Below are 72,089 nucleotides of genomic sequence, written 5' to 3'. Positions count from 1 at the left end.
ACGTCTTTAGTATATGTATTTTTGTGTCCACAGAGACTTGTGTATCTGCCCACATATCTGACCCCCAGTGCAGGACAGCATGTCTCTGTTCCAAAACCTTCAAAAGCAGCATCAAATTGAACTTCATAAGTGACTGATTTGAAATGCTCTACATGGGCAGAAACTCCATTAACAGTCACTCTTGTCACTCTTTAGAGACCTGGCACTTATATCTATCACAAATGGATCTACTAAATGCCCAGATATTGTAAAATTTCCAAAATATTTTCAAGACAACTAGAAAATAACAGAATAAAATATCATATAAAACATATAAAATTATGTTTACTTTTTCATATACTGTATCAAAGAGAAAATGCAACAAATCAGGACAAATCTAGAACAGGATTCATTACTTTCACACTGAAATTCCTTGAGACACAACTGGATGTCATACACATATTGAGCTACATAACACATAAGATATACATTTTTATCAGGCACTTATTAACCTTTTCGCATGTACGATCAAACCGGTGTGATTACACTAGGCTGGGCTCAGACGAGTACGATCAAACCGGTGTGATCTGCAGTCATGCTGCTGTTTACCGACATAAGAGGTACTGAAGTGGTTGTCATAATGAACCAGCTGCTCAAATTGTCTTTTCATCATCACAATATCTTTATTTTACATGTTACAAACATTCAAACAATCACTAAATAAAAGTTTAAAGCTGTCACCTTCGGAGCTCACCGTTTTGATGCAGCGATGCGGACATATTTTCTGATGTCAAACAAAGAATATACAAACTAGTCTCACGCTGGGGTTCCGCCAGTACTGGAGAAACTCACGTGTGAAAGGTTGTCTACATAGATGCAGAACTTACATAATTTCAGTAGTACCTCCAAATGACAACAGACAAATAATACTGTTCATGTATTAAATTTGCTATAGTTTACTTCAATATTGTTTCTTCATCAAATAGCAATGTCAAATGTAAATCAATCACTGAAACAACAGTGCCACCTTGAGTAAGAAATAGACTGTATAATATGTATGTGTACACGCATATATAATACTGATAAATCATTGTCACGCAGAATATAGTATTTATTTGTATGAATATAGTATTCATTTCTCTTGTAAAAAAGAATTACATATCCTGTTTAAGTAAACTTATATAGATATAAAATAATCATAAATGTATAGTTTATGGAAGTGCAAAAAAAAAAAACAAAAAAAAAATGACAGTATTACATACCTCGGGTCTCTAATGACCCCATACACTTTTGGTACTTAAGCCAATAATTATTATTATTATTATTTATTATTATTATTATTACACTATTTATAAGAGGGAGATTGAGAAATACAAAAGAGGTGTGGGCACAACTCCAAAAAATGGATGAGGTACAGGGTTTGGAACGAGGTCCCGGGTCAGTAAAGACCCGAAGTATGCGTTTAAGGGTTAAAGGAGGGACGAGTCTAAATACATTTTTGTGGTAATCAACATTATGCCACACATGTGGTCGATTGAGCTTAACATGTATTGAACCCAGAATATTCCTTTAAAAAAAATGCATAGCACACAGTATTTGGTAAAATATGTATTTTCAGGAATCTTTAAAAATATTTGCATACTGCATCTCTCTCTCTTCTTTGCACCTTTGAATCATTTCTCAATACCTGTCGACCTACTGTACATGCTTGTTACATTGCTGTATCTTAACTATTTCTTTCTTCCATTCTTTTTTTCTTTCTCTCTCTCTCCCAGAAAAATTTAAGGCTAGAGATGGGAGCGATACAGATGGGAAGTATCGCTCCCTTCTCTAGCCGTAAATTGTTCTGTATTTTTTTTATTTTCCCCCTTCCTTTTTTTCTGCTGTGTCCTGACTCTGACCTTGTTGTCTGTGCTGTCCTAAATGTTCTCTTTAGCATCCATCTCTTGATTCCATCCCTTGACTCCTCCCTCCTTCAGCATCGTCCATCCTCACTTTTTCCCCGGTCAGCATCTCATTATGCTTACCCACCAGAATGTGGAATCACTCCACTTCATGCAAGCAAAAAACCACAAGTTGTTTTAACTGGAGCGTGCCCAAACATTGCCAGGCCTGACAGTGGCTTCAGCCTGCACTTCCCTTGACTCTGTTTTCTCCAAATTAGAGAGGAGAGTAAAAACAGCCCACGACTGCTCTGTAGGGATAGGCGATACCACTTATTTTCTTTTCGATCCGATACCAATAATTTCAAGTCCAGTATCGTCGATACCAATACCAAAACCGATATTTCTATTAAATTTTTTTTTTTTTTTTTGCGATTTCTTGGGATAAAATGGGTAATTTAAAATATAATTTTTAGTCATAATTCAAGTCATTATTATTTTTGATTTATTTTTTATTATCGTTATTATTTTTATTATTTTTACATTTGTGAGCCAAAACAGAAAACTATTAGACTTCTGTTTTGTTTACCCTTTCAAAAATTAACCATGGTTTCACTACAGTAACTATAGTTTAACCATGGTTTTTAGTTAAACCATAGTTACCACACAATTAACCATTGTAACTACTACAATATTACTGTAGTAAAACCATGGTTTCAGCCAAAAAAAACAAAAACAAAAAAAAAAAAAAAACATGGTTATTACAATATTACTTTAGTAAAACCATGGTTAAACATTTTATTTAATTATTTATTAACAACAATTACCCACAAACTCATTATAAGGATTGTCACCTTTAGATATATTATTTTAACGTGAATTTACTATACAAGCTGTTTCTCTGATTACCTCTACAAGGCACTGATCCCTTGTTTGAACGAGTCTTGTGACGGTGCAAGCGCATTCTGCTTGTGACTTTCAGCATGCATGTTAAGATGAGCGGAAGAAGAAATAGTTCCCATCCTGCACAAGTATTTGCTAATTTAGCCTAATACTTTTATTTCACTTTAAAGCTTATGATCATTGTATGGAAGCCGGTTTCCGCCACAGTTAAATAAAAAAAAAATGATTTTGTGAGTCAATATAATGAGATATTAAGACATTATTATGAGATAGTATCTCAAATTAATGAGAAACTTTCTCGTAATTATGACTTAGTATCTCATAATTATGACTTAGTTTCTCATAATAATGACTTAGTATCTTGTAATAATGACTTATTTTCTCATAATTATGACTTAGTATCTCGAAATAACGAGAAACTTTCTCATAATAATGACTTATTTTCTTATAATTATGACTTAGTATCTTGTTATAATGACTTAGTATCTCATAATAATGACTTTATTACTAAGTCATTATTATGAGAAAGTTTTTCGTTATTATGAGATACTAAGTCATTATTATGAGAAAATAAGTCATTATGAAAACTAATTCATTATTATTAGAAAATAAGTCATTATGAAAACTAATTCATTATTATTAGAAAATAAGTCATTATTACGAGATACTAAGTCATAATTATGAGAAAATAAGTCATTTTTATGAGATACTAAGTCATTATTATGCCAAATAAGTCATTATTAAGAGATAATAAGTCATTATTATGAGAAAGTTTCTCGTTATTATGAGAAAATAAGTCATTATTATTAGATACTAAGTTATTATTATGAGAAACTATGTCATTATTATAAGAAAATAAGTCATTATTACGAGATACTAAGTTATTATTATGAGAAACTATGTCATTATTATGAGAAAATAAGTCATTATTATGAGAAAGTTTCTCGTTATTATGAGAAAATAAGTCATTATTATGAGAAAATAAGTCATTATTATGAGATACTAAGTTATTATTATGAGAAACTATGTCATTATTATAAGAAAATAAGTCATTATTACGAGATACTAAGTTATTATTATGAGAAACTATGTCATTATTATGAGAAAGTTTCTCGTTATTATGAGATACTAAGTAATAATTATAATTATAATAATAATAATTAATAATTATAATAATAATACTAATTGTTCTTTACTCATTATACATTTGCACATATACAGTGAAATTCTTCTTTTTTCACATATCCCAGCTAGGCTGGGGTCAGAGTGCAGGGTCAGCCATGATACAGCACCCCTGGAGCAGATAGGGTCAAGGGCCTTGCTCAAGGGCCCAACAGTGGCATCTTGGTGGTGCTGGGGCTTGAACCCCTGACCTTCTGATCAGTAACCCAGAGCCTTAACCGCTGAGCTACCACTGCCCCCTAAGTCATTATTATGAGAAAGTTTCTCGTTATTATGAGATACTAAGATGGCTACGAAGAGCATCAACTGTAGTATGCTGTGGGTTTAAAGTTTTTTTTTAGCACTTTTGTCTTTTTTGTGTCCAATTTAGTAAGTCGTATACACAATACTGTATTACCATAGTCTATAGGCATGTTGCTACGATCCTGTTATGCGTGAATTACCGCGTAACGTGTTGTTTATAAACTGGTACAGCTAAAATTGGCTAGGTCGCTGCTGCTAACAACAACAATGGTCGCTGCTGCTACAAGAACAATGGTCAGTGTTGCTACAACAACACTGCCTAACGTTACAAACTGTAAAACCGTTTACACATAACACAGTTTGGCAAATTTATATTGCAAATATACATCTAATGATATATATCTCGAAATAACGAGAAACTTTCTCATAATCATGACTTAGTATCTCATAATCATGACTTAGTATCTCATAATAACGAGAAACTTTCTCATAATAATGACTTATTTTCTCATAATAATGACTTATTTTCTCATAATAATGACTTAGTATCTCGTAATAATGACTCAGTATCTCATAATAACGAGAACATTTCTCATAATGACTTAGTATCTCATAATAATGACTTAGTCATTACTAAGTCATAGTTACTAAGTCATTATTAAGTCTAAGTCATAAGAGATAAGTCTAAGAGATACTAAGTCATTATTATGAGAAAGTTTCTCATTATTACAAGATATTAAGTCATTATTACAAGAACGTTTCTCATTAATTAGAGATACTATCTCATAATAATGGCTTAATATCTCATTATATTGAATTACAAAATCGCATTTTTTATTTAACTGTGGCGGAAACCGGCTTCCATATTATTGTTCATGTTCATGGCAACAAATAATAATATCCTTAGTTTAAATTGTTTTTTTTAGAGTCTATATTTTTGTGTGAGGATCGATATTTTGATCCAACATCAGTATCAGAAGTATCGATACCATCCCTACTGCTCTGTCTTTTACCTCTCGACGTATAAACACAGGATGCTGGCACTGGTCCATGGTGTTTTGTGCTTCCTACTAGATTATTTAAGATGCTACAGACTAGCAATGAATGAAAAGCTCTGAGTTTTTGTGCACTACAAGTGCTGGTAGCACTGTTATACAGGTGTGCTGGTGTCCAAGGCTTTTTTACAAGCTAAAAGAGATTTACCCAAAAAGTAAAACTGAGTCATCACCTTCATGTTGTTGCAAACCCGTGTGATTTTCTTCTGTGGAGCACAAAAGGAGATGTTAGACAGTATGTGAGAATGTAAATGTGCCAGAGTTGAGCAGGCATTTTCAATTTATCTCTATGGGAGCTGAGTAACATGCTTGCACAGGGTATTGTGCTATTGACAGCGGAATGGAGTAAGCATTAAAAGTGGTTGAGAGCATCAAAAAAGTTGAGAAATGCTCAACTTTATGCAAATGAAGAGTGAAAAAATGCTGGGCAGTGACATCTGTTATAAGTGCTTGAAAATATGATGATAGTACTGGAGTTTCTGGTTGATTCAGTGCTTAAATCACATCGTTATGTTTAATTCAGACATCAAATGAAGATTGCAGGCATTCATTGTGACTATGCTGTGAAATTGTAATGTTTACCCAGCAACGTTTATATACAGTACTTTGGGTAGTTGGAAATAAAGTTTGCATTCAAACTCTTTCAAACTGTATATATGCATGTATGATGATTTTATTGAACAATCATAGACAGTTCAACTCTCCAATAGGTGCTTCTGTGGAGGGCCAACACTGTAATATCACCCTTCCTCTACCTGAGAGAACTGGCAGTGATGGCTGAATGCTTTTACTGGATGTGCACACTTGTGGGTCACAGGCAGGTTTGTGCTCCAGTCCGATCTGACCACACAAGCCTCTGCTCCCTCACAGGCCATAAAAACTGTGTCCAGACGCCTCGAGTATTGGCCAACAGATTAAACCAGTGGGGAGACGATTTTACCTAATCAGCCCTTCAGAGCAGCTTTTCGGCGATAAGTCACATCTGTTAGGCCTAAGGCATATGAAGACATGGCTTATAAAATGCCAATGGACCAAAGTATGTCTAAGGTCAGGTTAGAGTTGTGTGTGCTTGAAACATGCTGCCCTTGCATCACCAGAGCAGGTCAATGTGCCAATGTTACATTTCCCATTACGCTAACAAGAAATATTTTGATTATTCTTTTGATTAGTTCATTTTTTATTTGTCTGGTAACAGCACATGTCAAATATTTACTGCTAAGCTCTTTTTCAGCCAAGAAATGCACAACAACGAAAGAGATGAAAACAGAGTGAGGAATATTGGGAATATTAATTTCCCAAAGAATGTGGACATGATAAATCCCAGGCATCAATGGGCCATTATAATATTTTGCTGCCAAGACAGTCATCGTCATACAATGCATAGAAAATCACAGGCAGCAAATGAGACCTGAAATTTCTAATTGTGAAAAAACAAACTGCCAAAAAAAAAAAAAAAAATCAACTCCCATACATTACCATGCACCTGAACTGAATATATGTTTGTTTTTGTAACATTTCCAATTAGATGATTTGGAATAAAAATGTGGGTGCCAAAAAGTGAAAAGAAAGGAACCAATTACACTGCCCTCGACAACCAATTCATGTCTCTGTTTCGTAACAAGAAACATGACCAGACAAGCTGTTTCTAATGAGTACTATTTCTGCCCCTTTTACCCATAGCTCTCTCTCCTTCTCAGTTCTAGCAGGCAAGATTTACTGTTTGGTTTGGAGTTCAAAGCCATAGCAGTAAATATTTTTTTTACATTTACAAAAGACGACAGGATAATTGAACAGTACCCCTGTTATGGGCTGAGCTGTTGCAGTTTTTTTTACCTTCTCTTTTTTATTGCAGGGGAATAATAAGACAAGCACTGGAACACCCTCAAAGCCAAAACTTGACTGCTCGAGACCTGCTAAACTCACTAAATCAAAATAAATTTCTCTAAATGTTTAAAAAGGTAAAGCTCTAGAGGAGCTCTTGGACACTAGCCACACAGTTTAACCTTCGCTACCCAGGACCCCAGCAGGGTTAATGGAGTTGAAGAGGCTAGTAAGTTTGGATAAATGACCAACACCAGAGACAGACAAATTATGAGAGAGCAAAAACAAGAGAGAGAGGGCAAAGGAGGTCATACTTTCATCCCAGCTTAAAGAGTATTAGGCCAATCATTAACCAAGAATGCCAGCATCACAGTTAGTGAGTGTGGAGGGGTAAGAAAGTCTGCAACGCTACAAACTCCAATCAGTCTATCCTCAAATGACCCCAACAAAAGTTGAGATCTCCTCAGACATCTCAAAGGAAACAGATAAATACTAATACAATGATACAGGTAGGTAAGTAATTGGATGAGGCTGTATGTATCATTGTAAGATTTCCCTTTATAAATCCTTCATGGCCAAACTATCAGTAGACATCTATGTGTTAATTACCTGATATCCTTTATAGTATACACAGCGCATTAGTTCTTAGGCTGGTTTTACCTCACCTGTTTCCCCAGGTAAATATAGGCTGTCTGAAATCTGCTGCTTCTTTGCCCAGTCTGTTAATTACTCAAAGGTGAAGTGTGTATGTAACAGATTTGAGGAATGAGGAAGTGGGAGATAGCGAATCCAACTCAAAGGTACATTTATTTACACACAAACACGTTCGCTTTACTGCATAACGGTGAAGCTTCAGACATAAACTCAAATGTTGGCTGCACTGACACACACACACGTGCAGGCTCAGCTCTTTCACTCTCTCACTCTGAGGTCTGGCCCCTTTTATTTCCCCCATCTCTCACTGTGAACAAAGAAAGAGCAATTACCAGCAATTAATTTCAGGTGAAAACCCTTCCCGCTTACTCTCTACCCAGACAAATGCTCGACCACGCCCTTGCCTCCACATACCCCCACCGCCCAACTCAGGCCAGGGGAACTGTCCGGCCTGCACACTCCCCCCCCCCCCCACCTTCTGGAGAGGAAGTCCGAGACAGCCCCCTGCACCCCCGCCCTGTGGACCACCTCGAACTTAAACGGCTGGAGTGCCAGATACCAATGGGTGATCTGGGCATTGGCATCATTCATGGGGTGGAGCCATTGGAGCAGGGCATGGTCCGAACAGAGGGTGAATGCTCGTCCCAACAAATAGTAGCGGAGAGTGAGGACGGCCCACTTGATGGCCAAGCACTCCTTCTCTATGGTGCTGTATTTCGTTTCTCTCATAGAGAGCTTCTGACTAATGTACAGCACCGGGCACTCCTCCCCCTACACCACCTGGCACAGTACAGCACCCAGCCCCCGTCTGATGCGTCCATCTTCAAAACAAAAGGGAGAGAGAAGTCAAAGGCCCGCCACAAAGTGCAGCTTTTACCTGCCTGAATGCTTGTTGGCACAGCTCCATCCACTGGACCGGGTCTGGAGCTCCCTTTTTAGTGAGATCAGTCAGTGGGCTGGTGATGTCCAAATAATTAGGTACAAACCTTTGTCTCATCTCTTTTTTGGTCTTGGGTCTGGAGAGGTTGCAATCACTGCGACTTTATAAATTTGGGGCTGCACCTGACCATGACCCAAGATGAACCCCAGATACTGTACCTTCACCCGCCAAATTGTGCACTACTTTGGGTTTGCTGTGAGCCCCGCTTGTCGCAGCGATCTCAGAATGGCCCCCAGATGCTGCATGTGCCACTGCCAATCATTACTATAAATAATGATATCATCCAAATAGGCAGCGGCATACGCAGCGTGTGGTCTGAGGACCCTATCCACAAGACGCTGAAATGTAGCCGGGGCCCCAAACAAACTGAACGGTAGGGTCAGAAATTGGTGTATACCAAACGGTGTGGAGAAGGCCGTTTTTTTCATGGGACATCGGCATAAAGGGGATCAGTCAATATCCCTTTGTTAAATCCAATGTCGAATAAACATTTCCCAACTGACCTAGCAGTTCATCAGCACGAGGCATTGGATAAGCATCACATTTTGACACCACGTTAACTTTCCTATAATCCACACAGAACTGGACAGAGCCATCGATCTTAGGTACCAGAACCACCAGGCTGGCCCAATCACTGTGGGATTCTTCTATTACCCCCATATCGAGCATGGCCTTTAATTCTTCCCATACTACCTGTTTCTTGTGTTCGGGTAAGCGGTAGTGATGACTATGTACCACTACCCCTGGGGCTGTCTCGAGATTAGTGCGGCCAGGGAGAGGCGAGAGGTTTTGGTAGGTTGAGGTAGTAAATCTGATGTGCCCCACCCCATCCACATGCACTACCACATAATCAACTTCTCCAACTTGCCGTGTGACCTCAAAGGGCCCTTACCACTTTGAGAGTAATTTAGAGCTCGATGTGGGCAGCAATACAAGTACTTTATCTCCCTGTGCAAACTCCCATAGCCGAGCTCCCCTGCTATACAGCCAGGACTGACATTCTTGCGCCTGTAGCAAATTCTCCTATGACAGATGCCCCAATGTGTGGAGTTTTGCTCTCAGGTCAAGAACATACTGAATTTCATTTTTGCTCTGTGACGGTCCCTCCTCCCAATTTTCTTTCATGACGTCTAACACGCCACGAGGCTTACGTCCATATAACAATTCGAACTGGAAAAATCCCGTGGAGGCTTGTGGGACCTCTCGCATTGCAAATACCAGGGGTTCGAGCTACTTCTCCCAATTCCAAGCATCTTCGTGCACAAACTTATGAATCATATTCTTTAAGGTCTTATTAAATCATTCAACCAAGCCGTCCATTTGTGGATGGTACATGCTTGTCCGAATCAATTTAATACCCAATAATTCGTACAGCTTGCTCAGTGTATGTGACATAAAAGCTGTGCCCTGATCAGTGAGGATTTCTTTTGGAATCCCCACTTGGGAGATAATTTTAAAGAGTGCCCCTGAAACATTATGTGCTGAGATGTTGCGCAGCGGCACTGCTTCTGGATATCGCGTTGCATAATCCACCAGGACTAATGAAGAGTGATGTCTGCATGCCATCCGTTCTAATGGCCCAACGAGGTCCATGCCAATTTGCTCGAAAGGAACCTCAATCAACAGATGGGGGCGCAATGGCGCTTTTAGAAAGGCCGGTGGATTCACCAGCTGACATTCACGGCATGCCGCACACCACCGGCGAACATCCCTGTGAATGCCCGACCAATAGAAACAGGCCATGAGATGGCTTAGTGTTTTCCCCTGTCACAAATACCTGCCATCAGATTATGATGAGCCACCTGGAATAACATTTCCAGATGGCTCTTTGGTATCAACAACTGGGTTGTATTTTCATTTGTCTGAGTGGCCTGTGTCACTCTATACAACCGATCTTTTATAACTGAAAAATATGGATATGAGAGTGCGATGACATTGACCATCAATCACTTTCACTTGGTCAAATGCATGCTTCAGGGTTTCATCTCGCAACTGCTCTAGTGGGGAATTCCCTACCAGGAATTCCCTAAGGGCTGTTAGGTAGTCTTCCGCCAGCTGGATCGCTTCGTCCAGCGATGCTGGTCAGTGGCACTGGACCCACTCGTCCGTCCCCTTTGGCATCCGGGAGACGAACTGCTCCAGCACCACCATGTCGATGACATCCTCTGCATCGCTGTCCTCCTTGGCAGGTGTCACAGATCTGCTGGGTGAAGGCAAACAGACGGCCAACCTTGCTCAACGTTAAGGAGTGGAAACGCTGGCGGTGTTCTTCTGGGCTGCAGCTGACCCATTGCAAGATGGACTTCTTCAGCTAGTAGTCCAGGAGGTTGGTGACCGGAAGCTGTTGTGCCATGATCTGGGCTTCCCTGGTCAGCAGCGGCAGAAGATGGACCGCCCACTGTTCCGGTGGCCATTTCAGAGCTTCGTCTGTGTGCTCAAAGAGCTCAAGGTAGGCCTCCAGATCATCTTGAGGCCCCATCAAGGTGAACAACACATGAAGGTGCACTGCTGCCGTGAATACCCCCTCCTGGGGTACTAAGCTCCACAGCACCTTCCGGTCCTCCTCCTGGGCCCGAAGGAGCACCTCAAAGCGCTGTTGCTGCTCTCTGCGAAGCTCCATAAGGGCTTGGTGTTGGCCCTGGTGGATGCTGACAAAGGACCTGAAGACTTCCTCCAGCAGTGATGACTCCATGACAGTGTATCCTTCCTCTATTCCCGGGTTTCGGCACCAGTGTAACAGATTCGAGGAATGAGGAAGCAGGAGATGGTGAATCCAACTTAAAGGTAAATGTATTTATGCACAAACACGTCCGCTTTACTGCGCAACAGAAAAGCTTCAGACATAAACTCAAATGTTGACTGCACTGAAATACTAACATGTTCAAGCTCGGCTCTCTCTCTCCACTCTGAGGTCTGGCCCCTTTCATTTCCCCCATCTCTCACAGACAGCCTTTCTCCATGGCGATACCTCCAACGAAACTGGAAACTTTTTAAAAATCTAGAACAAATTAAAAAATATTTAAAGAAATAGTTAATCCAAAAATTACAATTCTCTCATCATTTATTCACCCTCATGCCATCCCAGATGTGTATGACTTTCTTTCTTCTGCAGAACACAAATTAAGATTTTTAGAAGAATATCTCAGCTCTGTAAGTCCATACAATGCAACTGAATGGTGGCCAGAACATTAAAGGTCCAAAAATCACATAAATGCAACATAAAAGTAATCCAAATGACTCCAGTGGTTTAATCCATGTCTTCTGGAGCGATCTAATTGATTTTGGGTGAGAACAGACCAAAATGTAACTCCTTTTACACCATACATCTCGTCATTGCACAATCATGATTTCAAGCTCGATTACACTTCCTAGTGCTTGACATGTGCTGGCTAGCGCAAGGAAGTGTAATTGAGCTTGAAATCATGATTGCCAAGAAGACTGAAGATATCAAGATTTATAGTCTGTTCTCACCCAAAACTGACTGGATCGCTTTAGAAGACATGGTTTAAACCACTGGAGTCATACGCATTACTTTTATGCTGCCTTTATGTGCTTTTCGGAGATTCAAAGTTTTGGTCACCATTCACTTGCATTGTATGGACCTACAGAGCTGAGATATTCTAAAAAAAACTTTATTTGTGTTTTGCAGAAGATAGTCATACACATCTGGGATGGCATGAGGGTGAGTACCACCCCTTTAATGACTACTGCTAATTTCTTGTTCAAATTGTAATTATCCTGTAAGTAAACTGACACAATTACTTCTTCCATCTTATCCATCAGATATCCTATTTTTATTCTTTTCACCAACCGCCGAACCACTGCACAGGATTTTGGGATAGCATTGGCAAAAAGGATGCATCTTTGCTGCCTTCAGAATCTGACCAGATAAAGGCATCTTGGCAGGTTTTGGACACAATCAGAGTCTGTTCTTAGTAAGTGAGATTTCAAAAGGGCAAGGATTGGAATTTGTCATTGATAGGTCCTTAATGATTTAGCTTTAAATGCCACTGCTACTTACCTATTTTGAAGTTGTGTTAATGTGAGAAGGGGCATGTACTGTAACGCCCATCATCGTTTTGAATAATGTTACATAAAGCACATCAAACAAAAATCAGCTTTCAAAAACAGCGATCTATCCTATCTGAACCTATTATTGCACAAGCACCAACCGCCAGATAATTAAAACGATATTACGTCTAAGAGAGAGTGAACAATGTGGGAAAATATCGTGGAAAATATTAGCAGGATGGAAAATGTTACAGGTATTTGGATTCCATGAGATGCTGTAATAATATAAAGCACTTTGCCTGTGAGATGACAAAACTTCCAGAAAAACATTAGATCTCTTCAGATCCCACCTCCTCACACACCACACACACATAAACACACACACACACACATGCTTCCCTAATGAGTTGGTTTGGCTGCAGTTTCATTCGGGCGAATTTGTGTATTATGACATAACCCAAAAACCTCCGACCGATCTGAACTCAAAGGCTGTCTGATTTACATGGGCCTCTGAGGATGCACTGAGATAAATAGAGACAGAATTCCTTTCCTAAATTTCTTTTACTCTGGAGATCTAACTGTTTAGGGTATCAAATTAAAGATGGAGGAAAGATCTGAAAGTGAGTGAAGACAGAACAAGGAGTTACAAAGTGTAAAAATATGTGGGAATTTGAAAGAAATGGTGTGTGTGTCAAGAGAATGAGAGGGAACAACTGAGAAAAGTGTAAGTGTAAAAATAATTACCTACAGATGCTGGTCTTAGTTGGGAGGATATAAATCTCTTACCACATCAGAAATTATCTATAAAATTTACAGCTTAAGAAAACCGTGTGTGTGGCTCTTTAGCACCCTAAATCTACAAAGCCTTCTCTAACACTCTTCCACAAAAGGATAGCAAGACAGGGGGGCAACGTAACGGAAGGAAATTAAACCAGCCCTCCCCTGCTAATTATTTTTATGTAGCCAATGCATCCTGCAACCCCAAGTGAGCAGAATAAATCATCCAAAACAGCTAAAAATAATTCTAAATGTTAAATCTATCCTGCTGCAAACCCAATAGATTTAACAATCGTTTTATAGGGAGTAAAAAGCCAGCCCATCAATCAATATAATATGGAAGAATGGCTTAGGGATATAGTTGTTAGGACTGGGCAAGATAGACTACATGTCGTGATTTAAACAAGAAAATATATGCCAGTAAAGCTATTACACAAAGTTTCCACCGGAGCTGGAACCACTTGTACATTTGAGATGCTTAACTCCAGACGCATCATTCCACTGGCTGTCTGTTGATTTACACAAACATGTGGTTCTGGGCTACTGTGCACTGACTGACAGCATTTGGGAGCCTGGTTGCAGTTCGAAGGCCTGGAGCACGGTAAAGATCCCCTGATCTAAGAAGGCGAGTCAGTATGAGTTTTAAGGGTTGAGATGGAATCTAGAGCAAAGGTGAATGAAGGTTATGGAGTTCAAAGGGGCATTTGGTGATGCCTGTGATGGGTATAATGTTGTTTGCTTGGGATTATCACTCTGTGTGCATTTCTTTTTGATCCTTGGGAAGCCAGTTTCAGTTGAAATCCAGAAGAGGGCATTTTGTCTCATGAAAAAACAAACAAAAAAAAAACAACAAAAAAAAAACAACTATCTAAAGAATTAAAGGACAGCATGAATATGATTTTTATGGAAAATATTTCAAAGGTTGTGAGCAGATTTAACCTTACAACTGATGTAGGTCACCAACTCATATGGAACTCTCAGGGCACAGTCCGAAGGTCAAATATTATGTTTAATTTTAATATGCCAAAGCATTGCTAAATACAGCCCAACTTCTTGATTGGCGTCTTAGCCATTTATTTTGTCTGTGTGTTACATGAAAACAGTGGTTTGGAGTATCATGAAGATTATCTTATCAAAATGTAAGGATGACTGAATGAAAACTGTAGAACGAGTTTGAAAAATGTTTTTTTTTTTGACAAAATTCAAAAGACTTTCAGCAAGATGGATTTTATGACAAAATTCAAAATGGAAGACTGACAATATGGCTGACCTTGGAAAATAGCATCTCATCAAACTATGGCTGTGTCCGAAAACTGAAAAATGCTGCCTTCAGAGGCTTTATTCGGAGTTAGGGTGAAAATAAGGTTTTTTTCAAACTGTTCTGAGACCAGTTTCTTAAAGAGTTCCATTTATTAAAAAACATTGTCAGTTAAGCCATTAGCTTAGCCGTTAGCTTTTCATTATCTCATCTCCATTAATACCTCTTACCATTCATTCCGAGGATAAATCCAATTGTTTTCCAGATATCCCTTTTCTTTAAGGCATCTTTGAATAGGTGTGTAACACATCAATGAAAAGGAGGCGAGAACCGGCTTGAAAATATAAATAATATTTAATAATTAACTAAAACAAAAGCACAAACACACAGGTGTCGGACAGCTGTCCGTAACTCTCTCTCTCTGACACATTGCCGTCTCTGGTCGGCCTCATCCCTCTCGGGCTTAATCAGCCTTATTAGGGGCCGGGTGTGCGGAATCACGACCCGGCCCTGCCCTCCGCCCTGCTACAAGGTGGTTTGACTTGTCAAACAGCAGTGGGTTCTCTACAATGTCATCTGCCATTTTAAATGCTTGAGCTCTTTAAAGTGGGATGGATTTTGACTGGCTGTCAATGTATTTATTGTTCATCAGCTTGAAAAAAAAAAAAAATCGCTCTGAAAGTGATCCCAATAATATCGTTCCTCTGTGTTGTTATCATTATAGTTATGGTGTGCGCTATTCTCTTAGAGTTAGAATGATTTTTAAAACTTTTTGGTTATAGTTACTATTCTTGGTATGAATGGGCTTTACCCCTGTAATGACAGAAAAAAATAATGTCAGGGCAGGACACTTGGTGGAATCTCTCACCTCTGCAGTGTGATAGTAACAATTTCTATATAAACATTTTAGTCAAGTTGATGATAAAACATGTTATACTTTAATATTTAACAATATATTTTAATATTAAGCAATATATATTAATTAATGGTACTTGTCTTTCTACAGTATCGATAACACAAAATAATACAATAATCGATGCAACACAAAGGTAAACACATGCTGTCTTGTTGGCAGATGCTTTCCAGCACTCATGTATGTGCGTGCAAGGCAAGCGCTCGCGATACGGGATTGCTGCTGAGTCTGGTTAACATTCCTGTCTTGGGGAGATATTGGGAACTCAAAGATATTGTTGAGTTGGTCCATCCAGATCAAGTAAGTACCAAATATTAAGATATATAACCCTGAAAACAAAGAGTAATATATACAGATATGCTTGAGGAATTTGCAAACTAAGTCACGAGCCATGACATTCGCGTTTTTTGCTAAACTCTTTTATTAACACAAGAGAGCACCGACCTGCCGAGGCATGGATTCTACAAGACCCTTGAAGGTGTCCTGTCGTGTCTGGCACCAAGACATTAGCAGCAGATCATTCAAGTCCTCTAAGTTGCAAGGTACAGCCGCCGTGGATCGAACTTATTGGTCCAACACTTCCCACAGTTGCTCAATCAGATTGAGATCTGGGGAATTTGGAGGCCAGGGCAACACCTTGAACTCTTCATCGTGTTTCTCAAACCATTCCCGAACAATGTGTGCATTATCCTGCTGAAAGAGGCCACTGCCATCAGGGAATACAACTGTCATGAAGGGGTGTACCTGGTATGCAACGGTGTTTAGGTAGGAGGCACGTGTCAAATTGACGTGAGGGTTTCTCAGCAGAACATTGCCCAGAGCATCACACTCCCTCCACCGGCTTGTCATCTTCCCACAGTGCATCCTGGTGCCATCATTTCCCCAGGTAAACGGCACACACGTACATGGCCATCCACATGATGTAAATGAAAATGGGACTTATCGGACCAGACAACCTTTTTCCACTGCTCCAAGGTCCAGTTCTGATGCTCGCGTGCCCATTGTAAACACATTCAATGGTGGACAGGGTTCATCATGGGCACTCTGACTAGTCTGTGGCTACACAGCCCCATACGCAGCAGGGTGCAATGCACTGTGTGTTGTGACACATTCCTCCTGTAACCATTATTAAAATTTTCTGTGAACTGTGCCACAGTAGACCTTTTGTCGGTTCGGTATCTCGCCCAGCTGTGGGTGATTGCAGCCTTAACGAGTGAGAGATAAAGCCGCGATGAGAGTGGCAGTCAGGCAGAGACTCTGGGAGAGAGAGAGACCAATGAAGCTGTGTGTTCATGTGGAGCTGGAAAGCATCCTGTTAATGTGTGTTTATGTGGAGCTGAAAAGCAGTGGTATTGAAGGTCTTTGTTACACTGAAGGGTGCTGACAATAAAGTGTCTTATGCTGGACGTTTGACCGGCTACCGCCTCCTTCAGTGAGTCGACCTCCTTACACTGGTGCCGAAACCCAGGACTTGACGGAAGACCATGACCTGGAGACCTCGGTGCTCCCTCAAGAATGCGACGCCGAGGATATATGATCTGGTGGTTCTGAAGCGGCTTGTCAGCAGACTACCGAAAGGGATGGCTGAGCAAGTCTAGTACCATCGCCTTGCATCGCTGACAGACGTGTTTCAGTTGGCTGAGGAATGGGTGGGCGGCGTGTTCAGGGGCCGAGGATTTTGAATTTTTTTTCTCCTCTCTCTCTCGCTCTCTCCCTCTCTCTCTCCCCCTCTCTCTTGCACTCTTCTCGCTCTCTTTCTCTCTCACTCCTTTCTCCCCGTCTCCTTTCCCTAGAGCTGTTCACGGAAGTGGGGAAAACCATCCGGTGCTGGGTCAGCCAAAAGGGCAGCGGCTCCTCTCCAGAAATGTGAGGGAGTAAGGCTCAGGCCAGAGAGGTCCCCGGTCTGAGTCGGGTGAATGGGGTATATGGAGAGCGGGGCAGGCCGAACGGCGACTGTGCGGAGCGAGGCCAGGTTGGACACCTGCAGTGGATTATCTCGCCTAGCTGTGGGTGATTGCAGCCTTAACGAGTGAGAGATAAAGCCGCGACGAGAGCGGGAGTAGGGGAGAGACTCTGGGAGAGAGAGAGACCAATGAAGCTGGGTGCTCATGTGTAGCTGGAAAGCATCCTGTTAATGTGTGTTTATGTGGAGCTGAAAAGCAGTGGTATTGAATGTCTTTGTTACACTGAAGAGTGCTGACAATAAAGTGTCTTATGTTGGACGTTTGACCAGCTCCCTCCCTCCTTCAGTAAGTCGACTTCCTTACAACCCTATTGCTGGTTTGTGGTTTGTCCCTCTTCAGACTACTGTCAGTAGGTACTCACAATTGCTGACCGGGAGCACCCCACAAGCCTTGCCATTTCAGAGACGCTCTGACCCAGTCCTTTGGCCATAACAATTTAGCCCTTGTCAAAGTCGCTCAGGTCTTTACTCCTGCCCATTTCTCCTGCATTCAACATGTTGACCATGAAAACTGATTGTTTGCTTACCATCTAATCTACCCAGACCTTGAAATGTGGACTTGTTAAAAGATGATCAACGTTATTCACTTCACCTGTGAGTGGTCATAATGTTTTGTCTTATCTGTGTATTTCTATATTTCAGCAAAGGATGACCCATATGTATCCACAGATGTCTGACCCTAGAACCGCCCCTGGTATAGCCAATTCATTTAAAGAGAAAATCTACTCTGCACAAGCCATATTGTTCTTAAAAAATGTAAACAATTGGAATTGCACAAATGTTGTCCGCTGTTGTAATGGCATTACAGGTGCTCACCTCCTGGTCTCATGATGGAAAATGTTGTGGGATTTGAGCCAGTGTACCTCCCTTGAGGCTGCTCTGTTCAGTGGGAATGGGTCAGAGAGATGTGGCTAGAGAGAGACAGATACAGTAGAATGGTCATCCTGTCCTTGTGATGATCTCTCCAGTATATTAAATGGCGTCAGTAGGCTCTAGGAGGTAATCACAGTGTTTATTGTCACAGGTGGACCAGTGTGTACGACTCTGTGCTGGACACCCAGCTGTAGGGACCCACGTCACTGTCAGCCAGTGTGTGTTTGTGTGGTAGTGTTTGTTGCAGTGTGTGCTACACTGCCTGAGACCTTCTTTCTGAGAGTGCTCTGAAGTAATCACCTTTGGCCTTACAAGACAGAGATTGAGAGTATTTGGTGGGAACCAATCAGAAATAGCCTGCTCTTTTTCTCTCCTCAGATATTTTCACCACTCACTTAAGCCTGCAAGGATGTTACTTCCTCTAAAAAGTTATGTTTTAAATTTAACATAAAAAAAACCTTCGCAACCAATTTTACTTCTGTAATCTGACGTATTTTAGAGTGAAACAGGTGGGACTTTTCAGGAATAGATTGAATGGGCAAAGCTGCGTAACATACCAGAATGGAGGAGGCCAGGTGGTTGAAGGGGAGAGTTTGAAAAATAAGTGGGATTTGTGACGTCAGCTGAAAAAGAGTCATTTCATGTTGACTTTTACGTTGCTTAGATTGGGCAACATGTATAAAGGCTATAAAGGAGAGATTGATCACATCTCGAAATTCTCAAAGTAAAAAAAAAAAAAAGATATTCTCTTTAGCATTTTAGAGTCAAGTCAATTTTCCCATGGAGATCAGGGTAAACAGCATTAGCAAGAGAACTGGGATTTTAATTGGCCCATGCAACAGACAGAGACAACAGGAAAATGATGGACTGGGGTAGAGCATAATTGAAAATTAAAATGATGAGGAGGAGGAGATGGGGAGGACTCTGCCAGACAGTGTGGTGAGTCTTGGCTGAGCTCGTTTCTCCTAAACAGCTGTTTTCCTCCATATTCATACTCCCATAAGTGTGTGTGTCAGTCAGTCTTGACTCCTGTCCACTGACTATCCCAGTTCATCCCATGACAGATTCTCATGGACCCAGACACACAGACTCCACAGCTAGGACTCCAAAGCTAGCCCACTGAACACCAATGACATCTAAAGGAACTCACTGTACACACTCTCTCTCTTTCTCTCTGGAGTGCTGGAGTTGGAAGGTTAGCCAGAGATCATAAATCTCCTCTCATCTCTTTCTTTATAGGCTCTAATAATAAAGAGAGAGGGAAAGAGTGTGAGAGAGAGGGAAAGTGAGAGCATATTTATAATTTCTCTGAATGGCGAAAGCTGAGTAGAGAATTTTCTCATTGGCGTTTATTACATCCAATCTACGAAATATTGCATTAAAGTGCTGGCTGTTATAACTTTCTATCCAACAAACTCAACATCATGCCATCTTTACAATTCCTCTCCAGCTGTAATCAATTCCATTCTCCAGGTCTTTCTATGGCATCTCTTTAATTTCCTCTGATGATTCCATGCTAAAGCCTCATCTTGTAATGTTGTCCTCTGCAGTGAAAATCTTGTCAAACATAATAGCCGAAAATGTTAGTTGAAGGGTTTTTTAAATTTTCTTAATGATAACTAAGACAAGATGAAAAAGGTGCATAAAGATAATCAAATGGTTTTAATTAAAACATATTGTTGACGAAAATAATCATGATCATGCGTGACTTGACTTCACTAAATTCGGAATTCAGTGATAACTATACCCAAATGTGATATCAAAGTAAGTCTAGCGCAAAGCCAGCACCAAGGATGTCCATTTAGTGCGTGTTTACATAGAAAAACCTTTTTTTTTTCTTTTTTTTTTAAAAGGAGGGAAAAAAATGTTAGGTTTGAAGGGTCCTTTGTAAACAACTTTTTTGTCTTGTACAATTTGTATAAAATAGATGTGTTCCAATTCATAAGAATTTTTATACAGGGATACAGTTATTTTTTCTGTGATAAAACAGCTAATAAAAAAAAAAAATGCATGCAACATTATCTGTTGGAGCTGAATGAGCTACTGTATTATAATGAAGGTTTCGAGTCAACCGCTAAGGCAATGGAAAGCGTGAAAAGGCTCAATTGCTGGAAACATTTACATGAGTATTCTTCTCTGCTTCTATCTGCAAATAAACTCCAGCAGATTTTCCAGAGCTATGTGCAACAAAGAGAATGTGGGTTTGTGTGAGTGGTGTGTGTTTGTATAAGAGAGGAGAGAGAAAGTGACAAATATACAAAGATACTGACAGACTAAAAGATTTGATATGACCTTCTTGCAAAGCACTATAGTACTGTACACACACACTCACACTGGGGAAAACACACAAACAGGATTTCATTGAAAGAATAAAACCAGATATTTGCATAAAAACAAACAGATTTACAAGAAGAATTCCTCACATGTGTCAAAACAGCCAAAGTTACGCACAGTTGAGGAATTTTTTGAATCACTGTTTCGTGCAATATCTCAAGTTAAAGTTAAACGCTGGAGAGCAATATTATATAATGACAACATACTGCAACAGTGAACACTCACTTTTACTGCAGCCTGGGTTCCGGAAGTATTTTTCCAATGCATTTTCTCCATGGGCATTTCAAAGAATAGTTCAATAAAGACTTCAAGAAATCAATCAGCTCCAGGATGAATCACAACATTACATCTAGATGAATACATTGCATAATTCAAAGTAAAAATGTATTTTAAAATCATACAAAAAGACAGAGTCTGTCTACTTATGAGGGAGTGAATTAATTAATTATACAGCAAAACATTACAAATTACATAAATTGAATCAATTCGGTCTGGGGTATAGTCTTTTTAATGTAGTTTCTTATCAGAAATCCCCACTATTGTCTTTTATGATTTATATATAACCACAAAGACTTGTACAGAAGCACATACTATATCATTGTTTAACAACATTAGAGCTCATGGTAGGTCCGTCTTACAAATTATTGCTAAAAAAACTAATATGTATGGAGACTTTAAAGAGGATTCAGGAACCCTACTGTTGTAGTCTTTTTCATGCCATATTTTGAATGCAACATTTTCATATCTCTCTCTTTCGCTATCTCTCTCTCTCTCTCCAGCATTTGGTCCTAAAGTCTTGAATATTTGAGGACACAGTAGTGTGTTTTGTTAGTAAGAGAGGGCATAAAACTGTCACATCAAATTAAATTACACTTGTGCAAAACAGCAACCTGCCTTATTTACTAAAGCTTTTCAAAGAGCATTATAGCCACAATAAAATGGAATAATACAGTATAAACAAACAAAACATGATATTAGAGGTTGGTCATCTGCTTTAATTGTTTACAATGATTAATTTAATGAGTGAGTCAAAACAAGTTAAATAAATTTGTCATTTATAGAGAAAATAAATTTTAGATCATCATGATAAATGCAGGGCTCAACTGTAAGGATTTTTTTCTGCAGGCCTGGTCAGCCCAGTAGTTCAGATTATTCACTGTAAAAAATATTTTGTGAGTTGACATAAAAATGTGCTTCATGTGGTAACATCAAAATGAACTTGTTTTTATTTAATTACAAATTTAATTTAATTTGACTAAATTTAGCTGCCAAATTAGGTTACACCAATGAAAATTTTTTATGGGTTAGATCATGTAGAAATAGATCCTTAAAAAAAAAAAAAAACGATAAATTATTTAAGTTTAAATTAGCTGAATTCGCAACAACCAAGTTCACATCACAGAAATCCAAATGTCTTTGTTTTTAAGGCATAAAAACACATTTACAAGATAAGTGAATTTAAGATTCAGTGACAGTTCCATCAACTGGCCTGAAACTTTCTCACACTGGTCCCAGGCAAGCGGGTCATACTTCTGGTTTAGCCCTGAAATGGGACTATATAAACTGAAGAAAATGAACATCACTGGTGAATATGTTTTGAACTGAATAAAACAAATAATACAACATTATGATACGGAAATGTGGTTATAAATAAAAAACTATTACATTATTAGTCACTCATCACAATATGTCTTTACCAAATAAAACTCACACAAAAGCAAAAAGCAAGTTAATGGCATGCTAGTGTGTCATAAATATTACAAGATCCATCAAAATCATGCAATTGCCAAACTTCAACATTTAATTTTTTTTTAGAAGATTAACTCTTGTTTTCACATGAGTTTCCATTCAATTATAACTTTATTAGGCTACTCTAAAACATCAATAATAATAAAAAATAAATAAAATAAATAAATAAATAAATAAATAAAAACTGACCTTTCAGACTGGTTACCAATGACCAGTCCTAGGGAGGTATTTTGAACATTGGATGCATTGGTTTAGCCACTGTAACAGTAACAGACAACTCTCCTCTCCTATATATATATATATATATATATATATATATATATATATATATATATAGTGTGTGTGTGTGTGTGTGTGTGTGTGTGTGTGTGTGTGCAGGACATTTTTTTTAGGTTACAAACTGGTAATTACAAGGGTATTACGCTATAAATGTGGTTTATGAGGACATTTCTAGTGTCCCCCTAATTCAAATCGCTTAAAAATAAAAACATACGTTTTGTTTTATTGAAAATGTAAAAATGCTGAAAGTTTTTTGTGAGGGTTAGGTTTAGGGGTAGGGTTAGGGGATAGAATCTATAGTTTGTACAGTATAAAAATCATTATGTCTATGAGAGTCCTCATAATGATAGCTGCACCAACATGTGTGTGTGTGTGTGTGTTTGTGTGTGTGTGTGTGTGTTTACAAAGGAACAGGTTTGTTCAGTGTCATTTTGATTTAGTCTGCGGCTGTGGTTTTTCACTCTCTTTCTCCCTCTTGTCCTCTGCTGTATGGTTACTACACTCACAGCTTGACACCTCAACTCTCCAGCAGTGGACAACAGCGGCCAGCACAGTAAAAGATCATTCTCCAGATACACAGTACGCAGCATGCTTAAGAATGTATTGCTTTTGTTTGCAGTTTGGAGTGGCTCACACACAGACTTTTGGCTGTCAGGTTGGAGATGGGGATATCCGAGCAAGGGCCAAGTAGAATTACACTTGTACAGGTAATGTTATGTATGGGTGTAAATGTTTGGACAAAACAAACTATAAAACACCTGTGAGAAATAATAAGTTATATAGGGGACAGTGGTATCTGGTGCTTTTCAAACTGTGGAAGTGCTGACTATTACTTTTGGTGTCTGTAATGTTGCTCCCAAAGCTGCTCAAACTACTACCCAAACAGTGAAACTTCTTAATGAAAATAAGTAAGCTCAAAACTATTTTTTTGCAACAAAATAGACAAAATATCAGATTACGAAAGCTGAAATAAATATGCATGCATCTCTAAGCCACCAAACACTGTGCTCGACAGTGGTGCTTTTACATCCAGGTATGTCCAGCAGACATATCACCCTGTAGCACTAGACTGGTTAACCTGTGAAGCAAAGCAGGACTGAGCCTGGTCAGTGCCTGGATGGGAGACCTCCTGGAGAAAACTGAGGTTGCTGCTGGAAGAGGTGTTACGGAGGCCAACAAATAGCCTGTGTGGGTCCTAATACCCCAGTATAGTGATGGAGACACTATAAATGTAAAAGACACTGTCCTTCGGATGAGACATTAATTCTCTGTGGTCATTAAAAATCCCAGGGCATTTTGTAAATTCAATTTCATATGCTTTCACATAAATCACCATTTTAATTATTTATTTAATATTATTTAATTTTTGTTGCGAAGTCTCGCCCATTTTAGAGCTCAACCAATCATCATATGGAAAAGTCGGGCTTCCAGGCAGGTCATAAATGCATTGACTAAAAGCTCAGTGTTCAATAGAAAATTAAATGCAGATCCAATGCAAATAGCACTCATAAAGCTCCTATAGACTTTAAGAGAAGCACGACTTCCAGACCCAAAATGGCGTGTTTAGATCCTCTTGTCCAATGAACATCAGTCTTAGCTTTCTGAAATCTAATGATACAGGTAACTTTCATAGACTCCCACTGAAGCACAGCTTCAGAAGAGCTCTATGGGTCATGCGACAACTGACATCTATGGACATATTCATGTAGAAAAAGGGGTTGAATTACTTGAATGAGCAGAGTGATAGTGATGAGTGATATCTGACTCTTTTATTCGCAAAAATATTGAAATGCACTACAGTTGATGTTGATACAATAGAAATTCTGCAGCAAAGCGATGACATCTCAGAGCATTACCTCGTCTCTTGTATGCTGCGATCAGCTAATGTTACTCAGTCTACACCACACTATCGTTCGGGCAGAACTATTCTTTCAACCACTAAAGATAGCTTCACTAATAATCTTCCAGATTTATCTCATTTACTCAGTAAGCCAAAAAGTCTAGAAGAACTTGAAGTAATAACAGAAAATATAAATACAGTTTTCTCTAGCACTCTTGATAGTGTCGCCCACCTCCGATTTAAGAAAATTAAAGAAATAAGCCCCACACCATGGTACAATGATCACACTCGTGCTCTCAAGAGAGCAGCTCAGAAAATGGAGCGCAAGTGGAAGACTATAAAATTTGAGGTATTTCGCGGCGTATGGAAGGATAGTGTCTGTAGCTACAGACAGGCACTAAAAGCTGCCAGGTCAGCATATTTTAGCAAACTCATAGAAAATAACCACAACAATCCTAGGTGTTTATTCAGTACTGTGGCTAAATTGGCTAGAAATAAAGCCTCGACTGAATCAGATATTCCGTCGCAGCACAATAGTAATGACTTCATGAATTGCTTTACTGATAAAATTGTAATCATCAGAAATAAAATTGGAATTATGCAATCATCTATCACAGTACCTCAGAAAACAGCGTCTCATAATTTTCCTAACGTGCAACTTCAATCCTTCGCTGTCATAGGTCATGAAGAGCTAACAAATCTTATTGAAACATCAAAATCCACAACATGTATGTTAGATCCAATACCAACTAAGCTCTTAAAAGAGATTTTCCCTGTAATCTCAGAACCTCTTCTTAATATTATTTACTCCTTGCTATCCTTAGGACATGTCCCAAGAAACTTTAAAATGGCAGTTATCAAACTGCTTATTAAGAAGCCACAGATTGATCCTGGAGAATTGGCTAATTATAGACCGATTTCAAATCTCTCGTTTATGTTGAAAACACTAGAAAAGGTAGTGTCCTCCCAACTATGTTCATTTATACAGAGAAATAGTATAAAGGAACAATTTCAGTCAGGATTGAGGCCCCATCACAGTACAGAGACTGCACTTATCAGAGTTACAAATGACTTGCTCTTATCATCTGATCGCGGCTGCATTCTTTTCTAGTGCTTTTAGATCTTAGTGCTGCATTCGACACCATTCTAGATCACAACATTCTCTTGAATAGGCTTGAGAATTATGTTGGCATTTGTGGACTTGCATTAGGATGGTTTAAGTCCTATTTAGCAGACCGCTACTACTTTGTCTGCGTAAACGAGGAATTGTCAAATCAAACAAAAGTATGGAGTGCAACAGGGATCAGTTTTAGGGCCTCTGCTTTTCTCCTTATTTATGCTTCCACTGGAAGATATTATCAGGAATCGTGGAATATGTTTCCACTGTTATGATGATACCCAACTTTATATTTCTTCAAAACCCTACAACATTTCACAATTCTCCAAATTAGCAGACTGTGTCAATGAAATCAAAGATTGGATGGCCAGAAATTTCCTTCTACTCAATACCAACAAAACAGAGGCACTAATTATTGGACCAAAAACCTCTAACAATAAGCCGCTAAAATATAATTTGACTCTCGATGGATGTAATGTTACATTGTCTTCTACAGCGAAGAATTTAGGTGTTATATTTGATACCAAACTGTCCTTTGAAAATCAAATTTCCAATGTTTATAGAACAGCATTTTTTCACCTCATAAATATTGCTAAGTTACGACACATGCTCTCTGTTGCTGATGCTGAAAAACTAATTCATGCGTTCATGACCTCAAGACTAAATTATAGTAATGCATTACTGGGAGGATTTTTTTTAAATTTTGTTAACTACATACAAAGCTTTGAATGGTCTAGCTCCGCAGTACTTAAGTGACCTTCTACCATGCTATATTCCATCACGTTCATTACTATCACAAAATTCTGGCATGTTAATAGTTCCTAGAATATCAAAATCCACAAAAGGAGGTAGATCCTTTTCCTATTTGGCTCCAAATTATGGAATAGTCTTCCTTATACTGTTCAGAATGCAGGCACACTCACTCAATTTAAGTCTAGACTAAAGACTGATCTATTTAGCTAGCCATGCACCTCATTTATCTTTCAACTCACAATTAGGCTGCTTTAGTTAGGTCTGTCGGAACCAGAAACATTTATTATGATCTATAACTCTGCAAAAAAATGTAATGGCATCTACGTTAATATTATTCTATTTGTTTCCCTGTCTCAACCTCGGGATTCATATCCTGAGGTTACCAGAGCCGGCCAGATCCAGCTCCGTTCCTGCTTGGTGTCGGACTCCACTGCTATGTGTCTCTGAGTGATGATGACTAAATGCAGCCGGTTGCCAGCCAGACATCACTTCAGTCTATTACGATGGACTTTAGGGGATGAAATGATTCCAACCATAAAACATGGGATACTTCATATGCCACTGCCTGAACCTTGGACTTAGGATAGACCTCACCGAAATGACCTGCTGGTTGAACTGCGATGCACCTCACTGATCTCTGCCTGCATCACCTTGGACCAATTATGGACTACACTCTTAAAATGGAATACATAGACAGTCAGTTAATTGCCAACAAAAGCCTTCATCAGCCAACTAACAAAGAACAATGCATGAACTTCTGCAGTTAATCCAGGATGAACTTCAAAGACATTAGTCATTAATCTTACAGTTCAGACAAAATCTTTGTTTAAACACTGGCCTTTAACACTTACTTATTTTACTAATTTTAAACCATGACTTGCACTGCACACAAATAACTAATATTGGCATTATATGCATGCTGTTTAGCCAGAAGGTAACTGGCCCCCACAGTGAGCCTGGTATCTCCCAAGGTTATTTTTCTCCATTAACCAACATCTTATGGAGTTTTGTGTTCCTTGCCACAGTCACCTTTGGCTTGCTCACTGGGGTTCTAAATACAATTATTACTTAATTATTTATTTTTATACACAATTTACAATCATGTTTAATAAAACTACACAATTATGACTCTAAGACTTTATAGATATTACAGTTTCATTTTCTGTTAATGCATGATATGAAGCTGCTTTGAAACAATGTGTGTTGTGAAAAGCACTATATAAATAAAAATGACCTGACTTAATTAAAACGGATATAGATTATTTGTACATATTTTATATTAAACTTGTCATTGCCACATTTCTTATGAAATTATAAGGGAGCCGTGCTTCCTGTGTAGTCCTCAAGCAATCACTTGAAAGACTGGAGCAAGTTGTCATGTGTTTTATATGTTGTAATTTTATAAAATTACAATTTCTGTTGGCCAAAATAAATGGTTTGTTATTTTTGCATGTTATTTTTAACATCTTTGCTGTTTCATGAATTGTTTTTGCACCAGTGCAATAATGGTGGACATGCATAGTAATAATGTGGTAGCCAATGCATTAAGGAATGTGCCTATTGAGAAACTGACTTCCAAAACGAGTCTCACCTATTGGCATTGTATACATTTCACTGGATAATCTTAAAGAAGAAACATGACATGTTAAAATAATTATGCTGAAGTCTACATTGATGTTGTACCATGCACTCTGAAAAAATTTGTCAAACTGCAAGATAACCAAAGTTCTGTTAGGTATCCAAAGCAAGCTAATAAACGCTCTCCACCTCCCCGACACTAAAAATAAATGGTATTTTTAGCGCACTCTGGAACAATCATTTACATCTGACTATTTCCAAAAGTGAAATTGCTAAAATAACAATTTACCAAATTTAAGGGTCTGGCAAAGGGCGATATGTTCAATTTACACAAATAAAACAACAAACATCAGGCAGAAATGTTTATTTTGTATGAAAAGTGAATAGACCGTATGATGGAGCTAATATAACCATGGCGATGGATAAAGTTTAAAACACAGGCATTAAAAATAGCATCTTTAATCAAAGCCCAAGTCAAAAACAAACATACAAGCTCTCGTGATGATAGCAGGTCAATGTGTGACCGTATTCATGAGGTTTTTTTGGATTACGATCTAAAATATGGAGGCAAAACAGTTTGACAGGCTGGTGACATCTTTATGAAGACTTTACAAAGGCTAACAGACCTTTCAGTCTCCTGTTGTCCTAGAGACATTTACTGTAACTCAGTCACCAGGAAATATAATCATGTGGATTTAAGCAAAGGATTGAGACAGAAGGAAAGTAGTAGAAAGAAAAGGACTGCATGTGAAATATAACATGGAAAAAGCAGATCTGCGATGGAAACATGCACGTGGAGCCAAGCGGTCGGGTCTCCAGGGGCAGGGCTGAGGTAAGGTGAAGAAGGTCCAGGGAAAAGTGGCTGTTTCCCCTTGCCGTGCTCCATCAGATTAGTATCAATTCACTGCCTCATCGGCACTGACATGAGAACACTTATGAAACTGGGAAACAAATGTGAGCCTCCGAACGGCACGGGAGGGCCCAGACAAACCCGCAGCCATATTCACAGTGGGTGTGTACACAACCATTAGAATGCTTGTTCATTCATGCAAAATATTAAAGTAATAGTAAATGTAAAATGTAGTTTACACAAAAATGAAAATTCTCTTATCATTTACTCACCCACATGCCATCCCATATGTGAATGACTTTCTTTCTTCTGCTGAAAACCAACGAAGGTCTGTAGGTCCTCACAATGCAAGTGAATGAGTGCCAAAAATTTGTAGCTCCAAAAAGCACATAAAGGCAGTATAAAAGTAATCCACAAGACTCCAGTGGTTAAATCTATGTCTTCAGAAACAATATGATAGGTATGGGTGAGAAACAGATCAATATTTAAGACTTTTTTTACTATAAATTCTCCGCCCTGCCCAGTAGGTGGCGATATGCACAAATAATGCAAAACGCCAAAAAACAAAAGAAGGAGAATGTGAAATAGTGGAGATTAGTAGTAAAAAAATGACTTAAATACTCATCTTTTTCTCACCTACACCTATCAAATAGCTTCTGAAGATATAGATTTAACCACTGAAGTCATATGGATTACTTTTATGCTGCATTTATATCCTTTTGGAGCTTCAAAATTTTGGTACCCAAAATGGAATTTTGGAATTTTCATTTTTGGGTGAATTATTCCTTTAACGAATAAGAGTTTAAAGTTGCTATACGTGTTTTCTTTTCTTTGTTTTATTTTTGTTATTTTAATACCAAATTGTTTCTACTGATAGACAACACTGATATAGTTTACTGAGAAATTGTACCTGTCTCTCTGAGAGTCTTAGAAGAGTCAGGGGGCCTGCCTTTTTAATCAATCAGATAACTAGCCTATAAGAAATGATCTCTGCCTATCAGTCATTTTGCATGTTTGGGATTGCTAACATTGGGTTGGATGCAGGGGGTAGATTCTGGGTGGGGATGGGTGGAGATAACCCCCCAATAATCAAAAGCAGCAAGTGTCTTGGGAGGGTGGCATTTGAAGTGAGGGCATGCAGGTCCACCAGACAGACCAGCATCAAACCAGTATAAACCAGCCTGGACCAAAAAAACACATCAATTGAAAGTCCAGTATCTATTAAGCAATTTCTAATTCAGATCCAATTCAAGTAGCACTCATGTAGCTCCCACAGAACCATGGTGTCCGGGCCAGACCCAAAATGGCTTGTTTAAAGCCTCTCGTCTAATGGATATCAATCTTTTTTTTATTTTTTTTATTTATTTATTTTTATTGATTCATATATTAACAAATAAAAGCAAAAACATTTACAGACAGAATCAACACTTAACCCCCTAAGCTCCATCCCCCAGACTCTTGAGTTAGCAGGGAGTAATATACTGATGCCTCATGACCTTTTCCAAAAGCAGCAATCACCTCTCCCAAAGCACCTGCCACCTTAGGGGGGAGTGTGGTACTCCCAGAAACAGTACAGAACATGTGGTGCAGCTGCAAATGCCTATAAAACTGAGATCTGGGAATCCCAAAATGATGACCCAAATTCTCAAAAGATCTCAACACTCTCATGCAGGTCGCCAAGTATAGTAACCCCCCTCACAATCCACTCTGACCAACAGAAAGGGGACTTGTTGATACATAATTTGGGTTTCAGCCATACGCTTGAGGCAACATTTAAATAAATGTCCGAATTAAATACTCTGGCCACTCTTGTCCAAATAACGTGCAAATGTGAAATAACAGGGTGTGACTTAACTTCTCCAGTTAGTTTGATAGAAAGGCTTTGCAATGGTGAAATAGGGGCAAGGACTTCCTGTTCAATAGAAAACCAGGGAGGGGCTCTTTCAGGTGGAAGCGACCAATGAGCCAAATGCCCGAGACCGAACGCATAATAATAAAACAAAATCTTGGGTAGGCCTAGCCCACCTTTATCAATCGGCCTATGTAATTTGTTGAAATGTAGTCTGGGACGTTTACCATTCCAAATGAAGGACTTCGCTCTGCTATCAAATTGCTTGAAGTAAGAGAGGGGGACATCTATAGGGAGTGACTGTAGCAGGTAGTTTCAGAATTTTGGAATACAGTTCATTTTAATAACATTAACCTTCCCAATCATCGATAAATGTAATGAAGCCCTCCAAAAACCTTTTTATTAAAGGGTCAAAATTAACTCTAACTAAATCAGACAAATTTGCTGGGAATAAAATACCCAAATACTTAATGCCCTGTTTGGGCCACTGGAAGGCGCCCGGCTGAAAAGCCGTTACCGGGCAATATGCTGTCAGAGCCAAAGCTTCGGATTTAGTCCAACTGACTTTGTATCCTGAGAACTTGGAAAATGAATTAATAATTCTGTGGAGGTAAGGCATAGATCTAGTAGGGTCAGAGACAAATAATAAAATATAATCTGCGTAAAGCAGAAGTTTATGCGCCACACCTCCCGCCATCACCCCTGGAAAATCATCCTCCTTTCTTATCGCGGCTGCTAATGGTTCCAGAGCAAGACAGAACAATAATGGGGGAAGAGGGCAACCCTACCGAGTGCTCCTATTCAGAGTAAAATAATCTGAAATTAATCAATTTGTTTGTACCGCTGCTAGAGGGTGTCTATAAAGTAACTTAATCCAACCAATAAATGTATTCCCGAACCCATACATTTCCAAAATCTTAAACAGATAATCCCATTCTCTCATATCAAACGCCATTTCAGCATCAAGTGAGATGGCAGTGACCGGAGACTGATCATTCGCTACTGACCACATGATATTGATGAAACGCCTAATGTTTTCAGAAGAGCTGCGGCCCCAAATAAACCCCACCTGATCTATAGGTATAAGAGATGTCATAACTTTACTTAATCAGTTTGCCAAAATTTTTAACAACATTTTTACATCTAGCTGGATCAGGGAAATTGGATGGTAACTTTTACACTCGCTTGGATCATTGTTTTTTTTTTAAGAATCAGACTGATCCAGGCTTGTGTCATGTTTGGGGGAAGCTTTCCATTCTTTAATTATTCCGTAAACTTCTAACAAAAGTGGAGCCAATTCTGTAGCATAAGATCTAAAAAATTCAGCAGCAAAACCATTTATTTATTCTAGAATAAATCTTATGGACTAATTAAAAAAATTTATAGTCCCTACCAGATGGGTTCAAAAGTTGCCAAATATCTGCAAGACCACGATTTTTACACATCCTGTGAAGCGTCAATGTTGCTCTAGGGGGCTTACACACTTTTGCTTCACTATGATCAAGGACTGAGTCCATCAAAAGATTAAAGTCTCCTCCCAATATTATATCACGAGGGGTGCCAGCGGTTTGCAACATCCCTTCAAGATCAATAAAAAAGCCCTGATCGTCAACGTTAGGCACGTATATATTAGCCAAAACCAACCTTTGCCCCTGAATTTCTGCTAAAACAATAATGATTCTCCCTAATTTATCTTTAATCTGTTTGTAGAGATTTGAATTGTATATGTTTATTCATCAATATAATGACTCCCCTGCTCTTACTTGAGCCAGCACTAAAGAAAAAATGCCCACCCCGTATCTTCCCAAGTTTTCCAGCTTCCTGCTAGGAAAGATGTGTTTTTGAAGAAACACTATATCACATTTTTTATGCTTAAGAAAAGAAATAACCTTCCTTCTTTTTATGGGGTGCCCTAACCCATTCACATTCCACGTGGAGAAAGATAACCCACTCATATTAACATTAGACATTTTGATATAATAGAAAAAATAAATTGTGTGTCAAAAACAAGATTATAAAGACCACATTCCAACATTTGTGCGACAATCAAAACCTGAACATCCCCCAAAACCAGACAAACAGAAAAAAGAAAAACGTGTACATTAACCGCACGACAGCGCCAACCGGCATCAATCCCTCTAAACTCAAAAGGTCCATGTATGCCTACGAGAGCCCCCGTGACAACTTTGCCATCCTATTGCTCAAGTCCGGTGCTTCTGCACAAATTTTGTGAGGCAAAATTACACAACAGAAAATACTTTGTAAAACAAACCCCAGCCAATAGGCAGAATAAACACAAAGAATGTGTAGATTCATTCACAGAACTGTCTTGAAGGTGTGTTCCTCCACAAAACAAATTCCAGCCGATATACAGCCATTCAGTTTCCTCGGACAGACAAATAAGTGTTCAGTGAGCCGGCTGTTTATGAGTGCTGCAGATGACATAATCATTCCAATGTCCCATAAAAATACTCCAAAAAACTAATTCCAGCCAACAGGAGGCATAAGCACAAAGAACGAACAGATTCACCCACAACTGTCCTGAAGCAGTGTTATTCCACAAAACAAACTCCAGCAGCTAGGCAGAACCAGCACAAAAAGAAACAAACCAGGTGTCCCGGTTCCTCAGATGGTTCAGAGGTCCAGACGTTCCTCCGATGGTTGATCGAGTCAAATTCACTTGGAGGCTGCATAAAAAAAAAAATGCACCGTGACTTACTCAGACAGTCAACTTTATAAAAGACATCCTTTGTGTAGGCATGTAGATATTTTGCGGTCATACTTAGTATCCATTCTCAATCTGGCCGGGAACTTCAGTGTAAAAGCGATCTTCCGTCCTTGCAAATGTTTCTTGAAGGAGTGTTATTCCACAAAACAAACTCCAGCCACTAGGCGGAACCAACACAAACAGAAACAAAAATGGCGCCCAGCTTCCTCAGACAGCCAGAGTAAGTACAGCTGGTTAATCCACTCTGGAGCTACATGAGAAACAGCAAATGGCTTACTCACTCCAATGTTTTTATGAAGGACAGTGCTTGCTTAGGACACGTAAATAATTTGCGGACATCCGTAGTATCTATTCTCAGTTTGGCCGGAAACATCAGTGCAAAAGCGATCTTCCGTTGATGTAAGAGTTTCTTACATTCCTTGAATCGATCGCATTTCTCGTCGGATTCGCAAAGTCCGGGAACAAGAAAATATTGTGATTCTTCCAAAACTTTGCTCCTCACCTCGCACAACACAAGATCTTTATCGGATGATCTCAGAAATTTGGCCAGAATTGATCTGAGCCTGTCCCCCTCAGCAGATCTGCGAACCGGGACTCTGTGAGCTCGCTCAATTTCCAGCTTATGGCCTGTAATGTATGGCTCAGGAATTCCAACAATCTGTACGTTATTTTGTCAGCTCCTAATTTCCAAATCTTCCAGCTTTTCCAAATTGTTTTCCATGTCTATTTTGGTCGCGAGCGGATTAGCGGATAATTCCCTTTCCAATGACTCCAGATAATCGATCCGTTTTTCAACATCTGCCACTCTTGTAACCAACTCAGAGAATTTTGTTTCCATCACCGTAATCGATCGTATTACAGCGAGATCCTCCAAGTCAGCAACAACCTTCGTCAGCATCAAAGACATGCTGGACAGTTGACACTGGAGTCCCAGGTCCGCAGGCCCATCAGAGGTTTCGGCCTGAGCACATTAGTGTTTATAATGTCTCCAGAGCCCAATGATTTTGACTTCTTTGCCATGTTAACCTCAAAGAACAAATATGTAGCTGGGTGTATCGAATCTCACTGGATTATAACATGAAAATAATTAAAAAACTAGCAAAGTGCACAGAGCTCGCCATTTACAAGTCTGCTCCTCACATGGTGTCACATGACCCCCAATGGATTTCAATCTTTTGTGTATTGATTTAAATGGTACAGGTAGCTGCCAAAGACTCCCATTGAAGCACGGCTTCAAAAGCACTCTATGGGCCATGGGTCCACTGACTTACACTGGTGGCCAAAAGTTTGGAATAATGTAGAGATTTAGCTGTTTTGGAAGGAAATTGGTACTTTAATACACCAAAGTGGCATATGGAAATATTTATGTAGAAAAAGCAGATTGTTACTTTTACATTGTTACACGATAGTGATTTTTTTTTCGCTAAGGTAATGAAATGCACAAAGATTCATATGTAATTTATATAGATTATTTGTGCATATTAAACTTGTCATTGCCCCATTTCTGATTAAATTTTAGGGGAAGCCGTGCTTCCCATGTAGTCTTAAAGCAATCGCACTGGTTTGAACAACCCCTTAGTGTAGTTAAACCTAGAATTTTACTTCTTGATTAGAATACAATCACACTTTATCAACAGATCTGATAAAGCATTAGAACTTTGCATTAAAACACTAAGAAATTATTTAAACAGTGGCATTTGAATGCTCACTGAAAACATTAGCCTACTTGGATTGCTACAATAGATATTATGTAAGGTCATTCAAGTGCAGGCTTCAAAAGTCTGTTTTTCCCTTAATAGTTCACATGTGAGACAAGCTAATGGCCCACAGTGAACCAGTACTGACACAATCAGAGTGTTCTGTAGACAGGGTGGCCCACAGGGTCCCTGCAGTCACACAATCATTTGTTTGTTTGTTTGCTGGTTTGCTTGAAGGACGACATTTAAATGGGAGATGCTTTCTGAACCATTAGATACCAAATACCTTGAATAGACTCATAGACACGCACACATGTACTTATTCACAAGCACAACCGTTCAAAATCCTTTGCACAATGAGTACGTATCATAACTGTGTACCATAGTCACAGAGCAAACTTCATAGAAAACTATAATAAAGTGTCTGGGTCAAAGATACTTAAAACCTTCACTGGATTCAAATTAAACACTAAATAATTATTGCATTGAGCTGCCTAGTAAGTAACCAACATAGACAGCATTTTAGGGCATTATACAGTAGGCATGCACCAGACACGAAGTCTGTTCCAAAAGGTAGGCAGCACAATGTATAAATGGTGGACAAAACTTGAGAAATGTCTATTACAAATCTACTTATACTGTAGTATGATTAAATACCAAAAAGTATCAATAAATAATAGCACAATGTAGTTAGTTATCCAGGTAGTCCATCAATATTCTATCATACTGTTCACAGTATATTACATACACTCACTGAGCACTTTATTAGGAACACTATGGTCCTAATAAAATGCCCAACCTGGTCTTCTCCTGTTCTAGCCCATCCGCCTCAAAGTTTGACGTGTTGTGCATTCTGAGATGCTATTCTGCTCACTACAATTGTACAGAGTGGTTATCTGAGTTACCATTGCTTTTCTGTCAGCTCGACCAGTCTGGTCATTCTCCGTTGACCTCTCTCATCAACAAGGCCTTTCCATTTGCAGAACTGCCACTCACTGGATATTTTTTGTATTTGGCACCATTCTGAGTATACTCTAGACAAGTCAAGTCAATTATTCATTTTTATTTTTATTTTATTTTTTGTATAGCGCTTTTCAGAACACACATCATTTCAAAGCAGCTTTACAGAAAATTATACTTTAACAGGAAAATCTGTAATATAGTAATGTGTTCGAGTCATAATAGTGTGGTTTAATAAAAAAAAACATGATTTTAAATTGCGCCTTAAAATAAATAATAAAAAAAGAAGTAAATTATATTTATATTTAGAGACTGGTGTGCGTGAAAATCCCAGGAGATCAGCAGTTACAGAAATACTTAAACCAGCCCATCTGGCACCAACAATCACTTAGATCAATCAGAATCACTTAGATCAAATTCTTTCCCTATTCTGATGGTTGATATGAACATTAACTGAAGCTCCTGACCCATATCTGCATGATTTTATGCACTGCACTGCTGCCACACGATTAGCTGATTAGAATCTAGATAATCACATGAAAACTAAGTAGGTGTACAGGTGTTCCTAATAAAGTGCTCAGTGAGTGTAAATTGCAGAGATAGCATGCATAGTATGGTAGTATGCCATTCTGAACATAGCCATTGTCTTATTCAGGTGCAACAGTAAAATGCTTGGTTCGATAAGTACCAACAGGGCCTGGTCCATGGGGGGGTCAACAGACTGCGCAGTCTAACCAAATAAAAATAAAGCCAAAATACTCCCTATTTATTGGGCAAATGTGATATTTTCTCATTGGAAGCGTGTGCACGCCAAGGTCCTTGATGAAAATTTTAGTCTAAAGAAAAGCAGACATAGCATCTATTCCAAAACCAAGTGAGCTGCCTCTGGGGGCAGCAGATTAAGACCTCATATGCTGTTCCAAAAGGTAGGTATCATAATTATGCTGCATCCTATATCTCGTTTTGGCCAAATTCTAAGGTATCATCATATGTATCCTTTCCTGGGTAAGCAATCCCAGAATGCACCGTGGTGAGCTTGGTGAAATATAAATTGAAGAGTCTCCCATGCGCTGAGCACAAGGAGCGATATTTGAATTACCTGTGGAGCTGCCGCCTTTGTAGAGCATTCCAAATAGGTCTCTTATGAGACTCCATTTCAGTTAGGATGCTGCCATAGAAGACAGCTGCCTTTGTAGGCAGAAGACAGCGAGGCAGCTCACTAAGGTTTGGAACAGACCCATGTTGATGGAGGCAGGCATTGTTTACACCCACACTAAAGGATACTGTAAATTAAGTGTAACAATCCTGTTTATATTAATAATAAAATACATAAAAGCAAAAAGTATTTTTTACGTACACACGCTGATTGCTTGAACAGAAAGTGGTGGTACCAAACAATTAACTGAGTGTATTTGATTGATTTTAATACAAAAGAAGCACAGGCAAATGCACATACTGTACTCAAGTTTAAGGTGAAAACTGAACTACAGCCTTTTCTCAATATGTATGCATTTGGATCAGTGTTGATCCTACTGTGTACCTGCTGGACTTTTGGTGAGGTTTCTAGCAAATTAAATCTAATCTTATAGTGGATGTTCGCTTGGTCGCTGTCTCTTTTTTCATCTTTAAATTATTTATATTTTTTTAATGACAGACAGTGGTTCTTCTTCTGAAAAAAGAAAACTAGTAACCTCAACATGTTCTAAAAAGGATTTTGTTTGCAACTAATTTGCAACTTCTTTTCATGTTGTGCACCAGCATAACCCAATTAAAATACATGTAAAAAAAAGCAATAAGCTATAAAAGGCTGTGCATTACAGGGGTTTTACCGTGGTTAAGAGACATGACGTAAAGCTAAGCGGTTTATTCAACATAGTCTCATGACAACAAGATTTTGTATGAGATGGCAAAATCTGAAGATATCTTATAACTTGTCTAGTACAAAAATGTACGACTTTTATTCCCAAAGAGACCAACCAATCAACAAACTAAATACAGGCATGAAATTTTAGCTAGCCTCCTATACAACCCCTTATTTAAAAAAAGGAAACAGCAGTGCACAAATTTGGTTCCTTTTTCCATATTTATTTATGCAATACAAACGAGTGATTTATGTCTATAACCTTATCTAAATACGCTTCCCTCTTCTCGATTCAAACCCCGATGTTTTCTTTCTTCTGTGGTACACAAAAGTTATTTTCCTATTAAAATCATGGGTAGGTTTAGGGTTTGGATAGAGGATTAAACTGTATGTTTAGGTTTGCGATAGGGGTCAAAATTTAAAAATCTTAATAACATTGTTCATTGGTTAGATTTCTCTGTGGGGAGTAAGACATCTGCTTTTTTTTACAAGCCAACTTGGACGATTTCTTACAATTTTGCCATCTCTTAATAATTATTACAAGGTGTCATGAGACTGGGTTGGGTTTATTGCTTTTAGAATAAAGCAGCAACAGCAATATGCTAAAAGACATCAATGATAAATACATTTTATTTTGAATTACAATAATCACAATGAACAGTTCTTCCACCAAGTAACATAATTTATTAGCCTTACTATAGGCTATTTGCAGATGCCAAGCAACATAACAATCAAAGAGCATTCTGTGAACAGTGCAACGCTTGGCGGCCACAGGTGCGTGTATATTGGCTATTTTATATTGGCTTCAAGAGTGGCTTATCCAATCAGGTTTTAGAAACAATCTGATTCTTAAATACAAGGAAAACTGACAATCCTCTTAGTACACATTCCTGGTCTGATTGTACATGATTCATCTGTGCATGTTAGTCCACTGAAATTTTTTTATTATTTTCTTAATTAAAATGATAAAATTTGCTCCGCCTCTGAAACGATCCTTTTCATGATCCAATCAATATATAAAATCAGGTCTGGCTACACATATTTTCTCATTAATTTTTTTATTTTACTCAGAAATGTCACATTACAGAAGTAAAAGACACTGCAGAGTTGCAGACACTGTTTCATGTTGATTTAATTATGAAATGAAAGAACATTTCAGCAGTTACACCACTATTAAGTTAATCATCCCATGCTACTGAAGACCATTTATTAAGAGTAACATTAAGACTTAATTATCAGTATTATTTTCTGGTTTTATTACATGGCTTAAGACTTCAGTCCTCAGGGGATGAATGGAACACTATGAGGCTGCATCAGTTAAACTATGCTGGTTAGCACAACAGACAAGGACCCGTATGGCACTGAACTATTGAACAACCCAAATAGCTATAAAATCAATGGTTAACAAAACACTGTGGCTGACACAGCAATGGACTGGGAAGAACCACACCTATATAGCTCCTGCACCTATAGTAATTCAATTTCTGTCACATCATAACAAACATTATTGCACTGTGATACATTACTGTTGTCTGTATATGCACACACTTTTTTTTTTCTGAAACAAAAAAATCAAGCAGTATGATCTCATGAACATTATGTGACTATGGTGAGATTTTTGCAAAATTATATTAGGTGGTTCATGACACGTATCACGGCAGTTCCAAGGTGTCGACTCGCATGCTCTTCAGGAGTCGTATCCCGGTCCTTTACATCGCAAGTGCAACGCTCTATTAGTTGAATTACCACGCAATATAATCGCACTTGAACAAGCTTGTAAATGTAGTTGGTTATGTAATGCAAATGTTAAAATTAGGGATGGGCTTTTTTTAAAACTTTTGTAATCGAGTACTCTAACCCACACAAAAAGAGTAATTGTTTACTTGTAAATTAAAATGTAAATTAAAAATAACAAGTATGACACATACATGACATTTATATTTAGTTTTTATTCACAAACATTACCAAGAATGGTTTTAAAATAAGGTAAGTTCAACAAAAATACTTAAAAGTAAAAAATATTTGCACTCACTCGGAGCTTTGAAACATAGAAACCAATGCCGACGGCATTAGGCTAATGAATTTATATAAACTCTACATAGTGGCCATAACATTTTTATCATTTCACATGAAATAAAAAAGCTTTTTATAAAATGCCCCATGCCTGTGTTAAGAGATTTATCGCATATACACATATGCCTGTCTGATAAGCTTCCGAGTTTCTCGTAGCGCTTCCTAGTTTCTTTCCACCATAAAAGCAGATCCTCGTCTGTTGGTCTGCATGACTCCAATAAGAACCGAATATCAACAGAGTAGAATTCAATTGCAATCAAAATACTACAAGTATTGCTAGTGCTACACTTGGTTTTGCTTTCAAAAGCATAGACGCAATCATATCTTCTCTCATTGAACACTTCGACGGCACACATCCACTGTGCCCTCCAGTCAATTGTAACTGCGAGATTTGGTGAGCAATTTAGAGGTTAAGTACAGTATTCAGCACTGCTCACGGCAGGCAAATGTGCAAAGAAACATCAATTTGCAATCTTCAAATAGTTTTTTTTAATAGTTGAATAGCTGGTGCACAACGAGTATTTGATTAGTCGATTACTCATGCACATCCATAGTTAAAATGTTTTACCTTACAAATCATGTCCTATAGTAAAAGTGTTTTGATGTCATAGGATAGCATCGTGTAAGGAACAGGGCAAAAAGTAAGTGTTTAAGAACAGACAATCTGCTGTGATTCACGTGAAAGTTAATAATTGTTGTTTTAGCGTCTTAATCTAGTGTTCATTTCACCAGGAAACTTGTAGGTATAGTAACGTGATTCTATGGGAACGTTTAATGACCAAATACAACAGGTGCACTTTTAAGAAATAAACATAACCAAACGTCTATGTGCACGTGCAATTTCTAGTTAAAGCACTGACATTTATGGGTCATTTTCGTCTGTACCAGGATGGAAAAGTTCCTGTGGCTGAACAGTAATCTCCTGTTTCCATTGCACTAAATTTGCCTATAGGCACAAAACAGCAGCAACCTGCACAAACTCTGTTTATAAGTCAAGCTACCTACTTTTTCTCAAGCCATGACGAGACAGTGAGACTATAGTCCAGCATATCTGAAATATGAGAAAGAATCTGCAATTTACAAAGAGTTCTGGGTCAGCGTCTGATCTGATAAGACAGCGGACAGCAGGAGGGAAAAAAAATACAACTAACCAATTGTGAGTATTTTGAATAGGAATATAGTGTGATAAATGTTTAAAAAATATGGAAAAAAACACTTTCCATATTTTTTTATTGTTGATATCGGTTGTTATAAGGTCATGTGTCCAATCAAACTCCAGTAAACACTCTTAGTTAATAAGTGGTTCTGCACAATTTTTAAAAGGATTAAAAATGGCTGGGTTTAGAATATCCCATTCAGATCAGTGATTGTCCCACAGACTGTGTTAGTTGTAACTCTAGACATCTAACAACAAGCTGTACAGGTTCATGTTGTCTGTATTTACAGTGACAACATGTCCTCACTCCCAGGAGCACACACAAGTTTTATTTAACTTCATCACATACAGTATTTGTTACTTTAGGGTAGTTGTGTGTACCCAAGGCAAATCTGAGTTTTTGTTTGTACTTTAAAGTGTAATGATACACATGCAGGTTTGTCTGTGAAGATTTTCATTTAAGGAAGCATGTTAAAAAGAGTGTGATAAATATATGTGACTTATGCTTATGCTTATATTGACTTAACTGAGTGCGTTTTTATGCACAACAATACTCTGATAACTACCAAAAATCAGCTTATTCAAATAATCAGACAATGCAAGAAAACTGTTTACAAGAGATTTCTCTGCTTTTGACATCAAAAGGATAAACAAGCATTCGCACAACACTTGCGCACATTGAATAAGCTGGTGAGAATGGCAGTTAAGGTAAAACTGGGATAAAGGGCAATTTGAGGGGTTTGATCGGTTTATGCCTTCATGCCCTTACCACAAACCGTTTAAGGCATGTACATGTTCTTACATGCTGTTGGCTTATTAAGCATAATCAGTGTAAGATAGTGTACAGTTAAAGTCAGAAGTTTACATACACCTTAGCCAAATACATTTAAACTCAGTTTTTCACAATTCCTGACATTTAATCGCAGAAAACCACCTGCATAATATTGTGTAGGTCCCCCTCATGCCGCCAAAACAGCGGCAACCCGCATCTCTTTCTGAGATGCTATTCTTCTCACCACAATTGTACAGAGCGGTTATCTCAGTTACCGTAGACTTTGTCAGTTCTATCCAGTCTGGCCATTCTCTGATAACCTGTCTCATCAACAAGGCATTTCCATCCACAGAACTGCCACTCACTGGATGTTTTTTGATTTGTCACCATTCAGAGTAAAATCTTAATTTTTATACAGTCCTAGTATCTTTTGTATACACAACTTTGTTTCCAGGCAGACTAATAAATAAACCTGTATGCCCTGACTCCTGAAGGTTGTATAAAGCCAGTCAATCAGATTGGAACTGGCAATTTTAGACAGCCTTAAATATGTGCAATATGCTTTAGACGATCAGTGAACTGATTGTGGGCTTGCGGTCTGATGCTGAGACTATAGTCACTATGGCTCCAAACTTGCTATACACACACAGAGAGCATGTGGATCTGTCCTGAGCATACAGTAGGTACAGGTGGGCAGGCTCTCTTTCACACACTCACCTAATCCAGCCTCTGCAGTCAGTGCAGGTTGTGTGCATTCCTTGTGGAAACTTCAAAGCACGCCACACTCTAACAGCGACAGGAGCAGAGACAGAGCAGGTAGGCACCCTCAGCATTCTTATACTGTTTATATATTCACCTGAAATGGCAAACATAGCTGACCTTTGAGAGGAAATAACAGTGCTGCTTATCTGTAAGAACAAATCATGCAAATTATCCTACAATTGTTGTGAACTCAAACTTGACAGAGAGGTTTGCAAGAAGTTAAGAAAATCCATACCTATAGTATAATTTTAAAGGTATTGTCGCTATTGGTTCTGATTATTTGTTTTATTTATAAATTGCAGATGCTTTAAGGTGGTGTGTAATATTTCCAAGTTAAAATACATTCTCGTATCCCAGCTCAATATGCACAGAAAATCTGACAAGTAAGCCGATTTGTAAATGATTCCTCTGAAATTTTAAACAATGTGACTATTGTGGTGCTACCAAAACATTGCTCTATTTGTTTGAGCATCCCGTCCAACCCGATGCAGCAATATTGACTCAATCAATAGCATGAGTTTGGGGGCGGGTCCGATATGTTGCTATCGAATGTTCCGATACCCTGACATTGACCCCATTCTGCAGAGTTACTGACAAGCACATTCCTCATCAGACATCTTTGTATCAATTCAAATGCGTTTACATTTTCCTGTGGAACAATAGCACGTTGCATCAGTTATCTCAGAGGGTTTTGGATGCGGGGAAACCAGGAAGTAATCGTGTTCACAAAATCAATTATGAGCGTGATTCAGAGGTTGAATTTTCCCTCTAAGATTACATTTTTACTACATTGATGATTAAGTTTAGGGTTGGGGTGTGGGTTAGGGTGTATGGTTAATAAAATATGCATTCCTGTTCACTCTATTACATCATTTACAACATGCTTTTGGTGCCACTCTGTGGACATTTCACCCAGAAACTGGACTTCACACATGCTCAATCATTTAACAACACTTCTGGCTTCCGCCACTGGGGGTAGTGGTTCGAATTTCATTAAGCACTAACCAATTTCAGCTGAAGAACTTTCGACCTACTGTCGCCGAATTCACAGTGAGATCAGTCTGAGGACTATGCATTTGTCTAACCAATGGCACATGGATGGAGTGTTTGGGGAAACTTGTTTGATTTTTGCCTTTGCAGTTTTGTGATGTTAGTGGTGCAGAAATGACACACTTCATCTTTAACTTTTATATTAAATCCGCCCTCCATCCCCTTTCTTGAACAATAGGTTATTAAATTGACATGAGGTGTGGTTAGAAACCACTGTCCAAGTTTCCAGTAATCACACCCCATCCCCAAAAATTAACACTATTCCTTGTTTCCTGCTGCTGTCAGACAAAGATCAGACTAGTATGTGAGCTGAGATAAAGGGATGTCTGCTAGGTTTTTGGGGAGTTAGAGGAAGGGCTGAGTCAGGATGATGGTGGCACTTGAGCTGCATTAGGGAAGACAGCCAGCCCAAAATGTAAGAGAACATGTTGTAATCTGATTTAAAAAAATAAATAAATAATAACATTGGACTCAAATGGCCCGCAAGTGCGACAACAGATGGCTGTCGGCCATAAAAAAGGGGTACATTTTCCATTAATTGCATTTCATACTTAAAATATATTTGCATTTTGTAAATGAATCAAAATTATCTGTTTTCAAACATGAAAAACATGGCAAGTGATGTATGTACTGAGAAATTAGGAATTCCTTACAGACAATAATGCAAGTTGTTAAACTTTTGAAGACTGCCATGGGCACATTTATTGAAATGTCATAACTGCTGACAGTGTATAAAACATAATGTTGTGTAAAAATTGCAAGCTAATTTGTTTCTACTCACTTTTCCAGGGACAGGGTAGAGGAACAGTAAAAACTCTGTCATCGTTAAAGTGCTGCAGGCAAAGATTAACACAGCTTAACTAACACAGTACCCATGTTAGTAATAGAGTAACACTTTAAGTTTATTGTAATACAGAAATGTCCCTACACAGACCAAGGTGATCAAATTGCTAACAAGCTATAAAGGCTTTCTCTTCCATGCAAGTTTTTGTCCTAACCAGCTGCTCCACATAACAGTACATTAAACATCAAATACTGTACATTATGATTCACTGTGATTGCGTCACATTGCACATTTTCATTTTGAGTGTGGATAGAAGAATTGCTTCTCATTGGAATCTTATTGCATCAGGGCTGGTTAGTCCTCATCTCAATTCTCCAACTCTGTTATCAGCTATCCACACCATGAATCCAAAAATATGAATCCAACGTCACCTGTTACCTACATGCGACCCACCAAGAACTTTGCTCGGCATATTTAAGTATTAAAAGCTTTACATAACTTTAAACCTTTGCTAAACAGAGTGCTCCACATGAGCTGGTGATTGAACTGGTAAAACGTTAGCTAAATAAAGTGCCTCAAATTTCCTTGGAACAGAGAAACTGAAGGTCATTATCAGAAAGACAAGGCCCAGGGCAAAAAAGTTCTGCTCCCCACATACAGGGTGGTTTCGTGCCAGTGAACTTTGTGTAGCTGCATGGACGTTATTTGCTTTAAATGGGCATGTAATGGTCTTGTAAAGCCCTGGGGCAGTGCAGGAAACATAGCGGAGGTAAGCTGTACTGGGACATTCAGAACATTGCCATATGTCCCACATGAGCAGTTTATGGATATACCCTTCACCCTTCAGCTGAACATAAGTACTAGAATCAGTCTGGGGAGAGAAACTTCATTTCAGAAGACTATGCAATATGAACATGTCCTGTACACTGAGTAGCCTATGTTTCAAAAACTTGTGTGCAAGTGTTTGTCTGTCTATAAAGGTGTCTTTGCATGCCTTTATAGACAGACAATTTTGAAAAACCTTAACTCGGCTGCATAAAGCCAGACTAGATTATGCCTGCTCTGACCTACTTCAGTCCCTATATCAAAGACAGTCCTGATGCTGCTGTGGATCTGTATAAATGAAATGCAGCATCAAAGCAGCCATAAACTTTGTTGTTGTCATGTATTATAGCATATATTTTGTAATTTATTGTTTGTGATTTGATAATAAATTGGCATTCTTTACTTGACCATTGAATGTCACTATCTGGTGCAAGTGGCCTGTGCAGTAAATTGAGGAAATGTTTATGCAAGTACATGATTTGCTGTTCTTGAGAAGTTGGTATTGTTTGCTCCTGAACTTGACCCCAAAATAAAAACTAAATTATGTGACTATATTAACATTCTTGAGTTTCATCTAACAGCGTTTTTCAGTGTACAAAAGTAATGAATAAACTAAAGATCCTGCGGCAACTCTGTCAGACAATGCACCCTCTGAAGAGAAGAATCAGCATTCAGGCTGGTCTAACACTGCTTTCATAGAATGACCCAGACTTAGGAGACACTCAGATTTAACTCTATTAGGACTTTATACATTTTAAGACCCAGAGCTGAATAAAAAAATAAATAAAATTAAAAAAAATCACCAGGGAGTCTGTCCTAATTAAGCTATCTGAAAAGACCATTGACCAGCATTCCTTGTGAAACACAATTAAGGGTTTATGGACAATAATCTTAAAAATTACCGGGCATGACCAGGAAGTAATGATATGTAGGAATATTCATGATACAGAGAGCACTCTGTGATTCATTTCAATGCTCTAAATGTGTGTTGACACAGGTTAGAAACAGGCTATAAAACATGTAGGTCAGTAGCCATGCTTTCAAGTTAACTATCACTTAAATCAAGGGCTCAGTAAAATTAATTCAGTTTACATTTATGGTTGGTAGTCTGGGCAAATATACATTTACCTAAATCTAAATTATACATTCATACATTTTAATCTGCGTGGTTGGTAACATATCCATGCACAACGGCCACGTTGAAATATCTAATGGCCAGACCCAGATCTAGTCACTTAACAAAGACTCAATTCAAACTTAGTTGTGTTGACAATTTTAGTTGTGCTATTTATTTTTGATCTTTATAAACTTTAAAGAAATTTACTGTAAAATTGAAAACCTCCATTTTACCTACACAGATTGAATGTTCAGCATTCATAATCTAACCAACAGCAATTGTCATCATAATATTTGCATACTTTGAATTCTGATTGGTCTTGTCTTCTTTGCATACATTAAAAGGAATATACAAGTTAAGCTCAAAGCTCAATTCTTTTTCTTTAAAAAAAAAAAGAAGTGAAAATCGAGGTTACAATGAGAAACATACAATGGAAGTGAATGGGGCCAATTTTTGTAGAGTTTAAAGGCAGAAATGTGAAGCTTATAATTTGATAATAGCACTTACATACATTTTTCTGTTAAAACTAGAGCTGTAAAATTGTTTAAATCATCGTTTTTACAGTCGTTTCAGGATTTATGCCATTACATTGTCATGGCAACAAAGTTGTAAAATTAGCTATAACTTTACATAGAAAATGTTAGTAAGCAATGTTATCACACTACAAACATATTAATACGAATATTTACATCTTGTGGCTATACTTTTGAAAAAGGGAGTATTTTAACTTTTACGGATTGGCCCCATTTACTGAGTGCCTCGATGATTTTTGCTTTTTTTTAAATTTTATTTTATTTCAAGAAAAGGAGGGACGAGTTGAAAACATTTTTGTGGCGATCAACATTATGCCACAAATGCTGTCGATTTAGCTTAACTTTTGTTTAACCAGGAATATTCCTTTAATAGTTGCCTTTACACTGCACAGTGACTACAGCATGTGTCATTTATTCTTGTGCATGGCTGACAGAAAATAGATGCATGCTAAGTGTCATGCCAGTGGCAAAGTGGCTCTTTGTTTAGCATTTCATTGGCACAGAATAAAAGTCTAAACTTACCTAAAACTTTAACACTTTTCTTTTGCTGCCCTGCAAGTGCTGTTATTTCCTTCAGAAAATACAAATCTAGGCTAGTTTGTTTGAGTAAGTCTGTAAAAGACCAAATTGAGGTGTTAAGGACTGAATCAACAATGACCATCTATAGTAAATAGTGAAAATTAAGTTTGGACAGTTTTAATTATATAAAATAAATACAAATATTAAATATAGACAGAACCAAAGGGACTCTTCCCTACTGTTTGTATCCCAAAGAAGAGATAACTGGAAGACACACTGGCTATTTCACATGATTACACAAACATTATTCCATAATTTGGCAAGCACACATGGCTCTGTGTCCAGAAGGAAGTGAACACCAGTTCAGCCAGTTAGCGAGCAGAACTTGCAGCCCAGTTTGGCTGGGTGGGGCGCAGGGATCAGTGCAAAAGATGCTCACAGTGGTTTGGCTGTGATACATCAGTCTGCTGCCAAAAGGTTTTTCCAATAGGATGCTTACAGTTTCCATTCTCTCTTCATTCGCCCTCTCTGGGTGTTGCAGTTTAGATGAGCTTCTTTAATGGTGAATGGAGAAAGTTTGGGACTCCATCCATATAAAAGTCATTTCACATTGGGTGGCTGCCCTGGCAGAGCCACATAAACCTGCAGTAAGAAAACACCCAGCTCTTTATCATTGCGGAAACCAGCAAATGTTTGCAGAAGAATAAAAAAAGAGGAGTCAAATTGACCAAAATGTAAATATTAGTTGGAATCACATTTGTCTCTGACAAAAATGAAATTTAAAAGAAAAAAAAAGTCAATTTGTATGATGAACTAAATGGATTTTCACATTTCTTAGCTTTAAAGTCAATGTGAAACATCTACAACCTATTTTACTCCCACAATCTGATGCATTTGTAAGTAAAACAGAATATTCAATGCGAAAAAATAAAGCACAGGATTTGATTGGATTGTGAAAAGTGGGCACTACATACAAGAATGGAGCCAGGGGGTTAGAGGGGAGGGGTTGAAAAGTAAGAAGGACTCATGACATCAGCCGAAAAGGAAAGATGTTTCAAAAGTGGACCCTGTTCACACCTGGTATTAAGATGCATCTTAGGTGATTCGATCACATGTGGTCAGGTGAGATACATTGCTGTTTACACCTGGTCGCTTAAATGCGTCTCCCGTGAACACTTGCGTTTCGGGTTTCGAGGGGAAGGTCTCTGATTTTATGATGGCATACATCAGTCACTATGTCAGTGTGTTACTGCATGATTATAAACCACGAAAAAGTCAGAAAAGACAAGGAATGCGTGAACAAAACCGGCGCACAGTTTCTCCGAGATGCAGTTGAAATTTAGGGGCCGTTTACACGACAACAGCGTTTTGGGGCCTGAAAACGCAAACTTTTGAAAATGGGTTTCAAAGTGCAAGTTTTTGAAAACGATGCCGTTATTGTCTCTGTGTAAACGTACAAAAATGCGAATTTGTGAAAACGACGACGTCATGCGCACGCGTATTACGTGTTCAGTCTATAGGCATACGCGCGAGTACTTCAAAACAACGCGTGAAACATTCAAAAATACAATGGCAGACTACAGGACTGTGTTTGTGCTGCTCAAAATTTTTATTTTATTGACGCTTCTCCAGCAAAGTGTAGATTTACTGCATCACTACTACGACCAGCGATCGCCATCTTCATTGTTTATATTCACCGCTCTGTGGAAGAATGCTTATGTGCGCAGGCGCGTAGTGTTTCTTTACAAAGTGACATCGCCAACTACTGGCCTGGCATGCATAATACAGCGTTTTTTGTCGTTTTCACGGATCCGTGTGAACGGGGATTGTTTTGACAACGTTGTTGTCTGTGCGCGAAACTTTTCAAAAACGCAAAGGAAAAACGTTTCCGTTTTTAGTACATCATTGTCGTGTAAACGTACCCTTAATCTAAGCAAAAACACAACATTTAGAGAAAAATTATCTGTTATTTTAGTGGAGTATGGGATGTGGTCACATGCATTTTTGACTACCTCTGTTTGTGGTTTTTGTGATCCGATCACAAAACGTTTTTGACCTAGTTTAGACCTGTATTTAGCGCTGACTGGATCACTCGAAAGTCATCATAATACCAGGTGTAAACGGGGTCTTTTATAAAAGATTATAAAGATTACAAACTTGTTTTAATAATGGAATAATGTGCACTAATAAATCATCCATTAAGGACACCAATAAAGAAAGTAAATAGGGTAAATTCTGATTTCATGCCGACTTTAATTTACAGTATTTCACTTTAAACAGAAATTATTAAATATGATTGCAGATTTAGGTTTGGGCATTCATAAACAATCTTTAAAAAAAAAAAAACTTTTTTGTTTGCTCTTGGACGCTTCAGTAGCAACTAACAAAATTAGTGGAAGTGAGACATAACTCATGTTCTCAGTCATGCTAAAAGAAAAATAGGAGAGTTACATTACACTCAGTACTTAAATTAAAAACAAACACATGAAAGTATTCTTTGGAAACCCAAGCCAAACTTATCATGAGAGAATGGCCTAAGAAAATCAACGGAGAGTTGAAGATATTAGATTTCTCTGTGTACTACTGCCACACAATCCAAAGTTTCTATGAAGAATGCAAACTGAAAAGTTAACAATGGTTTGTTGCAATGAGATTTGTATCTCCAAGCAACCAATCTTTTATGATAAACTGTTTTAACACTGGGCAGAGAGAACATAGAAAAAAAGAAAGAACAATTGCCAATGGTAAACATTCCCATAATGCCATCTTAAAATAGATGCAGGAAACCAAAACGTACCAGTCAAACCAACTTCCAAATCTCAAATTAAACACATGAATGAGGTTATGACAAAGTCCACAACTAGAAATAAAAGTGTACAATGATTTCTCTATCTGATCCCTTTTCTCTATTTTGCCTTTTTGCTGTCTCTTTCTATCATTCTGCCAGTCTGGCCCATTTGTAAGTTTCAACGCATCCAAAGCTTTCATACAGACAAGATAATTAATTGATCAGCAAAGTGGTTTATTGGAAGGTCACAGAATCCACAGACAACAGTATACTTAACATGCCTGCATCTTATTCATTTATTTCATACTTGGAAATGTGGCCACTATACAGGTTGTGGCAACGGAAACATGCGTTCTTCATCACAGATAGTGTGTTCCCTTAACGCTGTAAAATATTCAGTTTACATGGTGTACATTTGGAAGGAGGCTAACTGGAAGTACAGCCTATGATATAGGACAGGGACACATTTAAATCAAAGATGCCAGGAATTTACGCTAAGAGATGGAACATGAAGTGCATGACATGTAATCATAAGTATCCGTTTGCAGTTCATTCCATGTTAAATACAGACGTCACTATTATGGGTGGTGTGGAAAATTTCATAACTTGTGTTATGTGTGTCTGTGTGCACATGAGTGTGTTTGACAGAGACAGTGAGGGAGAGAATGTATGTGTGTGTAATTTTTATTTTCTCCAGGCAAAGTTTAGTTCTGTTTTGCTTTGTCATTACCTGCAAAAATCTATTTACATTGCCTCTCATTCATAAATGTAATGTGTGTGTTTTGTGTGTGTGTCCATACTGTATGTTTGCGCTCGTGCGTTAAACTGCAAACAAATGTGACACACCGTCCTACTGAAAAGAGGAAAGTCCATGCTGTGATATCTCAGATCACACTGACACTAATGATGTACAAAAACATACAGTAACGTCTACCATTACGCAGGCCATGAAGTGTCCAGACATGTTCTAGAACATCTTTGTTTGCGAACAATTCTTGAAAGGTATAGGTTGTGTTTCATAACAGAGGAAATACTGTATAGAGCAACAAGGCTTGACCTGAGGGATGGGGATATGTATGTGAAACCTGTTAACAGCTTTCTCACAGAACTACTGTATATGCGGCAATGTGTGTACTTGACACGCTGCCAACGTCTGTTGTAAAGACACACTTTTTCTTCTCAGCGAGACACTAAAATCCTCTCTAAAATCTCTCTTAGGACACAAAGATGTGGATTATGTAATAAAATAAAAAAAGGGTCCCTGCTCTGGATCCAGGGGCGTAGATTCCGGATCACTCAAATCATGACTTAAATGGCTGATTATGACTTTACAAATACTTGTTCTTTCTATTACTCAGAACCTGTTATTTTATGATATCGACACACTTTTACTCACACACATCTTTTGAAAAACAATAAATTTTAATGCTTTTATTAAAGACTCACCTACATATATACACTTATTCCATCATGGATAGCTTGCGCAGTAGCTCACCTGATAGGGCGTTGGACTTCGTGTCAGAGGACCGCGGTGCAAGTCCAGCCATGAACTCAAGCTGACACGTGACATTTCAGAGTCATAGAAGCAGAACAAAATGAGGTAGTTGCTTCAGAAAATGTGCTTTTTCATTTCGCTTCTGCATTTTAAAACACTAATGGTTAGATTTAGACATTGATAAGGTAAGGATGTCTTTTTTTAAATGTCTCATTTATATTTCAAAATAAAAGTTTTAGGTTAAAAAAATATATATCTAAAATTCACCTTAAAACCGAGTCTGAATACAACACCAGTTTACTTGCTTTTGGCACCCCCAGCTTGACATCTCACTGAAAACCTGCAACCAAATGTAATATACAGCACGTAAATTTTGAATTGCAAAAATGTTGTCATGTTCACGTGAATTTCATGAGACCAGGCTGGTTTAGTCATAAACATGAAATAGCCAAACCACTGACCGCAGTCCTTTTCTTGTTCCACACATGACCACCCTGCCTTAAAACAGCCTTAAAATTGGCACCCGTTGCACTTATGAGTATGACCAAGGGACAAAGTATGGTGGTGTTTACAAAATATGTTCTCATAAAGGTTTGCAATTCCTACATTTCGCAACAATGCACTAAAATAAAATACCACACTCTGGGTAAGTCTGATTTGCTTCTTACAACAACAAAAACAACCAATTCAAGCCACATTTCAAAGATAATATAATAGGATGTTTACTGTTACATCATGCAAACAAAAAAAAAAAATCCAACCTACCACATTATTAAGCCACTTAAAAAAGAAACTATTTGATTGTCTTGTGATAGAGTTTCTCTGCCCAAGGTGAACCTTATCAAAATCAAGGCACACTCACAAACTTTCTGTAATGACCCTGGAAAAACATGGATTTCTCCTTCACCATTAATTTAATGCCACCATAACAGTTCCTGTCACATGCAAATTTTCCAAAAGTAAATAAATATATAGTTCACCAAGTGCACCAAGCAACCATCATATCATGTTTTTGTAACTGTTTTGTGTTAACATTGTAACCCTTATCCTGTATGCTTGTGGTCAAAGGAACTTGGAATCTGGAAATCTGCCAATGGTAGGGCTGCACGATGACAATAATCATAATTGACGATTATTCCCCTTGACATTGTAATTGCGATTAATTTAGAGATTACTAGAATTTAGGTCAAAAAGATTTTTATCGCAATTAATCACATTTTTTGTAGTTAATTGCGATTAATTGCATTTTTTGAAAATCTTGAAATTTGTCACCATATATACTCATTTCCTGTCAAATTGCATTTATTTCTGTCTTAGGAAAGAAAACAAAACAATATGTAACAAAAAGATGCTTTAACATTTAAAAAAAAAAAAAAAAAAAAAAGCCTTCCACAATTTAAAGATAGAAATGCACTAAAATATCACCTATTCCAGTAACATTTAATGTTTCCCAGAGTCTAACTGGGAGGTTGACTTATTGAAAGAATTAGTCCCCATAGGTTGAGTATTCATTCCATATTTCTATATTCATAATTTTACATTTAAAATATTAATCTCATAGCATTATTTATGCATTTGCAAATGCTGTGTAAATGCATTTATTCATGCTCTGTGAAAATATATCTAATTGCCACTTTAGATGAAGTGTCTATGCCACATTTGCTGTGTAAAGATTTGCTGTTTAGTCCCCATAGGTTTAGTTGCAATGGGCATTAAATCTCTTAAACTCTCATCCTCCACAATATTAATCTGCCGGTAGACCGTGACTATCCGCTTTTCAACAGCAGCCATGAAGCTGCGTTCATGATTCGCGTCAGAGAGTCAACATTAGCATCCAGTGCAGCGTTGAACTCCACAGAAAAAGTGGAGTGATAGTTAAGACTTGCCGTGCTTCAGTGGTAATTAAAATGTGCTGAAAAGCCTTGATTTCTATCACAATTCCATCTGGACTGGTTTTGTACATCAAATAATAGCGCTAAGAGGTCTATGGAGGCGAGGGCGTGGCCGAGCATTCATCTGGGGAGAGAGGAAGTGGTAAGGGTTTTCACCTGAGATTAATTCTGATTTCTATGTTCACATAGAAGAGAGACAGGGAGATAAAAGGTGGCCCAAAACCCCAGAGAGAGAGAAAGAGAGAGCTAAGCCTGCATGTGTGTGTTTGTGTTCGTGCAGCCCGCAGTGTCGAGTGTGACATTTTCTTTAATTGTAAAAATAAAATACATTTTGAGTTGGAATCGTCGCCTCCCGCTTCCTCCTTGCCCTCCTCCACGAACGGACCTTGTTACAAGGTCCATTCTCCATTATTTTATCACTGACAGTGAAGCACTTTTGTGATGTGTCCGTCACTGTAATGACTCTGGGCAGACACATTACAAAGGTTCTGCCCTCCCAACAAGTGTTTATGTTGGTTTATGCTGTAACGGTTAATGCGTTAATAGCGATTAAGAAAAATGTACAAGTTAAACTTTAATTAATCACATGCGATTAACACGTTAATTTCGACAGCTCTAAATAAAATACATATTTTGTGTAGATCAACTGCATGCCATATTCATTATGTCGGCTACACATCCAAAACAAGCTGAAAACTGTGTTCCTAAATGACTTTATTGCTGTTTTATACATCAACAAAACAAGACTAGTTGCCTACACAGTCAAATTCACATTGGCTCTCTTTGCAGCATAAAAAAAATGCTGATATTCAAATTTTGAATAAATTATACACAAAAGTGAGCAATTTGTCTGTGATTTGTCTACAATGCTTAACTGCTGCAAAAACATACATTAAATAGAAAATTGAAAAGAAATTTTTTACACAACTGGACTGCTATAATTGACACTTTTCTCGATTAGTTATTTGTGGCAGCTGTAATTGCAATCTCAATTATTTATGTGATAAATTGTGCAGCTCTAGCCAATGGCATCAATTTTCTGTCAATATACTTCAGGGATAGTTCACGCAATAAATTTAAATTCTGTCCTTAATTACTCACCCTCACATTGTTCAAAACCTGTAGGACTTTCTTTCTTCCATGAAACACAAAAAGAGATATTTGGCAGAGTGCTAGCCTCAGTAACAATTTACTTTCATTGCTTTCCATACAGTGAAAGTGAATGGTGCCATTCTAACATTCTGCCTAACATCACCCTTTTGAGTTTCATGGAACAAACTACAGGTTTGGAACAACATGACAGTGAGTAAATTATTACAGAAATTATTTTCTGGGTGAACTATCCCTTTAACTATCCCAGTTAATGTCAGTGCAATGTAATGGCTACCAGTAAATCTGAATGTACATTTTTCTTACCCACAGACTAAAGAAGCATGAACTCAGGCATGGTGCAGTACTCTGGAGTAAAGTGCAGTGATGACATACCTAGAGTGCTCACCGATGTCGGCTACTACTTAAAGAAGAAGCGATATGTGAGAAAAGATGGGAGCTGTAACATGGTGGTGCGCCATGTTCCAGAGCAGTGGCTCCTCTGGGTCACTGACATCTTCACAACCCTCGTGGAGATCCGCTGGAGGGTCATGTTTTTGACATTTGCCCTCTCCTACATCTTATCATGGCTCCTTTTTGGAATTTTGTTCTGGATCATTGCACTCACCCATGGCGATATGAAAGACTCCACCAATGAGCCATGTATGTATGAGGTGCGAAGCTTTACGGCAGCATTCCTTTTCTCATTAGAGACCCAGACGACCATTGGTTATGGTTTTCGTGGCATGTCCGAAAACTGCATGATCGCCATAATCTTAGTTACTATCCAAGATGTCATCAGTGTCTTCATTGATACTTTTGTCATTGGTGTTGCCGTTGCCAAGATGGCATCTGCCCGGAAGAGAGCCCAAACGGTCGGATTCAGCAATTGTGCTGTGATCAGCTTACGTGACGGCCACCTATGCCTGTCATGGCGGGTGGTAGACTTTCGAAAAAACCACATGGTGGAAGGGACGGCTTATGCACAGCTGGTCCAGCACACGGCACATGCCTCTGGGAAAATTGACGTTTCATACAAAGATCTCATCATTGAAGAAAGCAACATCATCCTGGCCACCCCTACAACCATAGTTCATAAGATCAGCCCTGACAGTCCTCTGTACAAGGTGAGCTTGCAGGACTTGAGGAAGGAGAACTTCGAGCTTGTCATGTCTTTCACCTACACGGACGACTGCACAGGCATCCTCCACCAGACACGCACATCCTACACTCCAAGTGAGATTCTGTGGGGCCAGCACTTTCAAGAGATGATCAGGGTCACCCGCAAGAACTACAGAGTGGACTACGCCCTGTTCAACCACACAGTTAAAGTCCTGGTCCCAGAATTAAGTGCAGAGGAGTATGACCTAAAGCAGTGCTCTCACAGCCAAAACACAAACCACTACACATAAGTTCTCCAACAGCAGTTGTGGAGTTCGTTAATTGGAATGGTCTTGATGTCGAAAAAGCCTCTACCAGCAGTGCCGTCCAAGAGTATAAGCTATAACAGTGGGCCTGATATATAATGACTCTATAGCACTTTGAAATGGGGCTTCCTTATAGGCTTCAGTAGTATTAGTAATACTGCACTAAAGTAGTTCAGCCAAAAATGAAACTTCAAGCAGGATCTCAAGAAAATTATGTCACTGTAGCAACATTTTTGCAAAATGATATTATATGGCTCCTTACACGTATCGTGGCAGTTCCGAGGTGAAGTGTCCACTGAGGACTCATACCCCAGTCTTTTGCATCACAAGTGCAATGCTCTATCAGTTGAGCTGCTGTGCAATTTGATCGCAAGTGATCAAGCTTTTAAATGTAGTTGATTATGTACTGCAAAAGTTCAAATGTTTTGCATTACATGTCATGCACTATAGTAAAAGTGTTTAGATGTCATAAGGCTTTGGTGTTTCTGAACTGATAAACTGCTCTTTTACTCATGATTTCAGTGAAAGGGAATAACATACATGTTGTTTTAGCATCTCTAATTTTAATTTCACCAGGAAACTACTGTGATACGTACAAGATGAGTCAATGATGGCAGAAGTCTCTATTTTAGGTGAACTTAAGTATCGCTTTAAGTGTTGGAAATAAGTAGGACAATCTTATAGGGATCTATAGGCCCATCTAATATACATAGTATCCTGGACTAGTACTGGAAGATCATGTTAAAGCCCTGTAGGTACTTTGGCTTTGATGAGATTATTATTCAGAGCACTACATTTTAAAATGATATGGTAATTCTAAAATCAACAAAACTTTTGGTTGTGTTTGAATAACAGAGTAGTAGGTTCTGTCTGATTTATGAAGTATTTTATTTCCAAGGTATATCAGCTGTATATGTGTGTGCCATCTAGCAGTCTTGCACAAACAAGTACAAAACGTTCAAACAAAAACACTCTTCCTCTATAACCTTAAAGGTTCTTTGATATACAGAAGTTAAAAAAAAAAAAAGACTTCTTTGATTAAATTATGACCCAACAGGACTACGCCTTGTTCAACCACACAGTTAAAGTCCTGGTCCCAAAATTAAGTGCAAAGGAGTATGACCTAAAGCAGTGCTCTCCACAGCCAAAACACAAACCACTACACATAAGTTCTCCAACAGCAGCTGTGGAGTTGGTTAATTGGAATGGTCTTGATGCCGAAAAAGCCTCTACCAGCATTGCAGTCCAAGAGTACAAGCTATAACAGTGGGCATGACACATAATGACTCTATAACACTTTGAAATGGGGCTTCCTTATAGGCTTCAGTAGTATTAGTAATACTGCACTAAAGTAGTTCAGCCAAAAATGAAACTTCAAGCAGGATCTCAAGAAAATTATGTCACTGTAGCAACATTTTTGCAAAATGATATTACGTGGCTCCTTACACGTATCGTGGCAGTTCCGAGGTGAAGTGTCCACTGAGCTGCGCTAAAAGCGAGTAACATTTTCTCTCAAACAAATGAGGTTTTTAATGTTAATACTCTATCGGGTTTTAAATCAACAAAACCTACCTCCCTACCTTAAACCTAACCAACAGTGTCATAAAAAGCAAATGTGACATGGAACGCAATTGCTGTAGCAACCGCAACATTTTGTGGTGCTTCTCTGACACTTTTGGCTCACGTCAACTCACATGTTCTTCCGGACTCGAACCCTGGTCTTTTGCATCACAAGTGCAATGCTCTATTAGTGGAGCTACTGTGCAATTTGATCACAAGTGATCATGCTTTTAAATGTAGTTGGTTATGTAATGCAAAAGTTATGTTTTGCCTTACATTTCATGCACTATAGTAAAAGTATTTAGATGTCATAAGGCTTAAGTGTTTCTGAACAGATAAACTGCTCTTTTACTCATGATTTCAGTGAAAGGGAATAAAATACATGTTTTAGCATCTCCAATTTTAATTTCACCAGGAAACTGCTGTGATACGTACAAGATGAGTAAACGATGGCAGAATTCTCAATTTTAGGTGAACTAAAGTATCCCCTTAAGACTTGGTGTTGTAAATACATAGGACAATCTTAAAGAGATCTATAGGCCCATCTAAAATATAGATAGTATCCTGGAATAGTACTGGAAGATCACGCTAAAACCCTGTAGGTACTCTGGCTTTGATGAGATTACTATTCAGAGCACTAGATTTTAAAATGATCTGGTAATTCTAAAATAAACAAAACTTTTGATTGTGTTTGAATAACAGAGTATTAGGTTCTGTTTGATTTATGAAGTATTTCATTTCCAAGGTATATCAGCTGTATATGTGTGCGCCATCTAGCAGTCTTGCACAAACCTAGAATCTCTTTGTATAAAACGTTCAAACACAAACACATCTTTATCTTTACAAAGATCATAGAGGTTCTAAAATTTTGATGTGAATTGCAGACTCTTCCTCTGTGACCTTAAAGGTTATTTGATATCCAAAGAAGTAAAAAAAGACCTCCTTGATTAAATTATGACCCAAACCCTTGACCTACATAAGAGGCTATGGATCAATTATAATGATCAACAGTGACTTTAACCTGACCAAACTATGGTCAGTCAGTCTCTTTTGAATCAGTTGAGGAAGTCCAGAGCATTGTTCCACCTTGTTCTGCACAGTGGTTAACCTTTCTTTACAAACAACTAATAAAATCTTTTTGAAACAAGGGCACCAGTAGACATTTTCAATGTTTACATAGCATGCAACAGTTCCCGAAGGACAATTTAACTGGTGATATCGAAAACGTTTTGCCAACAATGGCAATAAATGATCATTTTGTTCTTGAATTACCATGTATAGTTTATTCCTACAGAAAAACCCACCCTCTTGAGACCTAGCAAGCTTTTTTTTACTTCATTATACTGTTTAGTGCAGGGTTTTTTTTTTTTTTTGAGAAAAAATATATTATTGGGTAGTTGATGCATAAATTCACGAGGTTATTTGTTATTTTATTTTTTTACTCAAAATCAAGACTGCAGTGTGGGAAATTAACAATTTTTATAAGTACAAATATTGCCCTTGTAGTCTCAATTAATATGAAAACACATCTAATAATAAATAAAACCACATACATAAGAATCATAATTAGCTAAATGCTTTTTAAATTGCGAGGAATAGGGCATGCACTGTAAATGTTATAAAATTATTTGTCAGCTATGCTGTTATAACATTTCAAACTTGTTAAATCATACATTAATGTGATCATATTGGCCACATCCCCAAACATTTGGCATCACAGGCAAGCCCAGGATGGTTTCCCTTGAAATACACCAGGACTTAAAACAGTGGCATTTATGGTCCAAGACATATATATATATATATAAAAAAAAAAAAAAAAAAAAAAAAAACATATGTTCACTAGAGTGAATAAAACTGAATTACTTAATCTTGAGAGCTTTATCCTCGGAAAGTGAAGTCTCCAGCCCTCCACCTTGTGGTTGGATGCAGTGCTATCCAAGCATCGCCTCAAATTAGGCTGAAAGGTAAACAGAGGACAGACAGCTCACACACCACGTTTCGCCTATAAATAGACTATATTATTTATAGAATTGAACAAGAAAGTAACTAAAATAAGCTCACTGAAACAGCTTCACAAATAAAACTATAGCACGGCTCATTACTTATGATAAGTAATCAATGTGTGACACGCAGCAGCCGGGAAAGGCAAAGGCCTTTACTGGTGGGTTTTCATTGGACCACTTATAAAGAGAAGGGGGAAACATTCCCCTGATTGAACAATAAATGATCATTAATTTCTTTCACAATGGACTTGTATAAGTGATTCAGAAGAATACAATGCATGGTCATTATACAGAATTAAATGCTGAAGATAAACAAAGTCTTAGAAAAATGTGTTCAAGTTTGTGCTATTACTGGAAAATGTATTATTTATAGTTACATGTTTATATTATTGTTGATTATTTTTCATAATGACCAGATGAACCTGAAAAAAAAAAATCCATACATAAAAAAATCCTCAATACATGGCCAAGGGTGTAACTAAATATTCAATATTGGCAGGGTGACCATATGTTAATGTTTAAAGGGATAGTTGACTTAAAAAAAAAAAAAAAAGAAAAAAGAGAGAGAGAGAGAGTGATGTAAATCTCAGTCACCATTTACTTGTATTGCATCTTCTTTCCGTAAAATGAAAGTGAATGGTGACTGAGGCTAACGTTCTGCTTAACACCGTCTTTTGTGTCCGACGTATACAAGAAAGTAATACAGGTTTAGAACAACATAAAGGTGAGCACATGATGACAGATTTTTCATTTTTGAGTGAACTATCCCTTTAATGCATTGTAACTATCAATCAGTCAGTCAACAAAACACGTAAACATGAAGTTACTCCAACATAATAAGCAAATTTTTGAAGCTTTATACAGCATGTTATACAATGGGGTAAAAAAAAAAAAACCTGTATGAAGATATATTTATAACGATGTGTTTGGCTTTAAATTCATTATTATCAACATGTAAATGACACATATACCATGTGAACTCAATGATATGTTTGTTGTAAAAGGTAAAGTACGATATAAGCACGTACCAAACTGCAAAAACCTACGTCAAATCGTGAATTGCCCGTTTATTTTCTTGTAAATAATTGAAAACTAGAAAGATTTCTCATATTTTAATCTCACCTGAGTTTCTCTCTTTCACTTGCTCTCCAGCCTGAGCAACATAGCTTTATCTGCGCGTCAAACTCATCCTCTCACCGGATTGGTCGGTTTCAATGAGTGGGCGTGTCTAACCGGTACGTGTTATTTAAATGGCTTTGAAGCCTAGTGGAAAACAGCACACGAGTTTACCGCACGCTACATACAAAGAGAAACGTGGAGATTTCTGTTCTAATCTTTGACTATATCAAGACCATACGCGGAGAGAACATCAATGAGAAAAATATTGTGGATAGTAAAACAATTCGTGGGATATACATATGAGAACCGTTTCTTCATTTACAAATGACTTGGTAAGGTCCACATTACTAACATTTTATTAATTATTACAATATATGCATTTTATGATTTTGTGTAACAGTAAATAAACACACTGTATATGCGATATGAAGTGTCATTTATGATATAAAGGTTTTTGTTAGTTTTGAATAAGTTTTGACTCATTTAGAATGCTAACGGCAAGGCAAGTTTATTTATAAAGCACATTTCATATTTACACAATGGTTATTCAAACTGCTTTGCATAGACATAAAGAGAAAAAAAAGTACATTTTCAATAATTCGAGAACAAATAATAATAATAATAAAATATCAAAATAGAGAAATGATTAAAATGAATAAAAAGGAAATAAAAAAAAAAAACATACATGAATACAGTCATAAGTTCAACCAGTAAAGTGCAGCAAAATGCTCAGTCAGTAAATGCACAGGTAAACAGATGTTTGTAGTCTGCACTTGAATATGGCTACTGTCCAATGAAAAGTTCAAGTTTAGTTCTGGCCTTTAGAAACACATGACAGCTCAGTGAGATCTGTCATCAATATTGCATTATTGCATGAAGTTAAAGATCTGTTCCAACAAATATTCAAAAGTGACATGATATCTAGAGTATCACCACAGTTTTAAATAAATAAATAAAAAAGGCTGGAGATTAAGGGAATGTCTTTTTCCTCTGGCACCTGTTGACTCTATATGCCACAGAATAGCATGACAGATACTGCTTACAAAAAGTAACATATGGGGTTTATTGTTGCATTATGCATATTGTTGCATATAGCACACAGCATTTATTCTTGTATATTGTTGTTTTAATAGTCTGCTTTACTGGACTCATTGTTACTAAGTGTGTACTATTGGTCTATTTGGAGCACAGCTGCACTCTGCAGTTGTCAGGACTCCAGCGTCAGTAGGCTGACAGACACACAGACCATCTATTCTGCCTTAAAACACCCACTGACTTTAAATTGGCAGCTAAATTGAGGCTTAACTTGTTTTTCAGGACTATGCACACCACATAATGTTAACAACAATAAAAAGGCAATAGGAATTTCCCTAAAGTATGCAAGCCAGTGGAGATATTTTAGGAATATTAATCTAACTAGATCACCAAAAAGAATGTAGACTTTATGTAACATTTTCCATTGGTCCTTACTGTTCCACGCCATCAAAATAAACATTGCTCCTTGATATAAACACTGTCATATTACGTTTCATGTAAGAAATAATGCAATCTATCAACCTGCTCCTCATCTGAATGTCTGAGAGACCACATGTGAAAACAGTCTTTAGGAAAAGACAAAATGCTGAATTAAATCTGAACAAGCCAGAGACCAAAAGAAATAAACAGCTTGCTTTTGTTCGAGATGGCAGAATTCAATAAGGAGAAAATAATACCCCAAGTAATTTTTTTAAATAAAAACATTCTTTTCTCAAACTCTCTACTTCATAAACTACTTTGATTCTGTCATTCACTTTTTATTTTACTTTCTACTTTTCCTACTTTTGAATTGCATGCATCTACTAAATAACACAAAAAAGGGCCCTTCTTTTCAGTTATGGTTGTCAGGAACATTGAAGGCTGAATGGGAGCTTTAATGAGTCGTGTTTTAACCCTCTACAAGGAATTGTCACAGGGCTATCATTATACTGCTGAGAGAGAAGATGAGGTCCCAAAGGACGAGGTCTCAAGTCAACAATCCTTGTCTCAATCCCTGTTCTGCACCCTCCAGAAAACTGGTCTTAGCTTGTTATATTTACTTTTGCTGACGTTTAAGCAATAGATCAGTATTTTATGTGCTTCGAGACACTCTTTTATTAGGTCGGGCACAAGATTGCATTTGATCAGAATGTCAGATCAGTTTTTACCTGGAATATTTGCGAGTACATCCCCGCAAGACTTATTTGAAGTAGATTCACTACAACATTTTAAAGAAGCTACAGTTGTGAAAGATTTCAGGACTCAAGAGACATACTGAGCATGACTGAGAACGATGTTCCATCTACCCATACTCCAATTAGCACGGTATGTGATAATGAGTTTAATTAATGGTCCTGTGGGCAATAATAGGCTCTGCACATGAACAGACTGGTTGGCATGGCAATAAAAAGTGATGTGGGGCACTGTCGGGTACTGTAGAATGCCATTATACAGTATTCGAGATAGTTATAAATTGTGTAGTGACAAACTGACAATTTTGTCCAATAGAAGCTAAAAAAAAATGGTGCAGTGTTAGAAATTGTAATAAGATATAAGGACATATGATGTCATTTTGCATTTCTACAAGATCCAATAGAGTTGCTCTAACGTCAAATGATGAATTGTCTTGACATCACCATACAGCAAACAGAAATAACTGATGATTAAACAGTCATACTTCACCATTTAGTTTGCAGCCTCACTTTATGATTTGAAGAAATCAGACTTGGGTTAAGGTCTGTTTTGTTTTGTTTTTGTTTTTTCATTTTTAGTGAAGCCTATTGGATCACGCTACTGTTATTGTTATTGGATTAACGTGCAATGACAATTATAAGTAAGCCATTCTTAGATTGATTCCCCCGAAAAGTTAAAACACCTGGCTCTGTGGCACTATCAAACTATTGCTCTGTTTGTTTAAGCATTTCAACCAGCCCAACACCTCAACATTGGCACCAATGACGTGAGCTTGGGGTTGGAATTTCTGTTTGGCGACCAAAGGAAGACAACCAATGGAATTCCATTAGTTGATAATTGTGGAGCATAAATTCTGTACTTCACCTTTAAAACTTGATTAAACTGTAGTGAGGATGCTGTGTTTGTAAGGATTTTGTCAATTAATACTAACTGTTCTATCTTGTCTCTTGTTCCTGATAGAACATTTGATTGATGAAACCACCAGAGCAGATGAAAAGGAAGTGACCACCCCATCTCTGGGCCTTCAGACCTTTTTGTCAATCAAAAGGTCCAACTGGAGCAACGAGACGCCACCTGCGTCTGGCTCTGAACAACCCCACCATTTCCTGCTTGTGTTGGTTCCCGTGAGTGTTTCAAAACTGTTTCTCCAACGCTTTTTCCAGAAACTCAGACTGTTTTCCAAAGCAGAAACAGCACAGACCTCCCAGACTGAGGTGATGGGAAGTGTGCGGGCCAACCGCTACAGCATTGTGTCATCAGAGGAGGACGGCATGAAGTTGGCCACTGCTGCGGTGCCAAATGGGTACGGTAACGGGAAGAGCAAGGTGCACACCCGTCACCAGACCCAGAGCAGGTTCGTCAAGAAAGATGGACACTGCAATGTGCAATTCATCAACGTCAGCGAGAAAAGCCAGCGCTACCTGGCTGACATCTTCACCACGTGCGTGGACATTCGCTGGAGATGGATGTTTGTCATCTTCTGCTTGGCCTTCCTGCTGTCGTGGCTATTTTTTGGATGTATCTTCTGGCTGGTCGCCATATTCCATGGAGATCTGGAAAATGGAAGTCCGAAGTGCGTTTCGAACGTAGGAACTTTCACGGCTGCGTTTCTCTTCTCCATCGAAACGCAAACCACTATCGGCTATGGCTATCGCTATGTTACAGACGAGTGTCCCATCGCTGTGTTCATGGTGGTTTTTCAGAGCATTGTAGGCTGCATCATTGATGCCTTCATCATCGGTGCTGTTATGGCAAAGATGGCAAAGCCCAAGAAGAGGAATGAGACGTTGGTCTTCAGCCACAACGCTACAGTGGCCATGAGGGACAATAAGCTATGCCTGATGTGGAGGGTGGGCAACTTGCGCAAGAGTCACCTAGTAGAGGCCCACGTTCGGGCTCAACTCCTTCGATCTCGCACCACAGCTGAGGGCGAGTTCATCCCTCTAGACCAAATGGACATTGATGTGGGCTTTGACAGTGGCATTGATCGCATCTTTCTGGTGTCACCCATCACTATTGTCCATGAGATCGATGAGGACAGTCCTTTCTATGACATGAGTAAGCAAGAAATGGAAAACTCTGACTTTGAAATTGTAGTGATTTTGGAGGGTATGGTGGAGGCCACGGCCATGACCACCCAGTGCCGTAGCTCCTACATGGCCAGTGAGATCCTGTGGGGTCACCGCTTTGAGCCTGTCCTCTTTGAGGAGAAAAACTATTACAAAGTAGACTACTCTCGCTTTCACAAAACCTATGAAGTGCCCAGCACCCCCCTGTGCAGTGCAAGGGACCTTGCTGAGAAAAAATATATCCTGTCCACCTCAAATTCTTTTTGCTATGAGAATGAGGTGGCATTTTCAAACAAAGAGGACAAAGAGGAAGGGAACGGGGATAGCCTGGGGCCTGTAGGAATGAACACAGACACTTGCTCAGACTCTGAACACAGCCAGGCCACCATTCCCTTAGAACCGCGGCCTCTGAGGCGAGAATCCGAAATATGACTGTGCAAAAGTCATGGAAAGGTTTAACAGACACCTCATCAAACAGGCACTTTGAGCTGAACTGAGCCCTTCGGCAATGCAGACTCAAGCTAACGGTACAGTTGCAAGGTGGAATCGACCGAAAAAAACTGTACAAGAGTGTTCTTAAGAATATGCATGGTTAAATAAAACAGCATAGAGGCACTGCACAGCTAATGAAGAATGCACATCAAGGGGAAGAGAGGGTTATCCAATTAGGCTACCTTTTAGACCATTGCTTCTAAACGACATGAAGCAGAAAGGATGTAACTCATAGGCAAAACTTGAAAATGAGCAGGCATGTGTCCCTGTGCATTTGTCCGAATGCGATGCCAGAATGAATTCGAGCTTAGACACATATTTTAAAAAATGTTAAGCCATTCACGTATTCTGCTACAAAAGCTGATTTGATGTCTGCATTGAAAATGTACATGTACCCAGTTCTGTCCATTTCAGTTGGGCAGTTTTAATAGTAGCAAACAGGAAAAATACACAAATGCTTAATATTTACAATATGAAAATCTGCAAAATAGAAAAAAAAAAAAAACATTAGAATTTAAAAGCAATAACTCGCCACCTTCTGCACAGAAGGACTACAAATTAGAAATGCACAGTGTTAGTCAATGTCTTAAGTATCATGAAAAGGACATAAAAGTCCTGTTTCTACTGTGTAGTAAATTATTCCATCATCCTCTTTATTCCTTTTCTCTTTGAGTCTGCTTGACTTAGTCTGTGTCTGCAGTTTGCTTCAGGTTATCTGAAGGCATGTTTTATGAATCTGGGGAGAAATGCACAGGAACATGCCCGTTTATTGCGGTAGATCGGACAGGGTCTTTAGATCAGTATCAGAGTGAGACATCACAGTCATCGTGTCCGCAGGGGCAAAAAGAGTTAACGTGTTAATGAATGTCTTTTTACAAGTGCTGCTAAGTTGCATATTATATAGAGTTTTAAATGAAAACCACAGAGTATTCAAAATTATTTTTCATAAAGAATGGACGTGGGACAATTGACAAGTCAAAACATGGAGTAAAATATATAGATATATATATTTGTAAGTGAAAATAATTTTGTTTGCTTATGCACATGTATGGTTTATTTTACCAGATATTTTTTTTATTCAAAGCCAAATGTGTAGGACAAAGACAGAATAACAAAGCCCACTGAAAATAAGACGGCTACAGGTTAGCCTACCTTATTTTCAAACCACTGAACCCTTGTTTTCTTCCCATATTTTCAGTGTTACTGTAGTTTAGTGCTACATAAGTGTTTGGGTTGGAAAATGTTGCTAGGAAACCTTTAAATTTAAGGTTATGTTTGCATGGATTACATACTGTATATTTTCATTTTCAAACTGTGTGTGTATAATGGTCAAATGGTTTGGGTTTATAGACATTTTGTTTTATTTAAAAGAAGGACAGAAAGCAGTCCACTCTCCCTTCAGACTCTAAACCTCTCTAATTATTCATTATTTCCCAATCAAATCTAACCTCTTGTCTTGCCTGGCAAACTGCAATACAACCCAAATGACTCATTTGGCAGGTGTACCAAGGACTAGGTAATTAGACTGAGATCGTGGTACTGTGATCCAGTGACAATCAGAACACAGAATCTGAGCTCAGCACCGCACTTGCACACAAAATGTGCACTTGAGATTCCACATCACACTTGATTGAGATGTCAAACCTCTCTTTTCACCTCTCTTTTTTTTTTTTAAATACCTGAAGTAATGCAAAACGGCCATTAGAGCACATTCTCCAGAAAGCTCTATAAAAGGAGACAATACATTTAGTTTTTGTTTTTTGAATACTGCACACTATACGACTGTGTTAAGCATAAAAAAAATAAAATTAAATAAAAAAAAAAAAAAAGAGTATAAATTGCTTTTAATATTGTTTCATCTATAGCTTTTTTTTTTTTTTTTTTTTTTTTTTTTTTTTGGCATGTGGTTTTTCAAGAGACACTTGATGAACAGCCAAATATTCAGTAAGCCTGTTGTGTACTGGGCAACTATTGGCTAATGGGGAGGAATTGCTCTTTATAATGACTAACGGTCTAGGCAGCATTTCATTCTCTTTGTTGTAAATATCTCCATACTTTATGCAGTTGTTTTGTATCAGTCTTCCCTATTGTACTGAAGAAAAACAAAACAATGGAATGTACAGATTTTTATATTATGATTAATATTATTGTTGTTCATATTATAATAATAATAATTATTATTATTATTATTATTGTAATTATAATTGCACATGCTATTTTATTTCATTTTTTCAATAAAACAAGATTGAATGGTCAAAAATTGTGTTCATTGAATTCAAATCTCTTTAAATAGACATTGGAAATGCTATCCAAAACACATAAAAAATAGACATATGGGTAGTTGACATGTAATACTCAATCTAAAACTAATTCAAACAATTCTTTTAGAAATATTATGCAAGCAGTTTTTAATGGTATTTCAAATGAGAGACTACATGGAATATTTGTACTTTATATTCTACATTATTCAAAAAAAAGTAATCGGAAGTCAGCTGTATCTCAGGGCAGGTCATGGCCACATGTTCAAATACTTACATAAAACTCATTCGTATTGCCGTAAGATAAAGCAGAGTTTACATTTGCTCAGTCTCCATTACATTCCCTTTCACGCAAAGCAGCTCTTTGATACCTCAGCTATTTATCTTAATCACCTGTAGCAAGTATACAGCCTAGAAAAATAAACTGAATTAAGATTATGGTCAAGTGAAAAGTGAATGAATGAGAAAAAAATTGCAATGAACTGCTGGGGAGGATGTCTGGAGCTTTGAACATTTGAAAAATAATGATCAACCTCAAAGTGTCGCCTTTTTTGTATACACCAACTTAACCTGTTTTATCCAACAACAACAACAAAAAAATCCCAGCTGAGAGGGCACATGTATTTTTACTCCTTGTATTGCCCAATGAATAAAAACTGTATGCCTTTGCCCAAAAGTTAAAAATAAATTAAAAAAGTTAGTGAAAGTATTCGATTTATTGTTGGTCACAATTTTAACCGTTGGGAAAATACAGAGTAAGCCTGATACAGTCATTTTGCTCAGTTTCTCTAAAGGAGCCAATAGGAATTTGCTAACAATAAAGTAACATAATTTATTTTATTTTACAATCAAGCAATTGTGGGTGGAAAGAGAATGACAAACCAAGAATAACTACATATTTATTTTAAATTTTACTTTGTTTTATTTATTGTAATAATACTTTGAAATCTGCAATTTTATAATGGGAATCAATCAGTCGCCTTTTCAAAAATGGGTCTCTGTATTTTCCCACCGGTCCCAATTGTGACCACTTACATGTTTACTTGTCCTGTGAGCATGATTTATTTGAGGCTGAGCACTCTTATTAATAAATCAATAATAAACCCTTTAAAAATTATATGTACAAAATATGGTCATTGTAAGTGTATCATGACAGGTTTTATTTGCTTCCTTTTATGGAGTTTTGACTCTGATATAATCTTTAGAAGAGTACAGTGGAATTAAATGGCTCTGGTCATGTGACTGTTTGCACCACTCATGTAAACATTTTCACATGAAATCAAGACAGTCTGTACTGTCATTTACAATTGTCAAATCTTTTAAAATAGATCAACAGCTCTTTTAAGACTCTTCAAATTTCCCACCTCTTGCACTGGTGCTCCATATTACCCTCCAACATTGTGTCAAGATGAGAAATTCCAGTTTGTGAAGGAGAGGAAACAAGTCATTTCATATTACCTAATAGGGATGACTGTCATGCTTTTCACATCCAATATGAGATTTGTGTTTAAGAAAAATTATGGAGAAACTTGATTCAGATCAGTGCCATGGAAAATATTTCTATACACAGGAGGGTTAGTTTGACACTAATGTCAACTGAGGTAGCCTGGATTTCTAGAGAGCAATGGAAAAGGAAGAAACTGAGTATGCGTGTGTGTGTGTGTTTGTGTGTGTGTCACCTCATATGCTCTGTTCATTAATGGTAATTAGCAGATCCTCTGATGTAGATATTAATAGGAAGGAAAGAAGGAAAATGCAGAAGCACATGATTTCTTGGAGATTCCACAAAATATTGTTTTGTGCAATATGGCTTTTGGATTGCATTAGCGTAAAAGGTGAATTACATAATGCAGAGCACTAAGATGATGTAACATCCTCATGCTTGGTCTTAAAGCATGGCACAGGACATTGCATTCATTTTCTTCAATATTTCAAGATGTGATTTTGAGGATCAGTGTATTATGCATGTACATATTTTAAAGATGCATTACTTCTGGGAGTAATGATGTACAGTAATATTGATAAAACTAAAAGATTTTAAATGCAAGTAAAAGATTTCAATATTGCAAAATGACTCTAGAAAGTTCAAAATGGGATTCAAAATCTAGTTTAAAGCTGGAAATAAACAGATTTTTTTTTAAGATTCTGAAAGTTTGAATGAAGAAACTTTATGATGTAAAATGAAGAAGAAATATTTAAGATTCTGCTCAAGGTCACTAATCAAATGTAAGCAAATTTGTGACATTGACCATGTCATCTCCTTTGTGCAAATGGTCAGATTTCTGAATTGAAGCACAAGCTCTTTGGAATCTTCTCAAGTCATCAGGTATTGCACAAACTTGTGGAGTCTATGCCAGCTCGAGTGCATGCTGTCATTAAAGCAAAAGTGGGGCATACCAAACATTTCTGAAATTCATGTTAATGTTTCAATTCAACTTTTCACTCAAATATGTGTGCTAATTTGACTGATAATGTAATTTGTAGTAGACTTTTGGATTTTAATGTGTAAACAGGCCTGGATATTTAAAAAAGATAACATAAATCACAGCAATTCACATCTGAAATTAAAAAAAGTTGTGGCATGGATGTGAATAAAATTAAAGTTTAAGAAGCTTTTGTTAAAGTGTGAGCAGACTAAATCTCATACAAATGTCCAAACTGAAGAAAAAAAAATAAAACAACAACAACGATTTTGTGGTGAAGTAGATATAGCAGAAAAGATGAAGTACTTTCAACATTGAATAGTTTAAGCATGAACTTGAAAATATTAGATTAATTCTACATCTGTACTCAGTTCAAACGTGTAAAATGAATGCTCTCATGTACCAATCCTAAAGTAGAAAACCATGTCATATTTATTAGCTAATTTGAGAATATTTCACAGGTAAATGAAATAAGTAAATTTTACTTAACTTTTTAAAGCTGGTGTTCCCAGCATGTCTTTAATTAATTAATAACTTGCATCTCAAAATTACCCTTTCATGATAAAAACAAAAATGATCTGTTGATTGTACCGTCATTGTGTTTTGTGCACCAAGTGTTCAGCTCTGGATCTTGTTTCAACCACTACATAGCATCCATTAAGCTTCCCTGAGGAAGGCTTCTGTGTGATATGTGGTACATGACTAAGTATGTTAAAAAGGCATTGAAATGCTAGTACACTTTCAAAAGCATGGCTTAGTTCAGTGTTACATTGCTTAAGTAAAATGTACAAACTAAGATTGAGTCAAATTTACTTAAGAATTTTTAATTAAAGCCACCAAGAATTGTGTGTAGCCTTTATTTGAAAATATGGTCTTTTAAAAAAAAATTTCAGTGCACTGCACTGAGGGGAGCCTCTGTAATATATGGGACAGGCTGTCACACTTGTGGGAAAATAAGGAGTAGGGCGTCACCCTTTTCCGGTCACACCATTTAATATTCCATTTATTTATTGAATTATTCATTTAACACGGTGAGCAGGAAAGGCGCATTGAGTCTGTGCTTCCTGTCTGAAAGGCTTACATTGTTGGGCAAGATGCAGAGTAACAGTACTTATTAGGTGAATTTATGTTCCCGTGTTTCTATAACTCCACCCGCGTTTTTAGATTTTTCATGTGAGTCAAGCATGCTGCAACAAACCTTTGTGAGAGAGACTTCATGATTTAAAGGTTCTAAAAAAATCCACATTCAATGCAGCTCTAGTGTATGGTTTAGGTTAAGTTCTTCTTTTCAGCTGAATACCTAGTTAAATCATGTATCCATTTTTTTTTTAAATAAATCTTTATTACTAATCATTAGTTCATAAAGAGGTCATATCATACTTTTTTATTGGTTTATTTTTACCTAAGGTCCACTTGTAATGTTGGTAAAAAAATTTTGCAACCCTCTCGTAATTCTTAGAATTAAACAGGCCATTTTTTGCTGCTGTGCCTTTAAGACTTACATTCTGTGCATGTGAAATGAGATGCAGCGCTTTGCTGCTCTCACTCGCGAGCTGAGGGTTTGCTGTTAAGTCCAATATAGCTTTTAACTACCCTATCCTTCAATAAAAGTCTGCATTATATTG

General features: G+C 37.9%; 1 protein-coding gene and 1 pseudogene across 1 annotated transcript; both read left to right on the top strand.

The window, feature by feature from the left end:
• Positions 1–41,152: 41,152 nt before the first annotated feature.
• Positions 41,153–57,031, top strand: LOC127423411 (inward rectifier potassium channel 16-like; annotated as a pseudogene).
• Positions 57,032–57,040: 9 nt separating this feature from the next.
• On the top strand, positions 57,041–68,030 carry LOC127423409 (inward rectifier potassium channel 2-like). The gene is made up of 2 exons (XM_051667671.1): positions 57,041–61,346; positions 64,183–68,030. Exon 2 carries the CDS (start codon positions 64,440–64,442, stop codon positions 65,721–65,723), a length of 1,284 nt encoding a protein of 427 aa, XP_051523631.1. The 5' UTR covers positions 57,041–61,346; positions 64,183–64,439; the 3' UTR covers positions 65,724–68,030.
• Positions 68,031–72,089: the final 4,059 nt, after the last annotated feature.

The sequence above is a fragment of the Myxocyprinus asiaticus genome, chromosome 32 (assembly GCF_019703515.2).
Source record: "Myxocyprinus asiaticus isolate MX2 ecotype Aquarium Trade chromosome 32, UBuf_Myxa_2, whole genome shotgun sequence".
Lineage (NCBI taxonomy): Eukaryota > Metazoa > Chordata > Actinopteri > Cypriniformes > Catostomidae > Myxocyprinus > Myxocyprinus asiaticus.
Note: the sequence above shows the minus strand (reverse complement) of the source record. Positions and strands in the feature narration are given on the sequence as shown.

Coding starts and splice junctions, on each gene's coding strand:
- LOC127423409 (XM_051667671.1), top strand. CDS start 64,440: ATGGGAAGTGTGCGGGCCAACCGCTACAGCATTGTGTCATCAGAGGAG.